At 45.8% G+C, this 64,978-nt stretch overlaps 2 protein-coding genes across 7 annotated transcripts; both read right to left on the minus strand.

The window, feature by feature from the left end:
• Window positions 1-12,334: 12,334 nt before the first annotated feature.
• Window positions 12,335-24,094, minus strand: LOC142666247 (DEP domain-containing mTOR-interacting protein-like). The gene is made up of 9 exons (XM_075846235.1): window positions 23,964-24,094; window positions 21,849-22,027; window positions 20,551-20,674; window positions 17,157-17,335; window positions 15,051-15,242; window positions 14,306-14,425; window positions 14,109-14,179; window positions 12,724-12,828; window positions 12,335-12,642 (listed from the first exon to the last, which is right to left on the minus strand). Exons 1-9 carry the CDS (start codon window positions 24,092-24,094, stop codon window positions 12,517-12,519), a joined length of 1,227 nt encoding a protein of 408 aa, XP_075702350.1. The 3' UTR covers window positions 12,335-12,516.
• A 5,421-nt stretch (window positions 24,095-29,515) lies between these two features.
• On the minus strand, window positions 29,516-60,649 carry ARFGAP1 (ARF GTPase activating protein 1). 6 transcript variants are annotated; one of them, XM_075846134.1, is made up of 14 exons: window positions 60,463-60,649; window positions 57,474-57,537; window positions 47,359-47,468; window positions 46,749-46,920; window positions 45,876-45,976; window positions 45,695-45,781; window positions 44,477-44,585; window positions 44,295-44,351; window positions 41,521-41,553; window positions 39,752-39,784; window positions 38,762-38,818; window positions 36,514-36,573; window positions 33,798-33,874; window positions 29,516-33,375 (listed from the first exon to the last, which is right to left on the minus strand). In XM_075846134.1, exons 2-14 carry the CDS (start codon window positions 57,531-57,533, stop codon window positions 33,021-33,023), a joined length of 1,311 nt encoding a protein of 436 aa, XP_075702249.1. In that variant the 5' UTR covers window positions 57,534-57,537; window positions 60,463-60,649; the 3' UTR covers window positions 29,516-33,020. The 6 variants fall into 6 exon arrangements, with proteins under 6 accessions (XP_075702249.1, XP_075702250.1, XP_075702251.1 ...); XM_075846135.1 differs by lacking the exon at window positions 39,752-39,784 and having other exon boundaries at window positions 60,463-60,647; XM_075846136.1 differs by lacking the exon at window positions 36,514-36,573 and having other exon boundaries at window positions 33,798-33,868; window positions 60,463-60,647.
• Between the last annotated feature and the right edge of the window lie 4,329 nt (window positions 60,650-64,978).

A 64,978-nucleotide genomic window follows, 5' to 3' on the forward strand; every position in this document is an offset into this window, starting at 1 on the left:
GATAAGCGGCAGTCAGACACCCCTAGCGCCGCTTATCTCTGGGAGAATAAAGCATAGGGTCTACCAAATTCCATCATGTCCATATATCAGGGGACAGTCAGGCAGCCCCATACACATTAGATTTTTGCTGATATGGACGGTCACAAATATGTTTCAAAACCGGGCAACCCCTTAAATAATCGAGTGGCAGTGACGTGGCGCTAGAGTCACGTGGCAACAGGAGGCCGTTTGGGTTCTACTCAACTGGAATCAGGTGCCTTTAGTGTTGTCTGGGGTTTACAGATATGACTCCAGCTGAGCTGAAGTGTCTATTGGAGTCTTTGGGTAGTCAACAGAGGCTTTGTTGCTCTACTCCTCCGTGCTTTACACTGCAGCTCAAGGTCCCCCCTTCCTCTGTTCACGCCTCCCCTTTAAGATTTCTCCTACCATCACTTTGCAGGACACCTCCCTCCGCTGCAGATAATAAATCAATTACCAAAATGCAAAATGAAAAGAATTTCATCCATTTAGTGAGTTCAGAGTCGCAGTCAGCTATTGCCTTCTTAACATAACATTTCGCTGCCGTTTCATTAGGGACCGCACCATTGGCAAATAAGTTAAGTAATAAAAATAAGGATCATGTTGCCCTAATTTCCTAAAAGTTGAGAAGGGAAGGGTTAAAAAGCGCGCTGGGCCCTCCATGATCTGCACTTTCCAGGCAATTCAGAAAGTTCATAGAAGGTATTATATGTGGATGTGCCTGCAGGTCTGGATTCTAGTGTGTGAGCTCAGTCCCGGCACTTGCACGCAGAACTCTCTCCAGCTGGGACTGTGACGCCTGAAGACAGCTGCCGGGGACTGAGGTGGAAGTAAGAGGCAGTGACAGCATCAGAGCGAGGCGTGAAGAGTGCACCTGAAACCAAGGAAAGTCCTAGAAGAAGAGGAGAAGGGAGAAAAGAGGGGAATAGAAGGAGAGGGAAGGGAGAGGCAAGGGAAGGGAGAGGCAAGGGAAGAGAGAGGCAAGGGAAGAGAGAGGCAAGGGAAGGGAGAGGCAAGGGAAGGGAGAGGCAAGGGAAGGGAGAGAGGCAAGGGAAGGGAGAGAGGCAAGGGAAGGGAGAGAGGCAAGGGAAGGGAGAGGCAAGGGAAGGGAGAGAGGCAAGGGAAGAGAGAGAGGCAAGGGAAGAGAGAGGCAAGGGAAGAGAGAGGCAAGGGAAGAGAGAGGCAAGGGAAGGGAGAGGCAAGGGAAGAGAGAGGCAAGGGAAGGGAGAGGCAAGGGAAGGGAGAGGCAAGGGAAGGGAGAGGCAAGGGAAGGGAGAGGCAAGGGAAGGGAGAGGCAAGGGAAGGGAGAGGCAAGGGAAGGGAGAGGCAAGGGAAGGGAGAGGCAAGGGAAGGGAGAGGCAAGGGAAGGGAGAGGCAAGGGAAGGGAGAGGCAAGGGAAGGGAGAGGCAAGGGAAGGGAGAGGCAAGGGAAGAGAGAGGCAAGGGAAGAGAGGCAAGGGAAGAGATATAGCAAAGAGAGGCAAGAGATATAGAAAAAAAGAGGGATAGAGCGAAGAAAGAAGAAAAAAGGAGGAGAAGAAGAAGAGGGGCAAAGAGAGAAATATTACAAGGGAGAAAGATAGAGACAGTTGGGGATAGAAAGAAAGAAAGAAAGAAAGAAAGAAAGAAAGAAAGAAAGAAAGAAAGAAAAAGAAAGAAAGAAAAAGAAAGAAAGAGAAAGAAAGAAAGAGAAAGAAAGGATGGAGAGCAGGTGGGATACATAGAAGAGGGGAGAAGAAAGGAAAGTAGATTGAGTAGAGAGTTATCAGGATGGAAGAACAAGGATGGAAAATAAGAAGTGTAGAGAAAGTAGAGAGTCTGCAGATAGGAGTTGGAGATGAGCGGCGCTTGTCTGGTGCCATCAGTCTCTCAGCTCTATCAGGGTGGAAAGCGTCAGGGATGTTATAAGAAGATGATGGCACAGATCTCACCCAGGGCTGGAGGAGTCTTGGAGACTGATCTGGATGTGATTTTACTACCAGTCTGGACGGTCTCCGCACTATCACTGCCCACAGGCACTATGCCCAATCTCATCGCATCCATGAGGTTTAACAGCTTTAAGCTTGGTCAGCACAAGACAGGCGGGCAGAGCGCTGGGTGGTGGGACATCTCTGCTTCAGGGTCTACGAACACATTTCAAAGTGCAGAACAATTCATATTACATCTAAACGTAGCGACGGGGAATAACCACTCCCCTTCTCCGCCGCTGGGAGTAAAACATGAATAGTCAGAGCATCCATTATGATTTTGGCCTGAGGGGTGACGTCTCTTCTTCCTTCCATCTTCATAGACAAACGGAATTCATTGTCCCCATAAAGCTACATCTTCCGTTCCGCAAGAGAGTAACCCTTCTTTGCTCATAAATGTCATGATGACTTCTGTAAAGAAGCTCTGTTTGACTCTGGAGGTTTTAGGACTACCTAGAAAATTCAAAAAGATTTGCAAAAAATATTCCGGAGTCTATCACAAGTGAAGATCAATGGTGGGTCGCGGTAAGCGCAGGCTGTGGGTCGCGGTATGGGCAGCGGTATGGGTCGCAGTATGGGCAGCGGTATGGGTCGCGGTAAGCGCAGGCTGTGGGTCGTGGGTCGTGGTGTGGGTCGCGGTATGGGAAGCGGTGTGGGTCATGGTGGCAGCAGTGGTATGGGTAGTGGTAAGAGTAGGGTCTGGGTAGTGGTAAGAGTAGGGTCTGGGTAGTGGTAAGAGTAGGGTCTGGGTAGTGGTAAGAGTAGGGTCTGGGTAGTGGTAAGAGTAGGGTCTGGGTAGTGGTAAGAGTAGGGTCTGGGTAGTGGTAAGAGTAGGGTCTGGGTAGTGGTAAGAGTAGGGTCTGGGTAGTGGTAAGAGTAGGGTCTGGGTAGTGGTAAGAGTAGGGTCTGGGTAGTGGTAAGAGTAGGGTCTGGGTAGTGGTAAGAGTAGGGTCTGGGTAGTGGTAAGAGTAGGGTCTGGGTAGTGGTAAGAGTAGGGTCTGGGTAGTGGTAAGAGTAGGGTCTCGGTAGAGGTAAGAGTAGTGGTATGCATAGACTTTCGGTAGTGGTATGGGCAGTGGTGTGGGTTGAGGTGGAGGCAGTGGTGTAGAGTAGACTGTTGGTAGTGGCATAGGTAGACTATAGGTAGTAGTATGGGCAGTGATATGGATAGACTATGAATCAGGGTTTGATAAGACATTGGGTAGTGGTAAGATTGGGTAGTGGTAAGATTTGTACTATGGGTAGTGGTAAGGAGTAGAGTATCAGTACTGGTATGGGTAGACTATGAATTGGAGTATGGATAAACTATGAATTATGGTATGGGCAGAGTAGGATTTGTGATATGCGCAGACTATGAGTTTTGGTACGGGTAGGGTGGCCAAAGACATACAGACGTCACAGGCAACGTTTGTTGAATTGTTCTGAAACCCTGACCACGTTCACCCAGTAGAGTAGCACCAATGGTATCGGATATCCACACCTCCTTACACTCTCTCCTGGGGGTTTCGACTTTATAATATTCTACCCTGGAGGTATCTAGGTGGATGTTCTTCACTCTTATAACTGGCCATAGAAGGATAACTACCTCCCCAACATCCACTGTAGGCGAGACATCCGTTCATCCTCATAAATCATCTCTAATTCAGGACCTCCATCAAGTGGAGAATATCTACAAAGAGCGTCTCCAACTCTGGAGGACTCAACACGTCCAAGCACTAAGAGAAAATATCAGTGATGACAACATGTAATGCATCATTTCTCCTGTGGTGGCGCTGCAGGGAAATAAACACTTCCCTTGCAGATCATAGCTGATCACTGGGTTGAACGTAGTAGGACAACCTGTGATCAGCTTATTTCCGGGGCAGTCTTCCAATAAAAAGGGACCGTCCAACGTGGAGAAATTGCTCTAACATAGTAATAAATATCTGGCCTTGAGTCATCCTCATCTGAGAATCGGGTGACAACTAATGCGGATGGAATGTGGATAAAATTAAGGCTCCCCAAAGAAGTTGTCACCCAGCTTTCCCATATTCCTGAATGGTACATATTGACCGCCCTCCTCTGTAGTTTATTTTTTCCCCTTACAAGCTCCATAAATAAGACGCAGATCCGATGCCATCTCTAGGATTTCCGCCCTTTGCCCACAAAGAACAGAGAACAAGGGCGGCCTGTCTGTGCAGAACAGTGGCGGCCATTATCTCCAGCTCACACTTAGGCACTTGCCGTTTCCCAGCTGGGCCATTACCCAGTCTAAAAGGTCGGAGACAGTGTGACATTCGCAGGTCTTAGGCCCCCTCCTCACACCCGTTACTGCAGACACGGCCCAAAAATGTGTCAGGGAATGTTCGGTCGGACGCTAATTGTAGCAGAGCCGTGACCGGGGGTCAGAGAAAATCACAACGTTCGGAAGGAAAGACATTTTATAACTTTGTCTTGAAAATTAGACATCTACAAACTTTCCCCTAAATTGTACGTGACGTGTCCTCTAGTAACAGCCGGTCAACGAGACGCAAGAATAGCGCAACCACGTGTTCACAAACCACTATGAATACTAAAACAATCTGAGCGGGGGATAAATTCATTATAGCGGAACCACCACAGTCACAGGAACCAGGGGGAGAAATGACCCCCGATAGTCCAGAACATCTGACGGTCCAGCACCGGACCGAACATGGAGGTAAAAAGAACCAAAACAACTCAACAGTGGGATTGGACGGAACTCAAGAATTATGGAGAAGGGAGAGAGGGATGACAAGTATACATAGTGCCCCATTACAGTGGCAGCCCACAGTGCCCCCGCCATTACAGTCGCAGCCCACAGTGCCCTCCACATTACAGTGGCAGCCCACAATGCCCCCCCCCCCCACAGTGGCAGCCCACAGTGCCCCTCATAACAGTGACAGCCACAGCGGCCCCCACCCCAAAACAGTGAGAGCCACAGGGGACCTCCCCATAACAGTGACAGCCACAGGGGTCCACCATAACAGTGAGAGCCACAGGGGACCTCCCCATAACAGTGACAGCCACAGGGGTCCACCATAACAGTGACAGCCACAGGGGTCCACCATAACAGTGACAGCCCACAATGCCCTCCCCATTAACGTGGCAGCCCACAGTGCCCCCAATAAGTGACAGCCACAGGGGCCCCCCATAACAGTGACAGCCACAGGGGCCCCCCATAACAGTGACAGCCACAGGGGCCCCCCATAACAGTGACAGCCACAGGGGCCCCCCATAACAGTGACAGCCACAGGGGCCCCCCATAACAGTGACAGCCACAGGGGCCCCCCATAACAGTGACAGCCACAGGGGCCCCCCATAACAGTGACAGCCACAGGGGCCCCCCATAACAGTGACAGCCACAGCCGCCCCCCATAACAGTGACAGCCACAGCCGCCCCCCATAACAGTGACAGCCACAGCCGCCCCCCATAACAGTGACAGCCACAGCCGCCCCCCATAACAGTGACAGCCACAGCCGCCCCCCATAACAGTGACAGCCACAGGAACCCTCCATAACAGTGACAGCCACAGGGCCCACCCATAACAGTGACAGCCACAGGGCCCACCCATAACAGTGACAGCCACAGGGCCCACCCATAACAGTGACAGCCACAGGGCCCACCCATAACAGTGACAGCCACAGGGCCCACCAATAACAGTGACAGCCACAGGGCCCACCCATAACAGTGACAGCAACAGGGCCCCCCATAACAGTGACAGGCACAGCCGCCCCCCATAACAGCGACAGCCACAGCCGCCCCCCATAACAGTGACAGCCACAGCCGCCCCCATAACAGTGTCAGACATACATTTTATGACTGTTGCACACTGTAGCTCTGGATAACACATTTATAATACACCTCTCAGAATCAGAAGAAAGCTGGGTGACATCCCCTGTGGGCACTGTATGGCTGCCATTAGTGGCTGTCACTTGTGGAGGAGACAGATGCAGCTGAATAGAATATGGAAAGACTTCCCAGGGCGGATGATGAGAGTTGTCATTGTGGGTGTAGGTCTCGTGCCTGGGGCAGTGTCTGCGCTCCCTGCCCCGGAGTCTCATCATCTTACCTGAGTTCTGGAGACTTCTGACAACCCGGATGAACACGGCAGCGAAGACGAACAGACGGGAAATGTGGAGCGTCATGGTGAGCGATCTGAGGACGGATGGAATGAGACAGGTGAAATATCTCCTATTCATAGACCGCACAGTAAAGAGACCCCTCCTCAATATCCTGCACCTAGAAGCCCCCCGAGTCATCCTCCATTCAGCTATTCTAAGTTATATCTGTTCCTGGAAAGCTGGGTGGCCATTAATATCACCGCCTTTACATATTATATTGGTCACCACCCAGCTTTCCAGGAACAGATACAACGGACAACCAATATAGGTACTACTATAGCTCCAATATGCAGCTTTCCCGGGCTCCTGAATGGCAAACGTGCCTTTTTATGCCGCAATATGGTATAGATCACTTCAGCAAGCTAGGAAAGTGGGGGGGCAAAACCCCTTACCAAGATTTCTCAGCTGATAACTGCGAGTCTGGCCATACATTGAATTTGCAGACGGGCCGGGTCCACAACCACAAGAGGCGCTCATTGTGGGCAACTTAAATATTCCTTGCCCCGATGCAACATTTGTAATAGGGCCACCAACTATCATGCCCCTATGACCGTTCTGTTCTCCTTATATGTGACAGAGGGACCTTATGGGCCCCCAGACTCAAGGGCCCGGGTGTGACTGTTACCTTTGTAGGCTCATAGCTATACCCCTACTTTATGCTGTGCTAATAGAAGGGGTCCAAAGTGGGGGACCCCCCTCTATAAGGTACATATGTTGTTATAGGACATTTGAAAGGTTTGTCTTCATGACACTGCCCCTTTAAATGCTCGTTCCTTGAGCGTCAGGTAAATAGTGGTGCTGTGTCTGGGACCTAGATCCCAATTATATTAAGGAATTCACATAGAAGGGGCTGGGACCGTCCACTGGGGGTCACCGGCAGCGTCTGGCCCGGGGTGCAGGCTGCTCCTCACAGTCCATAGATAGGAGGCAAACACAAACATTTCTGAATCCTAATCACTGTATAATGAAAAGTTCTGCAACTTTCTAATATACTTTGTGTTTCAATTTCTCAGCATTGTCAAGATTTCTGTTTGCTGTCAGTGAATGGAAAATTCCATGTTTACATCGACAAATTCCGGTCTCGTTGCAAAAGACATTTCGGAGACACTGGAACAGGACCAGTTAGTCATGATTAGTCTCTAAAAATAAACGAGAATGTTCCAGTTCACTGGCAGCAAGCAGAGATCTTGAGGAATTTGAGCACAAAGTTTAGAAAGTTGCTCTCATTATACAACGATTACGCTTCAGTTACATCAAATCAGAGAATCTCCCGTTACAAGCAGAGAATGGATAAGCGGTCAGTGATGATCGAGGCTGTCACCCGCCGGTCACCCGCCGTCTTCAGGATGTACAGGCCGCCACAAACCCGACTGGTAACAGATTGTTAATAAGATTGTGGGAGATCTGCAATCAGGACTTGGATGTACAATGGAGGGGCCCTGGGTAATACGGGGGCCAGCCACATGTTTGGGGACAGAGGACAGCATTACTAGAATATCTCCAAATAAAAGTACTATCCACTGATGAAATACCCCCAATATAGCGTCTACGTAATCCGGCCATAAAGGGCCCGCGTAATATCACAACAGTGCCCGCATAATAGCACAACAGTGCCCGCATAATAGCACAACAGTGCCCGCATAATAGCACAACAGTGCCCGCATAATAGCACAACAGTGCCCACTTAATGCTTCTGTACAGTGCCTACATAATTCTGTCATAAACTGCCAACACAATAGTGCCCACATAATGCTACTCTACAGTGCCTAAACAGCCCTGCCATAAAGTGACAACATAACACAGGAGTACCCCCATAATAGCACAAGAGTGCCCCAAATAATGCAGATGTACAATCCCCTACATAATCCTGCCATAAATTGCCTAAATAACTAAATAGTGCCCACATAATGCTGCCATAACATAATATTTTAGTACAGTGCCCACTTAATAGTGCCATACATGCCCACATACTGCAAAGAACAATCACATAACACTGTCATACAGTGCTCATATAATATCATATAATGCCTACATAAAGGTGCAACACAGTACTTACATATAGTGCCATAGTGCCCACATAATGCTTCCATACAGCGTGCCCACCTACTGCTTCTATACAGCATGCCCATATAATAGTGCCACACAATAATGACTTAGGGTACCCACACAGTGCTGCTATCTAGTGTGCCCACATAATTGTTCCATACAGTACTCCTATAATGCCGAGTGCTTACACAATAGTACCATCCAGTGCCCACATAAATACGCAATACAATTACAGCCAGTGCCCCCTACAGGTGCTGGTGGCGGTCTCCTGCCCATGCTATAAACTGACCCTTTATTATACATCAGTGTGTATTATACCCACCAGCGCAGCGTCTTCTTACTGTCCCAGCCGTCACTCCATGATATGAGGAGGGTCCCAGATCACTGTCTGTGGGATACAGAAGAGATAACAGATTATATCTCAACACCTCCCACTGCCCAACCCCGAAACATCTCCCAGACACTACATCCCACTCCTACTGCACACACCAGCTGGTAGGAAAACTTCAGAAAATCAAGAAGATTTATTCAGTTATTTCCCCTAAAATTAGGAAAATGGACGCGAAAATATAAATCTTCTTTCAAGTTGTTTGCAGAGGTCTCTTCGTTTCATCTGCGTCTGGGAAAGCTGGGTGACAGACAACACGGCCGCCATTATACAATAAACCAGATTTAGCAGTTTTACAAAAATATATGATCGTATAATAAGAGCTCTGAGGTGTTTCAATTCCTCACCATTCCCAAAATTTCTACTTGGCAGATTCCATCCAGAAGCCAAAAACCTAATACTTCTCACAGCTGAGGGTTTGTTACATTTGTATCCAGTCAAAAATCCTCTGTAGGAGGTAAACACATCAGCCCAAATGTTCCTCTTATCCTGGTTACAATGTATCAGTCTGGAGTCCACAGAGGATTGTCAAGACTGGATACAAGTGTAGCGAACTCTCAGCTGTGAGAAGTATCATGTAAATAAGAATATCCTTATTCAGGGACAGAAAGCAGAGATCTTGGTGAGGAATTGAAAGACAGTCTGTGAGAAAGTTGTAGAACCTTTAACCCCTTAGTGGCCAGCCTATTTTAGGCCCCAATGACCAAGCTATTTTTTACGTTTTTCCATCATCACATTCAAAGAGCTATTTTTTGCTGGACAATGTATTTATTCTTTTTTTATTATTTTTATTTTTTTAATAGCACCATTTTGGGGTACATAGAATTTGATACATTTTTTTGGGGGGGGGGCGGGAAAGAGAAAAAAAAAAAAAAGAAAAAACTAAATTTACGCCGTTTACCGTGTGATATAAATTACACAATAACTTTTCAGCGGGTTGTTGCGATTGCAACGATACCAAATGTGTATAGATTTTGTATGTTTTACTACTTTTACCCAGTAAAAACACTTTTTAATTTAAAAATTATTTGTTTGAGTCTCCATATATGAAGAGCCGTAACTTTTTTGTTTGTTCCGCCGATGCAGTTGTAGGAGGGCTTTTTTTTTGCGGGACGACTTGTAGTTTTCATCAGTAGCATTTTGGAGTAGATGCGACTTTTTATCACTTTTTTTGTACGGCAGGATTCCCAGAAAACCGCAATTTTTCCATTGTTTCTTATTTTACAGCGTTCACCGTGCGGGTTAAATAATGTAATCGCTTCATAGTCGGGGTCGTTCCGGACATGGCAATATCAAATAACTAACATTTTTTTTTTATTTATATATATATATATATATATATATATATATAGCATTTTGTACGTGAAAGTGGGTTTTTTTTCCACTTTTTATGAAACTTTTTTTTATTTTTATTTTTTATTTTTTTACTAGTCCCACTACGGGACTGCACTATTCCTCCGATCGCTTTTATAATACACTGCAATACTTTTGTAGTGTGTATTAGTGCCTGTCCATGTAAAACTGCCTAGCAGGCATAACTAGTGGCAGACCTGAGGGCCTTTATTAGGCCTCCAGCTGCCATAGGAACCACCGACACTCGGCGATCTTACTCCGGTTGCCGGTGGGGTGACAGAAGAAGCTCCCTCGCGCTCTCCAAAACCACTCCAATGCGGCACTCGCTATCGAGCGCCGCATCTCACCAGATTAACCCGTCAGATCGATACGGAAGTCGATCTCACATGTTCGAGCAGGGATGCCCCCAACCCTTAGCTACCTGAGGATATTTATAGTCTCCCTGCTCTATTTAGATGCAGTGCCGTGAAACAGCTACTGCATCGGTATGAAGCCCATTACTGGCTGCTGTGAAAAGGCGTATTGGTGGTCATTAACAGGTTAAAGGATAAAAGGATTAAGCTTTAAGGACCTCAAACTGGAGACCATGACAAAAGCTTCATGCAAAGGAGGGTTAAATAAAATCAGTAAGAAATACCAGAATCGTCTGCGCTCATGTAGGACAGAGACTTATCGGATTTATTGAAGGATGCAGTTGAGGTTACGGGGAGGAGGAGTGGGAAGAGAATTGATACGATGCAAGAATCATATCAACCTCGGCTTTGCAGCATCACACTGGGGTTGAGCAGACGTCACTATACTGCGCTGGACACTGGTTAACAAACATTACAACCAATACCAAGTTATAATCTTCGAGACGACGTCTACGAGACAAACTTCTACCGTTCATTACCCTGATCGGACGAGGCTGCTGCAAGGAATCAGAAGGAGATTTCAGGACTGTTAAAAGGGACTGTTCAGTAATTTGTAAATTAAGCTCGATCACTGTATATATGTCCAGCATCCTTCCATGTTACTTTGAGGGAGATTAACTACTAGATTTGAGCCCAATTTAAAAATCACACAAATGCGCAAAACACACTTAAAAAAAAAAAAGTTCATAAGGGGTGTGGCTTAGGCAAGGAAGGGCGTGGCCCAATTTACAAAAAAAAAAAAATAGATAGCGTGGCATATAATGCCAAATTAGTCGTAGCATGTGCCACTGAGACGATTAGTGAACCTACAGACTGCCTGGTCTGAGTTTATGCTGTCTAAATCTTGAACAGCTTCATAAATCTGCCTCTCCGTTCAAAAAAAAAAAAAAAAAAAACTGACAGCAAGCAGGGATCTTGAAAGTTTTTCCTCTGCAGCAGCTCTGTTCTGGCTCACTTGAGCGAGCTTGTCTTACCGATCCTGGGAGCCCCATAGAAATTGAGTGGTACAGTGCATGCTCAGCCACTGCTCCATTACTGTTCCTGGCAGCCCCATAGAAATTAAGCACGTTTTTGTGATTGTTGGGGTTCCCAATTGTCAGGCCCCCCACCGATCACATATGCATCACCGATCCTGCATATAGGTGATAGACGATTATGGGATAACTTGAGCTTTATTTACCAAGTGTAAAAACCCCTTTAAATGCTTTTCCAGTTACCGGTTTAACATTTCCTGCAGAGCTGCGCTCCGAGTGCCATGTACTGTCCAATGAAATGAATAGTTATCATGTGGTCGTTCCTACCTCAGTGCACTGGTGCCTCCCTTTATAGGCCAATGACAGGAGTGACTATGCACAAAACTGAAAGACATGAAGAGAAGCGGAGGATGAAGGAGAGAAAAGGCAAGAGTGTGTATACTTGTGTGCAGGTAGGTGACCGGGTGACCAGAAGACTTGGATGAATAACTTCAAGATGGCCGACTATAGTCTGTCCCGATTAGGAAAAAGCAGCTGTGAAGCACAAACTGCTGTTCTAAAGAGTGAAACACTGCAGACTAAGAGGAACATTCATGAACAAATTCTATACCATTGGTGGCCACTGAAGCCTCTAGGGTGGAGTTAGTTAATAAAAAAGTGGATGAACTTTTTTCAAAGGAATCTTCCAGCTATCTTACTATCCAAGATTCTTGAATGTTCTCAAAACCTCACATGACTCCCAGATTTTGACCGAACACACTTAGGTCGTTGCATCCGAGCTAGAGAGAGGGGGGGGGGGGGGGTTCTACTTTTACCACAACTAATAACCCCCCCCCCCACACACATTCCTACACAGTTTTCATCTCCAGCAGTTTCTCTGAACCACTCCCATGAATGACCTCGGCTCACTTATTATACCTAACTTAGAAAAAAAATAAAAAAAGTTTTTCTTCCAATACCTGCCACCAGGTGGCGATGCAATCCAGACACCAATTTAGGTTATAGTTTTATTAGCATTTGAATGACAGAACATAATCAGTAGGACTGTGTCACTTACATAGAAATTAAGTTAAGATCAATGAAAACCAACGAGGGGGGGGGGGGGGGGTTCTACACAAAAAAGACCCTCCCCCATCCCAAAATAGTGCTCCTTACAAGAGGGATAGCTGCCCTTAAAAGCAAAGATCACTAAACATGGTGAATACAAAGGGTAAGAAACTGAAGCTACAAATCAGGTCAGTCAATGGGCTCCAATATTTCCAGGATGAGGGCCCGAGGACCGGCCACAACGTGCTTGTAGATGGTCTGGTAATGGAATTTGAGACAATTGACCCCATTTACCGTCTTGATAAACTGGCGGATCTGGACAGAGAGAGAGAGGACAATATAACAGTATCTCAATCACATGTATGGTGACCACCCAGCAGTGGATCATCTCCTTACCTTCATCCCAGCAGCAGCCGCTGGTCCACCAGGATCCACAGCCTGAATGTGACATGGGCCCGTCCCGCGGACCACAAACCCCCAACCCACAGAATCACCCATGATCTGGAAAGAGAATAAAGGTTGGGTTTAGTTCTCACCTACAAATCCCAAGAGCCAAGGAGGTGGCCATTCATGGGTTGGCCATCTCCTAGATCCTTCCATAGGTGTAAGAAGAGAGGGAAGGCCAGCCCTTTGTAGATCAAGCCCTTCCCAAAATGTATGTCCAGTGGTGCCGCCACCTACTCCTTAAGTCCGAATGGACCACCAGATCTCTTGTTCTGACTTATCAGAAGGCAGCATTGGGAATGGCAACTAAGCCCACCAACCTATGCCCCGAATGATAACGTGCCAGCTCTGGGTACAGGGCAAAACCACCGCCGACTCTACTCCGGCCCTCAATTGTGGATTTCCATGACAAAGCTTGGATACTCATTGACTTCAATGGAGTCCTGGCCACATAGGACAAGTTACGGAAATCCGTGAAGACCTGACAAGACGGCCGGCCCTATGCCCCTTTATTCAGGTCATAGCTTAATGTGCCAGCTCCCAGACAAGTTATTTTCTACTATCCTTCCACTTTGTTGGTATGAAAATGGAGAACCTACTTAGGTCATGGGGCTCAAGGGCAAGGGGGTTCACTGTCAGTCAGGCCCGAGTTCTGTGTACCACCACTCAAATATCCCAGTAACTTCAGTCGAACACATCTTGACGTGCACCTACCACTACACGCAAGCAACTGTAGAACCGGTTCGGAGGGGTACTGTATGTGGGCATTATTGCCTCACCACAGGCCTCTAAACATTTTACCAAATACTAAAGGGCAATTTGTATTCGGGTTAATGGGAGCCATCTACAGAACGCCCCCTAGGAGGCAAAAAAGGCAGAAATTGCAAGTGTATTCAGGGAAAGGAGTTTCTCTGAACTATAGTACTGGACCCTTAGAAAAGTTTGTTAAAAAAAATGCGGCCGTTTTAGAAAACGTGGTAAGGGGCACCATCAGACCTCACACCGCTTGTCATTATACAGGATTTAGATGTGTCCACAGACCACAATCCATTATGTACTTTTCTTATATTTTATACTCTAGTCACATCCAGAGCTGCATTCAAAATGCTACTTGTTACCCATTAGGAGAGGTTGCAACGTTAGAGCGTAGATGAAACTACACCCTGCTTACAAGGCAACTTGCAGAACTTTGAATACAGCTCTGGGTGTGACTGGAGTAGAATATTCAAATAAAACCAGAATAAAAGGGAGGTCTGGAGAAAAATTTACTATGAAGATCTTAAGAGCAGCAGCATGTAGGACACCTAAGACAATACAGGAAGGCCATCCATACTCACATTAAGGGTCTTCCTGATGTACGGCGCCCCCGGTGCCAGCAGTTCCTCCAGAGTCACTGGTGCTTTCAGAACTACAATGTAGGAAATGCGGAGATCATTTGCCATTCAAAATGATCCCCCACATCACAGTAATGGCTGCTTGTACCAGGTGTAGGGGATACATAGACAATATAGAACTGTAACTGCAGCTAAAGTACCTGAAGGGGGCGTCATTGCCGGCTTGGTGACCGCAGGGTAGTTGTAACCAGCACCAGACCCCAGGCCTCCAGCGCTGCTTCTCTTTACAAATGTTGGCGGTGCAGGATTTGGGTCATTGGCTGCAAAGGAAAGACATTTTAAAGAATTTAATGCAAAAAACTTAAATCATAAAAATTAAAAAGGCAAAATATAAAAAAAAAGGAAATTGATCATAATAATCTATTGACGTCAATGAGCTTTGCTGCCACCTGGTGGCCAAGTCTTTAACAAAAACCTTACACAGTTCTATAAAAACAAAAGCAAATACTAAACCACTGGATATATCAAGCTGGTGGTCCCCAGCCTGTAGAGTAGAACTCCCAACATGCTCAGATTTTGGACTTGCTGGGAGTTGTACTTTGACAACTGTTGGAGAGCGGCAGGTGTCCGGTCAATGAATCCTAAAAATTAGAGATTAAGTATTCACCAGTGCAAAAAGTTTTTATCAAGGTTCTGCCTTTTGGGAATTGCTGGAAAGACGAACTACAAGTCTCATTAAGAGAAATTCTAACCTCCAGGAACCTTCTGGGCAAAACAGATGCATTGGGCATGAGGCAGCGTATCGCTTGAGGGGCCGGCAAGACAAGGATAAGCTCAGTTGTTGATTGGATCCTTGTGTCATGCCCCACCCACTAAGGCATAACACAAAATATCAGTTTTATATGGACTGTTCCTTTAAGATCGTGCCCTGAATTATCCTCTTACCACACACAAAGCTGCAGTTGGGAAGCTCGGAGCTCAGTTTGCGCAGGCAGAACGGACTGTCCGGAGAGTCTTGTCTGCGGTCTATGGAGGTAGAGGGATCGTTCAGGACTTCTATCAGTTTTCTTCTACGTCGGAAATTTATAGTGAACTGAAAGAGCAAATCGGAGTCGGAAAAGTGATGTAGTTCGGCCACTGTCGAGAGAAGAAAAACGGGGGTATCAGACCGGAAGTAACTTGTTCCTAGGAAAGCTGGGTGCCAAGCAATACACCCATCAATAACGACCCACATCTTTCCTACACAAGTCAATATATGGGAAGAGGAGACGGATCAGTCATTTGCCGTTCTGGAGTCTGGGAAAGTATGGCTTAAAGGGTTTGTCCAGGATAAGAAAAAAAAATGGCTGCTTTTTTTTTTTTTTACAAGAACAGCGCCACGCCTGTCTACAGGCTGTCTCGGATAATGCAGCTCAGCCCCATTCACTTCAATGGATCGGAGCTGTAGTATCAAACACCATGGACAGGTGTGGAGCTGATATTTGGAAGAAAGCCGCCATGTGTTTCTACTCTTGGACAACCAATTTAAGCAATGGAGGAGGCAATGGTTTTATGGTATGTGGCCCTGTAATAGGACGTCACCGTTGTAACAAGTCAGTTTCGGAGACGGAGACGTCTCCCCCCCCCCCCCCCCAAATATTCCACCTGCAGCTGTAAGTGATATTATTGTAAAGTGGAAGGAACCGCAGCAACTCTAACTTTACGTGGTCTGCACTTCAAGGCTGAGCAGGGGGGGGGCGCCGAAGAGCAAGTGCAGACCACGTAAAGTTACCCAATTACCTGCGCTTAAAGAGGCTCTGTCACCAGATTTTGCAACCCCTATCTGCTATTGCAGCAGATCGGCGCTGCAATGTAGATTACAGTAACGTTTTTATTTTTAAAAAACGAGCATTTTTGGCCAAGTTATGACCATTTTCGTATTTATGCAAATGAGGCTTGCAAAAGTACAACTGGGCGTGTTGAAAAGTAAAAGTACAACTGGGCGTGTATTATGTGCGTACATCGGGGCGTGTTTACTACTATTACTAGCTGGGCGTTGTGTATAGAAGTGTCATCCACTTCTCTTCACAACGCCCAGCTTCTGGCAGTGCAGCACTGTGACGTCACTCACAGGTCCTGCATCGTGTCGGCACCAGAGGCTACACTTGATTCTGCAGCAGCATCAGCATTTGCAGGTAAGTAGCTACATCGATTTACCTGCAAACGCCGATGCTGCTGCAGAATCATCTGTAGCTTCTGGTGCCGACACGATGCAGGACCTGTGAGTGACGTCACAGTGCTGCACTGCCAGAAGCTGGGCGTTGTGAAGAGAAGTGGATGACACTTCTATACACAACGCCCAGCTAGTAAAAGTAGTAAACACGCCCCGATGTACGCACATAATACACGCCCAGTTGTACTTTTACTTTTCAACACGCCCAGTTGTACTTTTGCAAGCCTCATTTGCATAAATACGAAAATGGTCATAACTTGGCCAAAAATGCTCGTTTTTTAAAAATAAAAACGTTACTGTAATCTACATTGCAGCGCCGATCTGCTGCATTAGCAGATAGGGGCTGCAAAATCTGGTGACAGAGCCTCTTTAATTATGCAGGAGAATTTACTCCGGAAAAAACGCACCAGTGTGGTGCGGGTTTTCGGTCGGCATTCCGAGCGGATATGTTGCGCAACTTGATGCAGTGTATACGCCCTGAACGTTCCTAAGGCTGAACTAGAACGGCGATGATGAGCCATGACCCCTCCCAACATCAGTGCCTGACCTCACAGATGTTCTTCTGGGTGAATGAACAAAAACTCAGACACCCCAAAATCTTGTAGAAAGCCCCCAGAAGAGTGGAAGCTGTCTTACTGCAAGGGGGGGGGGGGGCAACCCAATATTAACAATGGATTTAGAATGGGATGTCATAAGAACCCCTGAGGGTGTCATGTGTAGGTGTCCCAATAATTCTGTCCATATAGTGCAGCTGAAGGCAGTGACTGTTGAGGAATTCAGGCAAAGATATTAAAAATACAAAACAAAAAACACTTGTACGTCTTCTATAAAATCCATACCATGTTGGATGATCCCACATTCCAGCATTGCGCGGCACAACTTTTCACCATCTCTTCTAGAAGAAACTTCACCGTGTTTTACCAGCCAATCCAAGATCTCCGAACCCAAGAAACTTCTTCTATATCGCTCAGAGCCGTGTTCCCGAACTTTAAGGATCGAATCTTCTTCAGCGATCATCCTTATTGAAGAGAGGGGAGAAAAAAGAAGATCTTAGATGGTCAGGAAGGTCTATGAGATATGAAACACCACGTGTTATAGTAATTATATTCTTGTACATAGGGGGCAGTATTATAGTAGTTATATTCTTGTACATAGGGGGCAGTATTATAGTAGTTATATTCTTGTATATAGGGAGCAGTATTATAGTAGTTATATTCTTGTACATAGGAGGCAGTATTATAGTAGTTATATTCTTGTACATAGGAGGCAGTATTATAGTAGTTATATTCTTGTACATAGGAGGCAGTATTATAGTAGTTATATTCTTGTATATAGGAGGCAGTATTATAGTAGTTATATTCTTGTATATAGGGGCAGTATTATAGTAGTTATATTCTTGTATATAGGGGGCAGTATTATAGTAGTTATATTCTTGTACATAGGAGGCAGTATTATAGTAGTTATATTCTTGTACATAGGGGTCAGTATTATAGTAGTTATATTCTTGTACATAGGAGGCAGTATTATATTCTTGTATATAGGAGCAGTATTATAGTAGTTATATTCTTGTATATAGGGAGCAGTATTATAGTAGTTATATTCTTGTACATAGGAGGCAGTATTATAGTAGTTATATTCTTGTACATAGGAGGCAGTATTATATTCTTGTATATAGGAGCAGTATTATAGTAGTTATATTCTTGTATATAGGGAGCAGTATTATAGTAGTTATATTCTTGTATATAGGGGGCAGTATTATAGTAGTTATATTCTTGTATATAGTGGGCAGTATTATAGTAGTTATATTCTTGTATATAGGAGCAGTATTATAGTAGTTATATTCTTGTATATAGGGGGCAGTATTATAGTAGTTATATTCTTGTATATAGGAGCAGTATTATAGTAATTATATTCTTGTATATAGGGGCAGTGTTATATTCTTGTACATAGGAGGCAGTATTATATTCTTGTATATAGGAGCAGTATTATAGTAGTTATATTCTTGTATATAGGGGGCAGTATTATAGCAGTTATATTCTTGTATATAGGAGCAGTATTATAGTAGTTATATTCTTGTACATAGGAGGCAGTATTATAGTAGTTATATTCTTGTATATAGGAGCAGTATTATAGTAGTTATATTCTTGTATATAGGGGCAGTATTATAGTAGTTATATTCTTGTATATAGGGGGCAGTATTATAGTAGTTATATTCTTGTATATAGGAGCAGTATTATAGTAGTTATATTCTTATATATAGGGGGCAGTATTATAGTAGTTATATTCTTGTATATAGGGGGCAGTATTATAGTAGTTATATTCTTGTATATAGGAGCAGTATTATAGTAGTTATATTCTTGTATATAGGGAGCAGTATTATAGTAGTTATATTCTTGTATATAGGGGCAGTATTATAGTAGTTATATTCTTGTATATAGGGGCAGTATTATAGTAGTTATATTCTTGTATATAGGGGCAGTATTATAGTAGTTATATTCTTGTATATAGGGGCAGTATTATAGTAGTTATATTCTTGTATATAGGGGGCAGTATTCTTGTATATAGGAGCAGTATTATAGTAGTTATATTCTTGTATATAGGAGCAGTATTATAGTAGTTATATTCTTGTATATAGGGGCAGTATTATAGTAGTTATATTCTTGTATATAGGGGCAGTATTATAGTAGTTATATTCTTGTATATAGGGGCAGTATTATAGTAGTTATATTCTTGTATATAGGGGGCAGTATTATAGTAGTTATATTCTTGTATATAGGGGCAGTATTATAGTAATTATATTCTTGTATACAGGGGGCAGTATTGCATCCAGAATCTACCCACTTGTCAGCACAATTCAAATTGACAAAAAGAAGATTGGGGCTGACTCTTAGGCTGGATTCACACGACCATGTTACGTCCGTAATGGACGGACGGACTTTGGCCGGAAGTCCCGGACCGAACTCCGTGCAGGGAGCCGGGCTCCTAGCATCATAGTTATGTACGATGCTAGAAGTCCCTGCCTCTGCGTGGAACTACTGTCCCGTACTGAAAACATGATTACAGTGCGGGACAGTTGTCCTGCAGAGAGGCAAGGACTCCTAGTGTCGTACTTAACTACGATGCTAGGAGCCCGGCTCCCTGCACTTAGTTTGGTCCGGGACTTCCGGCCGAAATACGTCCGTCCATTACGGACGTTAATGTGCTCGTGTGAACCCAGCTTTAGGGTATGTGCACACGGCCTATATTCGGACCGTAAACACACGAGAAAAAAATAAAATAAAATCTGAAGCAGAACACGTCCAAACGTGCCCATTTATTTCAATGGAAAAAAAAAAAAACTGCCGTTTCTCTAGTTGGTATATACCATTGGAACAGAGGCCATAACTATCAGATTTGGAAAAATAGAAAATTAACAGAAAATAGAGAATCTAAAACAAGTCTGTATCTGGATCAATGTTTACATGTACAGACAGTATATATATATATAGCATGAGAAGTCACGGGGTTGTTCTATCCCGATCAGGGATGTATCCACACAAATAGGTATATGTCAGGATAAAAAACAGGGAGGTAAAGCGCTCAAAATAGGAGCTTACACATAGTGAAAGTGACAGGTGCAGTAAGTGTATATAAGACCCGACAGACCCTACACTTACCCATGCTTAAGGGAGTAGTAGCGTGACCCAGAGGGTGAGGTAGCGCCCCGACGCGCGTTTCGCATGTAGCTTTTTCAAGGGGTGCCATTTCCCTGTCAGTACCCAGTTTAAATCAAAGACCAGGCTGGTCATGTGGTCTGTTCATGGCCAATCAAATGCTAGTTACAACGGCGCATGAGCGTTATTTCCGTGTGGACGTGAGAATGCCGCCGCCGGGCGTCATCGCTCATCAGAGAATGCGCGAATCCCAGGACTCGTCGCCAGGGAAACGGAGCAAGCGCATATAGCGATAGCTGACTTTAGAAAACCGCTCCAAAAACGGCCAGATAAAAACGCCGCAAAAATCAGGAGCAGTTTTCCCTTGAAAACAGATTCAGAAGTTTTTTTTGCTAAGCGTGTGAACATACCCTCAGAGGGGACGCCCTGGATTAGACAAATATGGTTTGTGGCGTTGCAGCTTAGCCTCATTAACCTCCGTGGAGGAGCCAGCTATGCGATCACACTAGACACAAACAAATAAAGGCAGCCATCCTGGACATATCCTGCACAGCCCCTGTAACGTCACCAGTTAACTCACGTCTCAAACAGCCGCTGGCTTCGGACAACTATCTTCATCTGCTTAGTGGGGGATAAGGTGCCATCATCATTGCGAAATCGGTAGAACAGTTTGGCATCTTTAAAAACGTCATGTTCATCGCACACTGTGGAAAGAAGTAACTATAGTTTAAGCCAGTGGGATATGTATAGGAGAGGGGGGGGGGGGGTGGTTCTGAGAAATCAATTACATCCAGACCCCTATTCCTGGGGGACACAAAGGAGTTTTATTCTTGTATATAGGGGCAGTATTATAGTAGTTATATTCTTGTACATAGGGGGCAGTATTATAGTAGTTATATTCTTGTATATAGGGGCAGTATTATAGTATGTATATTCTTGTATATAGGAGGAGTATTATAGTAGTTATATTCTTGTATATAGGGGAGCAGTATTAGGGTATGTTCACACGCTGAGAGGCAGTTACGTGTGAAAAGACAGACTGTTAACAGCTGCCTCGTTTCACACGTAAAAGCTCCTCCTCGTAATTTACGAGGCGTCTGAGACGCTCGTAAACCTTGAGCCGTGCTTCATTGATTTAAATGAACGGCTCAAATTACGTGGCAAAGAAGTGCCCTGCACTTCTTTGCCGAGGCAGTAAATTTACGGGTCGTCGTTTGACAGCTGTCAAACGACGACGCGTAAATAACAGGTCGTCTGCACACTACGTCGGCAAACCCATTCAAATGAATGGGCAGATGTTTGCCAACGTATTGTAGCCATATTTTCAGACGTAAAACGAGGCATAATACGCCTCGTATACGTCTGAAATTTGGCCGTGTGAACATACCCTTATAGTAGTTACATTCTTGTATATAGGGGTCGATATTATAGTAGTTATATTCTTGTATATAGGGGCAGTATTATAGTAGATATATTCTTGTATATAGGGAGCAGTATTATAGTAGTTATATTCTTGTATATAGGGAGCAGTATTATAGTAGTTATATTCTTGTATATAGGAGCAGTATTATAGTAGTTATATTCTTGTACATAGGGGGCAGTATTATAGTAGTTACATTCTTGTATATAGGGGTCGATATTATAGTAGTTATATTCTTGTATTATGGGGCAGTATTATAGTAGTTATATTCTTGTATATATGGTCAGTATTATAGTAGTTATATTCTTGTATATAGGGGGCAGTATTATAGTAATTATATTCTTGTATATAGGGGCAGTATTATAGTAGTTATATTCTTGTACATAGGAGAAAACGTAGTAATTAGTCTAGCAGTTCTATTAATGCCCATAGGGGGCACCTCGATCACCAGAGCTCACCATGATGGATGACATTAGAATCTACAAACTTCTGCATGATGTTAATAGCCGTTTCTCGGTCTGGAGCCTCCTTGTGCTCAATCAGCCAATCTATTAAGTCCTTTGCCACAACAGAGTTTGGGTAGGTGAGTGTTTGCCGACAGCGATCCCTGATCAGCTTTGCATTGTGTAGTCGCAGCCTGCAGGAAAGTGAGGTAGTGACAAATCACACAGTACGCGACACATTCCATATAACGTTAGAAATGTAACCATCGTAGAGTTCAGTCCTTCTAGAATGTTGAGTAATGACGTCTCCGTTATCTCATTGTGAATTTGAGACAGATCTAAGCCTACCGCGTGTGATACCATCTACTGAGCCGATGTATCCAATCCCATCCAGTGGCGGAGAACTAGGACGCATTACAGATTGTTTTATTTTAAACATGCAATTTAACAATGGCGCTAAACACAGATCAAACAAACAGTGCACCCAGCCTAAGGCCTCATTCACACGGCAGGGTTTCCCGGCCGGGTGCCGGCCGTTCATAAATCGGCCGGCACCCGGCTGCATTAGAAATAATAGACCCCTAATGGGGCTATTCACACGACCGATTTTTTGACGGCCGGGAAAACCGCCCGTCAAAAAATAGGACATCCTCTATTTTCGCCCGGGTACCCGGCTCCCATAGAAGTCTATGGGGCCGGGTAATACCCGGCCATCACCGGGATGTGTCCCGAGTGACGGCCGGGTTTTCCGGCTCTTGCGCTCTATCTCCTCCTCCTCACAGCGCAGAGTGCATGTGAGGAGGAGGAGTTGATGCCATTCTGACGAATGGCATCGCTGTACACGGTGTGGCAGGGCCGGGGTGTACAGCAGGTGGAAGGGAGCGCTGCGCTGGCTCCCTTCTCCTGTTTGTTTTAAAAGCGCCCTGGCCCGGCGACACCTTTGATGGCGCCGCTAGCAGCTGCAGCAGCAGCTGCGGCTGCTACTACTGTAGCGACGCCACTATAGCAGAGCAGGGAGGTATCTCCCCGCTCTGCTATGTGCTAGCCGCACTTTAGCTCCTTGAAGGAGCGGAATCCCCGTGTGTTCGGGGATTCCGCTCCTGGACAGAGCGCTTGATGTCTCTGTCCATATCTGGGCAGTGACATCAGGGGAAACTCCTGAAGCGGAATCCCCGAACACATGGGGATTCCCCTTCAGGAGTTGCCACTGATGTCACTGTCCGGATCTGCCCGGCACGGATGCATAACTTTATGCAAACCGGCCGGGCAGAATGGCCAATTTTACCGGCCGGCACTCGGGCTCGGACCCGACCCGGTCGTGTGAATCCCGCCTAAGGCCCCATGCACACGACCGTATCGGCCATCTATCTCAAAATACTGTCTGTAAATACGGTCCGTGTTGCATCTGTATATAAGGATCCATAAAAAAGGAGGGAGGATACAAAGGTCATCAGCGTGTTACATGCTCATCAGTAGCCGTCCGTATTTACGGAAGCTCCCATAGATTTCTATGGGACAGTCCTCGCCGTAATTACTGACAAGAATAGGTCGGGTTCTATCATTTTTTTCAGCACGGACGCCCATCAGTAAAAATACCGAAAGGCGTCCGTGGCCAATAGAAATGAATGTGTCCGTAATTACTGATGAAAAATACTGTCATGTGCACGGGGCCTATGTCTATAAGGATGCGATCCCATTTGCAGCGCCCACAACCACATGTAGTGTCCAATGGCTGCGCAATTTTAAAAAAAAAAAATTATAATTTGGTCTTACCGGCATAATCACGTGGCCAAGAACAATCACACGCAATCGCGGTTTTGGACGCACGCAGTCACCGCTTCGTGGGAACGCACCCTAATAAGCCAGCATTGAGTTAGTTCTACGGACGGGGAGCAATTTGCCGAAAGGCCTCGTTCCAGCCCTGCTCAGAGAATTGCCCAGACTGGATAGAACTGTAACAAACCCTCAGCTGTGAGAAGTTTTAATAAAATGATCCAATTCACTCACAGCAAAGAAAAAATCTTACAAATGGTGCAGAATTGAAACAAAGTATCTTAGAAAGTTGTGAAATATGTATACAGAGAAAGCGAGAACACGACCCCTCTAAGGAACAAGATGGGGGGTCCTCACCTCAATTGCTCCCCAGCCAGGCCGATCTCCGTCTGTCTCTGGAAGTTCTCAGCTCTTTTCTGTAAACTGCTGCTCAGAAGCTCCATCCTCTCTCCACCACCACGGGCAGGAGTCGCTATAGACTTGGACATATAGGCTTCACTCTAATACAATGTCTCAGCTGCTGAAGAACCATCCATGTCCCCCCTCCAGAACTCCCTACCCCCAACCACAATCCACAACTTATGGTAAAATGTGTCACCCCTCCCCCAACCTGTCCTGCAGATCACCTGTACGATCAACCACTCATCCCATCCCCTACCACACAGGTGTATCTACTAGGACTAACATTTAAAGGGACACTACCCCTAAATCCTATCTTCTCTACATTTGCAGTGCTGTTGAATTCAAGCCATTATTTTCTGTTATCAGCCATTCAGGCTAGGTAGATGTCCCATATCTGACAATATATGTAAGTGTGACTCTAAGGCTATGTTCACACGCTAGACTAAAAACGTCTGAAAATACGGAGCTGTTTTTAAGGGAATACAGCTCTTGATTTTCAGACGTTTTTTAACTATGTTCACACTGAGTTTTTTGCAGGCGGAATTTCTGCCTCAAAATTCCGTTTGGAAGTTTGAGGCAGATTTTCCTCTCCCTGCACGCCGATTTTCGCTGCCTTATTCGCCCGCGGCCATAAAATGCCGCGAAATACGCTTTCTCTGCCTCCCATTGATGTCAATGGGAGATCAGAGGCGTAAATCAATAGGAGGCATATTCGGGCCGTTTTTGATGAGATTTGCAGCACGGTTTCTGCGTAAAAAAACTCGTCAAAAAACTCAGTGTGAACATAGCCTAAGCCACTCGTGATTTGCGCTGCGTTTTCGCTGCGTTTTTTACGGACGTTTTTTTAGCTGTTTTCAATAGAGTCAATGAAAAACGGCTCCAAAAACATCCCAAGAAGTGTCCTGCACTTCTATTTCGCGGCCGTTTTTTATACGGCCATTTTTCAAAACAGCCGCGCGAAAAAAACAGCTCGTCTGCTTCAGAAAAACTGCCGAAAATAGGCCGTGTGAACATACCCTAATACACGGCCCTAAGTAAAATCTTGTAAGCTTAAACATTCCCAAAACTAACATTTGCAATCTGTGGCTCTGCAGTTGTAAAACTACAACTTCCAGCATGCCCTGACTCCCAGAATAATGCTGGGAGTTGTAGTTTTGTACGTCTATGAGAGCCGTCTTCAGCCTGACGAGGAGCGCGAACCACCGCTGAAGGTGCAAAACGCTAAAGTTCCACGCACGCGACAGTATTTTCATCCATCCTGAAATACTCTTTGTAAATACGGATCAGTAGGCATCCGTATTCCATGTCCGTAGATACCGTCCATATTCCATCTGTATATACGGATCCTTACAAAAAGCGGGAGGTTGCAAATGATGTCTTCAACATGTTGCCTAGCAATGCTTCCGTAAATACGGACAGTTTACGGATGCTCATCAGTAGCCGTCCGTATTTACGGAAGCTCCCATAGATTTCTATGGGACAGTCTTTGCTGTAATTACTGACAAGAATAGGTCGGGTTCTATCATTTTTTCAGCATGGACGCCCATCGGTAAAAATACTGAAAGGCGTCCGTGGCCAATAGAAATGAATGGGTCCGCAATTACGGATGAAAAATAGTGTCGTGTGCATGGGGCCTTAGCTGAGCACTTCTGCACCTTCCTTTCAGCAACGGTGGGGGTCTCAGCACCCGGACCCCCAGCGATCCAATCTTTTAATATGTCTCTATGACATATCACGAGTTTGATGAAAGTGCAGTCACTCTTTCACAGCCAAAGATTATCAATCGCTGGCGTAGATTTGGTGGGGACAGCAATGTACAATCTGGGGTCCAGTTATTATCTGCCTGTGTAATGGATTTAAAGGGGAACTCCACATTGTGACCAAACAAAGCCATTGTGTTTCCATTGGACACTTTCTATGATGCCAGTCTATCCCTGCCTGCCTAAGGAATATAGTGTATGCCCACCTATAGTCCAAATGCAGGTATCTGTTTAGGATTTTTCCTAAGAAGACTAAGGCTGGGTTCACACGACCTATTTTCAGACGTAATGGAGGCGTTTTACGCCTCGAATTACGTCTGAAAAAACGGCTCCAATACGTCGGCAAACATCTGCCCATTACTTTCAATGGGTCTTACGATGTTCTGTGCCGGCGACCTGTCATTTTACGCGTCGCTGTCAAAAGACGGCGCGTAAAATTACAGCCTCGTCAAAAGAAGTGCAGGACACTTCTTGGGACGTTTTTGGAGCCGTTTTGTCATAGACTCCAATGAAAACAGCTCCAAATACGGCCGCGAAAAACGCAGCGAAAAACGCGAGTTGCTCAAAAACCGTCTGAAAATCAGGGGCTGTTTTCCCTTGAAAACAGCTCTGTATTTTCAGACGTTTTTTGTTAAGCGTGTGAACAAACCCTTATTGGTTTCCTTTCGTCATGTCCACAACACCAGATGCAGCTGATAAGAAGTTCCTGATATGGTTCTGAATCAGACGAAGCTGGTATAAGCTGGGCATAGTGTATATAATGATATGGAGCATGCTGGTATAACCTAGGTATCTTCTGTATATAATTATATATGTACAGCTGGTATACGTTATACATCTTCTTGTATATAGTGATATGGAGCATGCTGGTATAACCTGGGTATCTCCTGTATATAATTATATATGTACAGCTGGTATAAGTTATACAGCTTCTTGTATATAGTGATATGGAGCATGCTGGTATAACCTGGGTATGTTCTGTATACAATTATATATGTACAGCTGGTATAAGTTATACATCTTCTTGTATATAGTGATATGGAGCATGCTGGTATAACCTGGGCATCTTCTGTATATAATTATATATGTACAGCTGGTATAAGTTATACATCTTCTTGTATATAGTGATATGGAGCATGCTGGTATAACCTGGGTATCTTCTGTATATAATTATATATGTACAGCTGGTATGTTATACATCTTCTTGTATATAGTGATATGGAGCATGCTGGTATAACCTGGGTATCTTCTGTATATAATTATATATGTACAGCTGGTATAAGTTATACATCTTCTTGTATATAGTGATATGGAGCAGGCTGGTATAACCGGGGTATATTCTGCATATGATTATATATGTACAGCTGGTGTATGTTATACATCTTCTTGTATATAGTGATATGGAGCATGCTGGTATAACCTGGGTATCTTTTGTATATAATTATATGTGTACAGCTGGTATAAGTTATACATCTTCTTGTATATAGTGATATGGAGCATGCTGGTATAACCTGAGCATCTTCTGTATATAATTATATATGTACAGCTGGTATAAGTTATGTATCTTCTTGTATATAGTGATATGGAGCATGCTGGTATAACCTGGGTATCTTCTGTATATAATTATATATAGCTGGTATAAGTTATACATCTTCTTGTATATAGTGATATGGAGCATGCTGGTATAACCTGGGTATCTTCTGTACATAATTATATATGTACAGCTGGTATAAGTTATACATCTTCTTGTATATAGTGATATGGAGCATGCTGGTATAACCTGGGTATCTTCTGTACATAATTATATATGTACAGCTGGTATAAGTTATACATCTTCTTGTATATAGTGATATGGAGCATGCTGGTATAACCTGGGTATCTTCTGTATATAATTATATATGTACAGCTGGTATAAGTTATACATCTTCTTGTATATAGTGATATGGAGCATGCTGGTATAACCTGAGCATCTCCTGTATATAATTATATATCTACAGCTGGTATAAGTTATACATCTTCCTGTATATAGTGATATGGAGCATGCTGGTATAACCTGGGTATCTTTTGTATATAATTATATGTGTACAGCTGGTATAAGTTATACATCTTCTTGTATATAGTGATATGGAGCATGCTGGTATAACCTGAGCATCTTCTGTATATAATTATATATGTACAGCTGGTATAAGTTATGTATCTTCTTGTATATAGTGATATGGAGCATGCTGGTATAACCTGGGTATCTTCTGTATATAATTATATATAGCTGGTATAAGTTATACATCTTCTTGTATATAGTGATATGGAGCATGCTGGTATAACCTGGGTATCTTCTGTACATAATTATATATGTACAGCTGGTATAAGTTATACATCTTCTTGTATATAGTGATATGGAGCATGCTGGTATAACCTGGGTATCTTCTGTATATAATTATATATGTACAGCTGGTATAAGTTATGTATCTTCTTGTATATAGTGATATGGAGCATGCTGGTATAACCTGGGTATCTTCTGTATATAATTATATATGTACAGATGGTATAAGGTATACATCTTCTTGTATATAGTGATATGGAGCATGCTGGTATAACCTGGGTATCTTCTGTATATAATTATATATGTACAGCTGGTATATTGTACATGTTCTTGTATATAGTGATATGGAGCATGCTGGTATAACCTGGGTATCTCCTGTATATAATTATATATGTACAGCTGGTATAAGTTATACATCTTCTTGTATATAGTGATATGGAGCATGCTGGTATAACCTGGGTATCTTCTGTATATAATTATATATGTACAGCTGGTATAAGTTATACATCTTCTTGTATATAGTGATATGGAGCATGCTGGTATAACCTGAGCATCTTCTGTATATAATTATATATGTACAGCTGGTATAAGTTATGTATCTTCTTGTATATAGTGATATGGAGCATGCTGGTATAACCTGGGTATCTTCTGTATATAATTATATATAGCTGGTATAAGTTATACATCTTCTTGTATATAGTGATATGGAGCATGCTGGTATAACCTGGGTATCTTCTGTACATAATTATATATGTACAGCTGGTATAAGTTATACATCTTCTTGTATATAGTGATATGGAGCATGCTGGTATAACCTGGGTATCTTCTGTATATAATTATATATGTACAGCTGGTATAAGTTATGTATCTTCTTGTATATAGTGATATGGAGCATGCTGGTATAACCTGGGTATCTTCTGTATATAATTATATATGTACAGATGGTATAAGGTATACATCTTCTTGTATATAGTGATATGGAGCATGCTGGTATAACCTGGGTATCTTCTGTATATAATTATATATGTACAGCTGGTATATTGTACATGTTCTTGTATATAGTGATATGGAGCATGCTGGTATAACCTGGGTATCTCCTGTATATAATTATATATGTACAGCTGGTATAAGTTATACATCTTCTTGTATATAGTGATATGGAGCATGCTGGTATAACCTGGGTATCTTCTGTATATAATTATATATGTACAGCTGGTATAAGTTACACATCTTCTTCTATATAGTGATATGGAGCATGCTGGTATAACCTGGGCATCTTCTGTATATATTTATATGTGTACTGCTGGCATATTAGGGTACAAAGCAATGGTTTGGCTAATGGGCACAATACTTATGCATGTAGTGTGTGAATACGGCCATACAAAGCATTGAGCTGTATATTATAATAATGGACATTGAAGACGAGATTCTCCAAGTTGAATTTTATTTTCCATTGCCCCCTGGAGCTCATCATTATCTCCGGATATGACAGCAGAGCAATTTCTAGGATCATGACAACGGGAACACCGAGATACGGCACTTCATACAAATGCAGGCACCATAAAGAGGGGGGGGGGGCATTTGAGATGAGAGACGGGTATTGAGTGTCAATGAGGACCCCCCTATATCCCCCACCACAAGTAAATAGTTAAAAAAAATAAAATACTCAAGACAACGATAATGAAATAAATTAAACAGGAGCGATATAAATATCAGCGGGCGTCTTCAGGACGGGCAGCTACAAGTGTGCGATTACTCCGACTGGCATCAATCCCACATACAACGTACAGGTTCCTTTAATGACGCTTCGCCATGTCGTGTGATTTGACCGCAGTGATTGTAATTGCAGGATTTATTTTGATTACTTTGTAAATGGAGGATTAGCTGAAGATAGAACGGCTGAGCATCAAGAAAAGTGGCGGCAACCGGTGACTGATGGTTGTAGTCGTCACCGTGTCACAGGTAACTCTGTAATATATCACCATTGCCCCATTTGTTGTATTCAATTTGCAGCAGAAAAAAAAAAATGTTTTGAAAAGGAAACAGTCAACAAGCTGCTGTTAGTGGATCCATTATACTTAACGATGTGTGATTGGTTCGATATCACCTGCAGTCCTGCTCATAAACACATGAATCAGTTCGCCCATACACGCAACGATAGCGTACTACATACACGGTTTTACCACACATTACCGCTGTTTTTGGCTGAAACGGACCAGGCCAAAAACCGCAGCAATCTGCAGTAAAATAGACTTTGCTGCCCAGTTCCCAGCGGCGCAACAGAGTACCACTACGTGTACGGGCACCCTTAGGCATCAAATGTTAATTGGGCTGTTTGACGGTCCGCAGATGGCAAGCCACGATGAGACACACGGAGGTACAGTATGGGCTGCAATGTGGATTCAGAATAGTCACGTGCCTCAGGCCTTATTACAATAACCAGGATAAGATCCGTCAACAGCAACGACCCTGCTTGTTGCCTTGAGTTTATAGATGGAGACCACAACTCCACAGCATTAATGGGGCTGTCAAGTAATAGGAAAATATGGCTGATTCTTCCAAAAAACAGCACCACATCCGTGCATGGGATACTTCAGCTCAGCTTCATTGAAATGCCTGGGCCAGAGCTGCGATACCACACACAACCCATGCTCAGGGGTGGCGCTGTTTTTGGAATAACGTAGTCATGTTTTTCTAATCCTGGAAAGCCCTTTAAAAAGTCCTAAAAGAAACGGACCGTGGTGGTGCGATCACGTTATACAAAGCCCTGCCGACCATCATCCGAACCGTCCCTTGCTGACAAATACATGAAGGCGTTGCTATGTAAGCAGTTTTCTTATATATATTTTTATTTAAGGGTGAGCTTTAGTTTAAAGGGGTTTTCCAGGATTAGGAAAATATGGGTTCTGCATTTATTTCCCAGAAACAGCGCCACTCTTTTACATGGGCTGTATCTGGAGTGATTGGGACTGAGCTGCAATACAAAAGGGCAACGAGGTGTAATACCACACACAGCCTATGGACAAGAGTGGCGCTGTTACTAGGAAAAAAATTCAGATTTATTTTTTTATTGAATTCTTGGCAACCATATAATACCTGGTGTTGCAAGACCTCCACTATTCCAAGCGGCTCTACTCCAGCTAACAGATTCCCTCCCCCCCCCCCCCGCCTTCAATAACGTCCAAACTCCCTAATAGGGTAAAGGAATATCCATGTGATCAACCCCGACCGCTTTATATACATAATTTGCATCTTCAAGTGTCGCAGTTATACCTTTATTTATATACAATTCCTTAAAGGGGCACTAACTCTGAGGTGTATCTTCTCCCAGTTTGCTGCTGTTCCCTGTTATCAGCCATTTGAGGCCGACTGTAGTGTTCTACTATGGCTGAATAGGATGTCTAGAAAACTCCGCTCCCCCCAAGGTCACTACTTTATGTGTCATATCATGTGACATATTAGCCGATCCTATTATAGGTTTAGTGGCCCTTTAAATTTAGGGAAAAAAGTAGAGCAGGATTATGGGGGAAGGCCGATCACTTTTTATTTGCGAATGATATCCGGGGTGATCCTGTAATAAATATATAATATCTGACAACTGAGAGACCAGCGACATATTGCACAGCGACATTTCCTCTCCCGTCAGACGAGGGATGAGACATTTCCAGAAAGTTTAATAGCAACAAGTGCGACATGACGGAGAAGACACAGATCAATGGAATGTTCCGCGGAGAGAGGACGATGGGACGGCAACCTGCGGCTTTCCAGCGGTTGTGAAATTACAACTCCCAGCATGCTGTGACAGCCGAAGGAGAGCCTCAGGTTGCCGATCACCATCCTATGGCAAAAAAAAAAAAAAGTATTGTCAGGCTAGCAGAGCACATTGGGAGTTGTAGTAGTTCAGATCCAGCTTGGCGGCGGCAGAGGTTTACCCAATACTGTACTTGACACGATAAACAGGCGATGCGGCTAAAGAGTTATCAAAATATCCATGAGTGTATAGAACCGAAGATGAATTTTAAGAATTCAGGTCTCCCGATATAGAATAAAACAGCAAAATGATAAAAGTTCTCAGCTCCTCGTGCTGCTGCGGACCCCCGGAGACCGTGCAAACCCGTGGGGGTCATAACCTGGTGGCAGTGAATAAGACTTCATCATAAATACAACGTTCAGTATGAGCACTTGTGTCCTTACTGTAATGTAAGTCTGCTCTCCATGTACTGGTGAGCAGAGCTGCAGTGTAAAGCATGGTAAAAACAGCTCTGACGCCTATACATTATGTAATCCTACCAATAGACTTATTGTATGACTTTGCACTACACCCGGGGCAAGCAGCAGTATAAAGGAGAGAAAACAGCAGCATAATGGGTTAACTGCTGTTATGAGGTATACGGGGGGGGGGGGGTAAAACGTCACATCTTTCCGCCATGGCGACTGAAGTCATCCAAGCTACTTATACATCGGAGGATAAAAGCACAACGTCCACTGGATGCAAAATATGAACCTGGCACGGAGCGCAGCCGCAGCGCCCCCTGCATGTTATCACATATAAAGGGGCGACGTATCGTCAAGAGGAAAGAAAACGGAGGACACGTGGGGTGGAGCGGGCACTTTCAGGCAGATTAAATACCAGGGTGGGGTGGAGAGGAGAAAAAGGTCTAGAGGGGGATGGGGCGATGTTTGACCGGGATGCAGAATATAATGTACACAAACCACGGACGACTTGATTCCTGGAAGGACCACTTGGGGGCGCCAATGCTGCACAGGCCCAGTGAACCCCAGATGTCCAGACAGAGGTGAACACTGATTATGTATTGTGTGGAACAGACGGCAGCGGCGGCCGCCACGTCCCATCCACGGCACATGATGAAATGATTGGAAATTGGGTTGCCCTCTGCCCAAAAAAGCCCGTCTGATACCCCTCCCCCCACACTACCAGTTGGAGTTATCCCACCCCTCATCGGTGGCGGGTGCCGGACTCTTGCCACCCTTCTTGCCCTTTCCTTCAGCTTCCCAGTGGCTGTCCCAGTTATCCCAGCTGTCACTGTTGCTGTTCTTGTTGTTAGAGGTGGTCCCGGACCCCCAAACCTCCCAGCTGTCAGAGCTCTTCCTCTCGGTGGCGTTTTCAGGGAAGGTCCAGCTGTCTCCGCTGGGAGATTTTGTCGGCTTCTTTATGTCTTCCGAGCTGCCAAATGTCTCCCAAAAGGATTTTCCTGGGGTGGCGTTCTGATAGCCGTCACCCGCGCTGCCAGCGCCGCCCTGCTGGTAGCCCTCTCCTGAATAGGAGCTGCAAGAAGAGACCACATGAAGACCAGACAAAACACATCACATTACATTACTACACACGGTAACTCTCTAATATACTTTGTGATGCAGTTCCTCATTGTTATCAAGAGCTCTGCTTGCAGTCAGTGGGAGGAAACATTCTGGTTTACAGAATCTGGAATCCAGTAAATATCTAATACTTCTCACAGCTGAGGCTTTGTAGCAGCAGCACAAATCTCTGTCCTAAGAGGTTGTTACAATGTATCAATCCAGACTGTTTAGCTCAGAGGATTATCTAGACGGGATACAATTGTAGCAAACCCTCAGCTGTGTGCATGTAGTATGTGCTATAAAGATATGGGCCAGATATGATCCATAGGCTGTATCTAGGTTCACTGTGACCAACCGTTATATTGGGTGTTGTAAGGTCGGCGTGTCGCTCACCTTTCCATGGCGTCTTCACTTTTGCCTGAAAAAAACGTGGTGACATCTCTCCAGCTCTTTGTACCGACACCCTGAACCTGCAAAATACGCTGATGTTAGGCCTCGTTCACACTGCCGCTCGCACCTCCCTGCTCTTACATCCGGAACCCCCTCTATTACCGCCATATAGAACATCTCGGAAGGACCGATCCAAATACAACCCCTTTAAATGGATGCAGCGATACTGTACACCACTGCATAGTGTGAACAAGGCCCTACATAACATCTGTCCTCCGCCAGTAACCCCACCGCATAGTGTGAACAAGGCCCTACAGAACATCTGTCCTCCGCCAGTAACCCCACCGCATAGTGTGAACAAGGCCCTACATAACGTGTTCTCCGCCAGTAACCCCACTGCATAGTGTGAACAAGGCCCTACATAACATCTGTCCTCCGCCAGTAACCCCACTGCATAGTGTGAACAAGGCCCTACATAACATCTGTCCTCCACCAGTAACCCCACCGCATAGTGTGAACAAGGCCCTACATAACATCTGTCCTCCGCCAGTAACCCCACCGCATAGTGTGAACAAGGCCCTACATAACATCTGTCCTCCGTCAGTAACCCCACCGCATAGTGTGAACAAGGCCCTACATAACATCTGTCCTCCGCCAGTAACCCCACCGCATAGTGTGAACAAGGCCCTACATAACATCTGTCCTCCGCCAGTAACCCCACCGCATAGTGTGAACAAGGCCCTACATAACATCTGTCCTCCGCCAGTAACCCCACCGCATAGTGTGAACAAGGCCCTACATAACATCTGTCCTCCACCAGTAACCCCACCGCATAGTGTGAACAAGGCCCTACATAACGTGTCCTCCACCAGTAACCCCACCGCATAGTGTGAACAAGGCCCTACATAACATCTGTCCTCCGCCAGTAACCCCACCGCATAGTGTGAACAAGGCCCTACATAACATCTGTCCTCCACCAGTAACCCCACCGCATAGTGTGAACAAGGCCCTACATAACATCTGTCCTCCGCCAGTAACCCCACCGCATAGTGTGAACAAGGCCCTACATAACATCTGTCCTCCGCCAGTAACCCCACCGCATAGTGTGAACAAGGCCCTACATAACATCTGTCCTCCACCAGTAACCCCACCGCATAGTGTGAACAAGGCCCTACATAACGTGTCCTCCACCAGTAACCCCACCGCATAGTGTGAACAAGGCCCTACATAACATCTGTCCTCCGCCAGTAACCCCACCGCATAGTGTGAACAAGGCCCTACATAACATCTGTCCTCCACCAGTAACCCCACCGCATAGTGTGAACAAGGCCCTACATAACATCTGTCCTCCGCCAGTAACCCCACCGCATAGTGTGAACAAGGCCCTACATAACATCTGTCCTCCGCCAGTAACCCCACCGCATAGTGTGAACAAGGCCCTACATAACGTGTCCTCCACCAGTAACCCCACCGCATAGTGTGAACAAGGCCCTACATAACATCTGTCCTCCGCCAGTAACCCCACCGCATAGTGTGAACAAGGCCCTACATAACATCTGTCCTCCGCCAGTAACCCCACCGCATAGTGTGAACAAGGCCCTACATAACATCTGTCCTCCGCCAGTAACCCCACCGCATAGTGTGAACAAGGCCCTACATAACATCTGTCCTCCGTCAGTAACCCCACCGCATAGTGTGAACAAGGCCCTACATAACATCTGTCCTCCACCAGTAACCCCACCGCATAGTGTGAACAAGGCCCTACATAACATCTGTCCTCCGCCAGTAACCCCACCGCATAGTGTGAACAAGGCCCTACATAACATCTGTCCTCCACCAGTAACCCCACCGCATAGTGTGAACAAGGCCCTACATAACATCTGTCCTCCGTCAGTAACCCCACCGCATAGTGTGAACAAGGCCCTACATAACATCTGTCCTGAACTGGAGTAGCAAATGTTGCAAATGGCTATAACAACCAATCAGATGCCAGCTCTCCATTTTCTACAGCAGGTCATTTAGCGCCTTAAAGAGACAGTGTACTTAAGAACCTGTGTCCCAATATCTAACGAACGGCCATAACGCACCAGCAATTTTCCTTATTATGGCTGCAAGACCCAACCCCCCAGGCTCAAGTGAGCCAAACTTGGATCACAATAGAACCCTATAGAATTTTAAGTTCTGTTTAATTGACCGATGGGGGGGTCCAGGTTTTGCGGCCGTAAAAGACGCTGAATTACGACCCACATTACGGCTGTCTGAACGAGGCCCAACCTTGATGCCACATAGATTGAATACAGGCAGCAGCGAGCAGGGCATAGGCTGGGCACATTATCAATGCCAGTCATAACTCACCAGCGTCATGTCCACAGGAGGGCGGCATGTGTGGTAAAGGACAAACACAGATTAGAGAAGGATTTGGACATGAACAATGCGGCACAGAAGGCATCTCCGAAATCCCTAGTCATGTGAGCAACAACGAGCCCGGGGGGGGGGGGGAATTAAAGGGGAACACAAGTTTATGAGAAGAGTGCATTATTGCCCATACTAGTCATCCACCTAAGGCAATAGTGATGTCATTTTCAGTTACAGTGTCTTCATAAACCCCTAATAAATCCTCCCTGCCCCCTCAAATCATGTGAATAGAGCGGACGAGGGTGGTTACCCAGCATGCACCTTGGATTGGAGATGCCTGCCTGGTGCCAACAACATTTCCTACCTTTGCTGCTAGAACAGACACTGAACTGGAGACATCTTCTAAGATTCGTCCGTCTTTTACCTGTCGGATTGGAGGAGAAGGGGAGGACAAGGGACATGAGCTCATGTATGGAGGATGAGGAGGAGGATGATGAGCGGGGGAGGGCAGCTGCACTTTTAAACATCATCCAAGATTAATCCAAGATATAATGTTGGGCGACTTGCAAATACTTTGCTTCACTTGTGCTGATCTTCAGCTATATCGTATCTTATACTCCAGTCACACCCAGATCTGCATTTAAAGGTTTGTAATTTCACTGGTTAAAGCTGCAAGGAGCACTTCTCCACATCCACCTTCTGGTTCAGTGACTGCGCAGCTTGCGTTGCTGCATTGCATTGTGAGAGAGGTAATGTTTATAGCAGACACTGGAATATCCTGAAGGGGACAAAACTACATTTTTAACAATCGGAATGCTGCAATATATAAACTCAGCTGCATGGACGGAAGGGTATCTGCCGGTGCTGAAGACAGAAAAAACTGAACGCAGATCTGGATGGGAATGGAGTAGAAGATACAGAGCAACTCATTTACACAATGTATTAGCAAAGGCAAACAACAATATAGGTAGACAAACTTTATAATGAGGTTTAAAAGGGAAGCTTTGTAGTGAGAGATAGCAGTGCAGCGTGCAGAAGACAGAGTATGCCCACCCTGTTATATCATCACAGTAATGTACATAAAAAGTTACTATTACTTATCATGTACTGATCCTGAGTTACATCCTGTATTATACTCCAGAGCTGCACTCACTATTCTGCTGGTGGGGTCACTGTGTACATACATTACATTACTTATCCTGTACTGATCCTGAGTTATATGCTGTATTATACTCCAGAGCTGCACTCACTATTCTGCTGGTGGAGTCACTGTGTACATACATTACATTACTTATCCTGTACTGATCCGGAGTTACATCCTGTATTATACTCCAGAGCTGCACTCACTATTCTGCTGGTGGAGTCACTGTGTACATACATTACATTACTTATCCTGTACTAATCCTGAGTTACATCCTGTATTATACTCCAGAGCTGCACTCACTATTCTGCTGGTGGAGTCACTGTGTACATACATTACATTACTTATCCTGTACTGATCCTGAGTTACATCCTGTATTATACTCCAGAGCTGCACTCACTATTCTGCTGGTGGAGTCACTGTGTACATACATTACATTACTTATCCTGTACTGATCCTGAGTTACATCCTGAATTATACTCCAGAGCTGCACTCACTATTCTGCTGGTGGAGTCACTGTGTACATACATTGCATTACTTATCCTGTACTGATCCTGAGTTACATCCTGTATTATACTCCAGAGCTGCACTCACTATTCTGCTGGTGGAGTCACTGTGTACATACATTACATTACTTATCCTGTACTGATCCTGAGTTACATCCTGTATTATACTCCAGAGCTGCACTCACTATTCTGCTGGTGGAGTCACTGTGTACATACATTACTTATCCTGTACTGATCCTGAGTTATATCCTGTATTATACTCCAGAGCTGCACTCACTATTCTGCTGGTGGAGTCACTGTGTACATACATTACATTACTGATCCTGAGTTATATCCTGTATTATACTCCAGAGCTGCGCTCACTATTCTGCTGGTGGAGTCACTGTGTACATACATTACTTATCCTGTACTGATCCTGAGTTACATCCTGTATTATACTCCAGAGCTGCACTCACTATTCTGCTGGTGGAGTCACTGTGTACATACATTACATTACTGATCCTGAGTTATATCCTGTATTATACTCCAGAGCTGCGCTCACTATTCTGCTGGTGGAGTCACTGTGTACATACATTACTTATCCTGTACTGATCCTGAGTTACATCTTGTATAATACTCCAGAGCTGCACTCAATGTTTACAAAATGACTAAACTTTTTATGTAGATTATAAAGTGAGCTTGTGGTGGACATACCCTTTCAGCCGGAGAAGCAGTTTGTGCCGGGGGTTAGAGACGTTACTACATCTGTGATCAGGAACTGTGACAATTTTAATGATTTCAGAGATGAAGAAATGGCAGCACGGGAGAACGGGTTACAAGCAGCAGTGCAGTAGAGGAGGGATGATGGCGGCGTGCAGGAGTGGATATCGACACCCGTTTACATCTGGATTGTGAGTTAGTCACCCCCCGAGCCCCACAACCAGCAGCGATCATCTTAGCACATGGTGAAGACACCGGGAAGTTACCTTCTCCTGGGCTGGTTTGACAACAGTCTCATTAATGCTCTGGCCTAGCTCAGAGGCCTATCCAGGAGAGAAAGAAGAGGACAGGCGTCAGGGCGGAGGGTGAGGCTCCCGTGACACGCACGACGGACCATGTATGTGAAGTACAACACATGCAAACAAGACCAATGGGGACAAGTCATGCATAAGGAGGTGGGAACAGAAACAGCCAATCAGACGGAGGCAGGAGGGTGTTATAAGGGGGGGTCACATCTAGGAGCCATCGAGACCAATACAACGTGGGCATCTTACATCCACATGGAGTTTTGTAGGTTATATCTTCATGTAATGCTAAGAAAACATTCTACTCATCTCCGTTACATATCACGTACTCCAGTCACATCCAAAGCTGCATTGTAGATTCTGATGGTTTCTATTTGGAGTCCGTTAGTACTGGGCTGACACAGGTATCCTCACACTATGAGGCATTAGTTGAGCTCCCAGAGACCACTGGATTTCTGGAAATGCCGTTTGCCTTCATCAGGCTCATGTAGTCTTTACTCTCAGTATATCTCCCACAATGCGACGCAGTCGAGTATAATCCGTGCAGAACCGATAGAGGGCTTCAGTGAATGATAATAGGCCACAGAAGATAATGAGAGGAAACCAACAGAATTTTGAATGCAGCTCCGGCTGTGAATGGAGTATAAGACTCAACGTCATATGTTGCTATAGCCCGTGAAATGAAATTAAAAGGTGGAGCTAGAGTTCATGATGTGCTCCATACGGCATTAGACACAACAACCACCTGGTTCCAGGAATATGACCAGCAGAAAAGGCACAGGTAGATTGAAAGGTAACAAGAGTAGAGATGGTTTAGCAGGGTTTAGAGGAGACAAGGAAAACGGATGAAAAAGAGGCCTTGGGACCTGGCTGGACAGACAACGCACAGACTTGACAGCACGGGACCGCCACGCACGGACCATGCACACAGATATATGATGCCTGGATTACCGAGTCCGGTGGACGCTTGTTCCCTCCCCAAAACTGCACAAGGGCAGTGATGGAGGGGGGAGGGGGGAGAAGAGACTAACTTTAGTATTCATACAGAGACCCTCCAAGCTTCTCCCACCTCCGGGCTGGCATCTTACTGACACCCTAACTATTAAAATGCACCCACAAAACGCTCGCCCAAAGTGACGATCAAGAGGTTAGAAAAATTGCTGATCACATATGCTCCCGTATGAGAGTTCTCTAAGCCAATCAGCAGAGCCAAGAGAGGTCACATGTTACACTCCACTGTAGAGTCTTCTTTAAAGGAGTCAGCGATTGAGGGGCTCACTTCTACGGAGAGGGGCATTTATTGGGTACATTTTATAGGATACTGTACAGGTCCCCCGATCAAAACTTATAAGACAACCTAGTGGAGAATGAGTGGGATTTTCATGTGCCATTTGCTATATCGTATCGAAGCTCCAACTTTTTGTTGTTGGAAACAATCAGCAAGCGGATATTGATGGATCCATTATTTTATTATGTTGCTCTATACAGAACGTTGCGTGCATGATGGTGTCCTGCTATGAATGGACCGTGGGTTTGATTGGCTCGATATCCCCCAATTGCCTAGAGTATCATAACAGGACTACACAACGTAACTATTGGGAATTCATATTTATATGCAACAAGTGTTACTCAGAATATTTAGACATTCAAGTGTTAACGAGTTATAATGTATCACAGCCTAAAATGAAAGCCATTAAAAGATCTGTCAGCAGCAACTAACATGCTTGTTGATGGTTTCCATCTAACAGATGTTGTTTGAAAGGGGATTCCCATCTCAGATCCTGCCATAAATGTCGGATACGTGCGGGTCACACTTCTGGGACCCATGCCCATCTGCAAAATGGGCGTCTCCCATCCCGCCTGGTAGTGGAGAACGAATCGAGAGGTGGCCGCACATATCCTGTGGATATGTCATATGTCTGAGATACGAATACCCCTTTAATATACTGAGCTTCACGTCAGAACACCGTTATTTCTGCAAATCGATCCAATAGACCATTGGATCCGTCAACTGCAACTTGTTGATGGTTTTCAAGTGTCAATGTAAACAAAAAAATTGAAAAATAATAATTAAAAACTGTAATATCTTCAAATTTGATAGAATTGCTCCCCAAAATGAAAGCCCTTTCCTTATCTTATACCCCCCCGGTCATTAGGAGCCACCTGCATCATATAAAGGAAGAACAAGCAGGATAAAGAGTTAACTCATTAATGACCATACACAGGGAAATTAAACATTTCACAAAAGAGAAATCACGAAAAAAAAAATAATAACTGAATAAGGGGATGTTTGTGTGGAAACAGCGCCACTCTTGTCCATAGGCTGTGTTTGGTACTGCAGCTAAATCCAATTATTTTGAATGAAGCTGAAGTGTAATACCAAACACAGCCAATGCACAGGAGTGGCGCTGTTTCTAGAAGACAGCAGCCATGTTTTTCTCATCTCATACAACCCCTCTAAGTATAGTAATAAATACTTTGGACACTGTCAGCCATCTGCATACGTTCCTATATAGAATACGTAATAATGTACTATAAGGGGTCCTGTAGCGGCAGGTGGTATACACGAGCATTACCCATGACCCTGACCGCAGCCGTATTATATGCACTGTATAGAATCAGGCCCGGATATGGAGACGGCTGCCCTCAGGTAGTGGTGGGATTAATCGGCCATATCCTCCTATATATAACCCGTGTGCGTTTAACCCTTTAGCACTAACCTTCTGCGTTGCTTGGGTACCCAGCTTAGATGCCTGAAAGATAAAAAAAAAAAAAAAAAAACCTTCATTGGTCTGCCGACATTCCATCACAAATACTGCACCCGTAGACAGAGGTCCCCACAGGAGATCCCATAAACGTTTAACCCCTTCCCGCCGTAAACAACTTTCAGATTTTCATTTTCGTTTTTTTCCTCCCCACCTTCCACAAGCCAGAACTTCTTTATTTTGCCGGCGATATTGTCCCATGAGGGCTTTATTTTTGCGGGGACGAGTTGTAGTTTTTCGTAGCGCCCGTTTATTTTGCCATATAATGTACTAGGAAGCGGGGGAAAAAATTATTTGTGGGATAGAAAATGAAAAAACAAAAAAAAAAAAACAGCGATTCCTCCATGTTTTTTTTTGCGCTTCGTTTTTACGGAATTCACTGCGCAATTAAAACAATAAGTTAACTTTATTCCGCGGGTCAATACGATTACGGCGATACCAAATATAGACCGTTTTTTCTATATTTTACTACTTTTACAAGTAAAAAAATAAGTGTAAAAAAGAAAATTTATTTTGTGTCGCCAAATTCCGAGAATAACTTTTTTATTTTTCCGTCGATTAATGAGGGCTTATATTTTGCGGGATTAGCTGTAGTTTTAATGATACCATTTTGGGGTACATGCGACATTTTGATCACTTTTTATGGGAGATGAGGTGACCAAAAACATAGCGATTCTGACGTTTACAATTATTCTTTTTTACGGCGTTCTCCGTGCGGTTAAATAATGATATATTGTAATAGTTCAGACTTTTACGGACGCGGCGATACCAATTATGTTTGTTTATTTATTTTTACACAAAAAAAAAAAAAAACTTTATTTTACTAATTATTTTTTTTATTAGTCCCACTAGGGGACTTCAACCAGCGATCGTTGGATCGCTTGCACGATATACTGCAATACTAATGTATTGCAGTATATATCGTCTATCTGACAGGCTTGGTGGCCTTCATTAGGCCCCCAAGCAGCCATAGCAACCATCGCCACCCCGTGATTGCCTTCAGGGGGGGGGGGGGGAGCGATGAGCTGCTAGTGTTTGGCCCCCTCTAACGATTTAAATGCTGCGGTCACTATTGACCGCGGCATTTAACGAGTTAAACTAGCGGGATGCCGCTCGTTACTGTGAAGTGTCGGCTGTAACATACAACCGACACCCGCATCGTATGGAGCGGGTTCACTCCGCGAGCCCGTTCCATACTTCCCCTACCCGGCTATGACGTAACCATACGTCAAATGTCGGGAAGGGGTTAATAAGCGACGGTCTAATTGCAGGAATCCTTACCTATCAGGAGATGGGGTTCCCCTATATGAGACGGGCACCAGTCACCACATCCAACCGTAGAGCACATATGCTCGACTCTCTCCTATCAAGTCTATAGGAGTTATGGAAACTGCCACCTCTCAAACGGAACAGGGGTCCCACCTGGCGAACGGGGGTCAGTCGATCTCCCAATAGCTGGGGCACCACAGGAGGGACTACCACCGATCAGACATTTATTGCACGCCCTGTGGTTATACCATAAATGTCTATTATGAGAAAACCTCCTATAAATAACCATAACTGTGTGTCTCAGGGGGGAGAGAAGCGGCTGCCAGACATACTGATCTCTCACGAGGACGACCCCTTTTTAAGAAGCTCTCCATTGACTCTCATAGGAGGGTCCTGTTTGGAGGAACTCGGTCTATGACGTCCATAGGTCTTAATTAGACATATGGATAAGGGTAGCCTTCATAAGACAACCCCTTTAAAGGGGTTCTCCGGAATTTCTATATTGATGGCCTATCCTCAGGCCGGTGGGAGCCCGACTCCCGACCGATCAGCGGTGATGAACACTGCAGCCTCTACATAGTTTACCAGGGACTGTCCCCATAGTACCTAAAGTAAACAACCCCTTTCCATATCATTAGGACCAATGGACATTATGGATCTGGGGTCTCTGCTCTGGACCCCCACTTATTAACAGAGCAGAGATCCACCGCAAAGACCGGCTCCTATTTTGGAGGACTTGTTGCAGGTATAATAGGCAACATTTCTGCAAAATAAACACATAGCCGCCTGCAGCTACCCCTAGCGATATCCGCGAATTTCCAAAAGGAAGGCCTTTGGCAGAGCGAAATCCGGCGCCATTTTCATGTGGACCAGAAGCCGCGCGGCCTGACAGTAAGATGACGACTTCCGGTCATATGTTCCAGGCATCGAGGACGCGAGGAGTAGGAGCGGAGGCGGCAGGAGCAGGTAAGTTATGTTCGTGTATGTGATGTGTGTATTATGTTCGTGTTATACGGTCTGATTACCACTGTATCTAATCCTCCTACACTGTGTGCCGCCATTTTCTGATTCAACCACCTCCTTCTCCTGGCACTAGCCAGGATAAGGGAGGGGGGATTGTGTGAGGACACTAGAGCGAGTGTGTCTACACCAAATTTGCAGCATAAAGCAATGAGGTTGCTTTACCACATTGCAATGCTGCAATTTTGGGAATTGCTCCCCCTAGTGACCAGCACATAGAAATGTTATAAATTAGAATCTAATTTATAATATTTCCTGACTTGTGAAAATGTGTTATCACTTATATACTAACTGCTTAACTGAATTTATTTATTTTGTTTATTTTTTTCTAGCAACACATTCCCTTTACGTTTACCTGTGCATAAGGAATAAACATTATGTGTAGTACCAGACCTAGACACTAGATGGCAGCAGTAGTTGATGAATACAAATGGACTTACACTTTCCTTTGCTGCAGAGGCAAATTTACTTGCTCCAACGGTGAAGCTGCTCCAGCCCTGTATGAGAAGAGAGCGGAATATAGACATCTCTAATAAGTAATGACGCCGGGTATAAAAGATCACCGAAAAAGAAAAGCCTCGGGGGCACAAAATCCTGCAGGCAACGCATCTGCCCGACGTACCGAGTACAGTGAGGTCATCGCGTTGTTCAGGAAATCATCTTCTTTCTTCGGAGGATTGACCGTGTTGCCGAAGCCGACATATCTATTCTCCTGGTTTCCGACACCACCACTGGAAGGCAAGAGTTAATTAAAAGGGACATGGCGACAACAGATTTGTAGGTTTCATAATAGGACATTTTCTGGTGGACTTCTTAACTGGTTCCCGACTTCTGGCTGTGTATTTACGGCCACTGGTCGGGGTCCTTAAAACCGATCGGGCAGCTGAATGTCGGGTCTCCGGCTGTCAGTGACTGCCGGGGACCCTGAGGAGAGGATAGAAGCAGCTTCCGATGTCTTTTACACAGCGCTCAATAAGCTCTGTGTATAGGAATAGAGACAGCGGCCGCACCGCAGTCTCTATTCCTCCCGGTGATCATGTGACTGGTCACATGATCGCCGGGTGCCGTTAGTGGCAGACTGTTGCTGGATCTTACTAGACCCAGCACAGCCCTATTAGTGACAATCGTCACTATGAGAGGGCAGTTACATTGTAAAAGAAGAAAAAAAATATATAAAGTCCCCCAAAGGTCTTTTCTGACCTTTGAGGGACAGACCATAGTAGTAAAAAAAATAAAATGAAAAAAAAATTAATACACATAAAATACCCACCCCCAAAAAAACATTCCCCCCCCCCCCCCCCCGTGCCCATGATTGTCGTAACGCTAGCCCTGAGCCAATTACCCTAATATAGACATGTAACATATTAACATTTCCAGTAGGCCATGACGATCACAAATAAAAGGTCTATTTTGGGTATAACTATGTTATTACCCAAAAAAAATAGCTGAAAACTAAAAGAGCTTATTTTTTTTACTATTATTTTCAAACTTTAAGCCTAAAAATTCTAAAATAGCAAAAAGGATGTGTATAAAATGATAAAAATAGAAACCTGAATTGGTCTACAGAAAAAAAAACATTGCAAAAATCACGTCGCTAGCCCAACAAATAAAAAAGTTATAGCCATTTAACAAACGAGTGCTAAAAATGGCTAAACGGTGTCTGGTCCTGAAGGCTCAAAATAGCGCGGCCCTGAACTGGTTAAAGGATTATTACTCTGAAGACCCGAATACAAATGGTACATTAAAGCAGACTATGTTAGTAGGGTACGTTTCACAGGGTAGCGGGCCCAATGACCTCACCCCAAAAAGAAGTGAGAATCCAGACAAATTCTGAACCTACCCCTGATAGGAATTGACATCATCGTTCAGCCATTCCTCGAAGGCTTTGTCCCCAGAGGGGGCTCCGGTGTGACCGCTGGGGTTAGAACTGTGAATGGAGAAAGAGAAGACAATGGGAATTGGACATCAGACCTAAAGTTCCCAGAGAATCCACGATGACATCAGCTCCGGCCGCGCCGCACCGGTGAGAGGAGACGCCCATCATCTTGGGCTGCGGAGGAGTCCAGTTGTTGGCAGGTGAAGTTTCCTCAGACCATTCCCGACCTTCAGCCAACGTGGCAACCTGCACAAAGACAATCCATAACTACACACATCTATATCTCACATCAATAATAAATGTATAACCTACAACTATACAGATAGGCAGGGGGCGACACAGGAGCCAAGCATCTCCCCTGGCAGCAGCGATCAGTCAGAGAGTTCCTCCTGGAATCAAATGTCTAACACTGTGGCTAAACTATATAGTGAGCACTGTGGCTGGCACTGTATGAGGCTGGCACTGTATAAGGATGGTACTATATAGGGAGCACTGTGGCTGGCACTGTATAAGGATGGCACTATATAAGGATGATACTATATAGGGGGCACTGTATATGGCTGGCACTGTATATGGAGCACTGTGGTTGGCACTGTATATGGATGGTACTATATAGGGGGCACTGTATATGGATGGTACTATATAGGGGGCACTGTATATGGCTGGCACTGTATATGGAGCACTGTGGTTGGCACTGTATATGGATGGTACTATATAGGGGGCACTGTATATGGATGGTACTATATAGGGGGTACTGTATATGGATGGTACTGTATAGGGAGCACTGTGGTTGGCACTGTATATGGATGGTACTATATAGGGCGCACTGTATATGGATGGTACTGTATAGGGAGCAGTTTGAGGGGGGCACACTTTAATACACACGTCAGCTGCTGTAGACCTTTGCCCCCCCTGCATGGCCGCACTCTGTCCTCAGTGACTTATTTTTATAATTCAAAGTACAGGAGACATAACCCACATGTATCAGAACGTCGCGGGCAGGACACCCCGGTCTCACCTTGTCCCGGTAGAGAGCCGCCGCTTTGCTGTTGTACTTCTCCTGCATACTCCAGCAGGGGTCGTAGTCCTCCTGCGACTCCAAAAACTGGCGGCATTTTCCGTTACCTCCGACCTTCATCTTCTCCAGCTCCACATCCTTCCACTTGTCCATAGTGACCGAGCGCACAAAGCTGAGGACAGAGAGCGCAGTGACCTCCGGTGTAGTGGTGAGGCCACGCTCCTAGCTCAGACCCCCACCCCATGTGATAAAAACGCCTGGCGCCACAATGGCGGACCCCCAACATGGCCATGCTAGTAAACCCCACCGGTGCGCATGGCTATAGTTCGGCGTTCTATCAGCAGCGAGCGCAATAAGTGAGGAGATGAATAAATGGGGGGCTGAAAATGTGGGGATCATTACACTGCACCCATAGGGATGACCTGACGTCAGTGTAATGCATCTTGGTCTCTCACATGTAGTAATATTGGGGGGTCCTGGTGCCATCCCCTATACCTGAACATGCCCTCCGGGGGATATAACGAGGTGCAGTCCAGAGGGGGCAGCCCCATTAATAGAACGGACATGATATAGGTTTAGTGGTCATACCCGGGAGTGCGGGAAATACTACCTGAGGTGGACGCCAAGACCCCGATGCTTTCCGGAACACTCCAGACACACCCAGATGCCGTACGTGACGCTGACCCACTGAGGGTTAAAGGCTCCACATTCAAAGCAGGTCTGAGGAAAAGAGGAAAGACGTACAATATGAGTCATCCCTGGTCTACCCTCCTTGTGGGGGTCTCCAGCTGCACCCCACAAACCTAATGATGGCTTTATTGACTTCCTATGAGATTTTCCTGCCCAGAATGTGTCCCGGAGATCTCTGTGATCTGCAATCTGAGCCTCTCCAGCGCTGATCGAACTACCACTCCCAGCAGAGTGTCAGGGAATGCTGGGAGTTGCAGCACACCACACATGAGCGGCAGTAGGTGGTGAGGTTTAAATAAACCCTATTTCAAGCTGTGGGTTCCTCTTGCAGCATATGGGGGACGGGGGGGGGGGGGTGCTTTGGTTGGAGACCCCGATCAGATATTCTGACTGTTATATGTTTAGTTAAAGGGGCATCTGGGGAAGGATTGACGTTCCCTTCCAAATATTCCTTTAGTTAGAACGGCTGCTCAACACCCCCAAACCAAAAGAGGGTAATAGAAGGGTATATGGACAATATAACGGGGTCCCCTGCGTCACGTACAGCGTTAAAGGGGGTTTCCGAGTTAACGCTATTGTGTCAGTGCTTTTAACCTCTGAATGACAACATTTGTAATGCACTTACTGTATCAAAATTAGCCCGATGCTGCCACGGGGCACATGACTGGTGACATCACTCTCTTTGCCCGCTGTGTTTACCAGCCGTGTACCCATCACATGGTCAAACTGTTAAAAGTATCTGCCTGGTAGACGGGATGTCACTAGTGACGTGTATGGGCTGCTCTGTTATACAGCCAGGAACCGCGCGCGCGGACGAGCGAGGGAACAGCAGGGACGGCGCGCGCGGACGAGCGAGGGAACAGCAGGGACGGCGCGCGCGGACGAGCGAGGGAACAGCAGGGACGGCGCGCGCGGACGAGCGAGGGAACAGCAGGGACGGCGGACGAGCGAGAGAACAGCAGGGACGGCGGACGAGCGAGAGAACAGCAGGGACGGCGGACGAGCGAGAGAACAGCAGGGACGGCGGACGAGCGAGAGAACAGCAGGGACGGCGGACGAGCGAGAGAACAGCAGGGACGGCGGACGAGCGAGAGAACAGCAGGGACGGCGGACGAGCGAGGGAACAGCAGGGACGGCGGACGAGCGAGGGAACAGCAGGGACGGCGGACGAGCGAGGGAACAGCAGGGACGGCGGACGAGCGAGGGAACAGCAGGGACGGCGGACGAGCGAGGGAACAGCAGGGACGGCGGACGAGCGAGGGAACAGCAGGGACGGCGGACGAGCGAGGGAACAGCAGGGACGGCGGACGAGCGAGGGAACAGCAGGGACGGCGGACGAGCGAGGGAACAGCAGGGACGGCGCGCGCGGACAAGCGAGAGAACAGCAGGGACGGCGCGCGCGGACAAGCGAGAGAACAGCAGGGACGGCGCGCGCGGACAAGCGAGAGAACAGCAGGGACGGCGCGCGCGGACAAGCGAGAGAACAGCAGGGACGGCGCGCGCGGACAAGCGAGAGAACAGCAGGGACGGCGCGCGCGGACAAGCGAGAGAACAGCAGGGACGGCGCGCGCGGACAAGCGAGAGAACAGCAGGGACGGCGCGCGCGGACAAGCGAGAGAACAGCAGGGACGGCGCGCGCGGACAAGCGAGAGAACAGCAGGGACGGCGCGCGCGGACAAGCGAGAGAACAGCAGGGACGGCGCGCGCGGACAAGCGAGAGAACAGCAGGGACGGCGCGCGCGGACAAGCGAGAGAACAGCAGGGACGGCGCGCGCGGACAAGCGAGAGAACAGCAGGGACGGCGCGCGCGGACAAGCGAGAGAACAGCAGGGACGGCGCGCGCGGACAAGCGAGAGAACAGCAGGGACGGCGCGCGCGGACAAGCGAGAGAACAGCAGGGACGGCGCGCGCGGACAAGCGAGAGAGCAGCAGGGACGGCGCGCGCGGACAAGCGAGAGAGCAGCAGGGACGGCGCGCGCGGACAAGCGAGAGAGCAGCAGGGACGGCGCGCGCGGACAAGCGAGAGAGCAGCAGGGACGGCGCGCGCGGACAAGCGAGAGAGCAGCAGGGACGGCGCGCGCGGACAAGCGAGAGAGCAGCAGGGACGGCGCGCGCGGACAAGCGAGAGAGCAGCAGGGACGGCGCGCGCGGACAAGCGAGAGAGCAGCAGGGACGGCGCGCGCGGACAAGCGAGAGAGCAGCAGGGACGGCGCGCGCGGACAAGCGAGAGAGCAGCAGGGACGGCGCGCGCGGACAAGCGAGAGAGCAGCAGGGACGGCGCGCGCGGACAAGCGAGAGAGCAGCAGGGACGGCGCGCGCGGACAAGCGAGAGAGCAGCAGGGACGGCGCGCGCGGACAAGCGAGAGAGCAGCAGGGACGGCGCGCGCGGACAAGCGAGAGAGCAGCAGGGACGGCGCGCGCGGACAAGCGAGAGAGCAGCAGGGACGGCGCGCGCGGACAAGCGAGAGAGCAGCAGGGACGGCGCGCGCGGACAAGCGAGAGAGCAGCAGGGACGGCGCGCGCGGACAAGCGAGAGAGCAGCAGGGACGGCGCGCGCGGACAAGCGAGAGAGCAGCAGGGACGGCGCGCGCGGACAAGCGAGAGAGCAGCAGGGACGGCGCGCGCGGACAAGCGAGAGAGCAGCAGGGACGGCGCGCGCGGACAAGCGAGAGAACAGCAGGGACGGCGCGCGCGGACAAGCGAGAGAACAGCAGGGACGGCGCGCGCGGACAAGCGAGAGAACAGCAGGGACGGCGCGCGCGGACAAGCGAGAGAACAGCAGGGACGGCGCGCGCGGACAAGCGAGAGAACAGCAGGGACGGCGCGCGCGGACAAGCGAGAGAACAGCAGGGACGGCGCGCGCGGACAAGCGAGAGAACAGCAGGGACGGCGCGCGCGGACAAGCGAGAGAACAGCAGGGACGGCGCGCGCGGACAAGCGAGAGAACAGCAGGGACGGCGCGCGCGGACAAGCGAGAGAACAGCAGGGACGGCGCGCGCGGACAAGCGAGAGAACAGCAGGGACGGCGCGCGCGGACAAGCGAGAGAACAGCAGGGACGGCGCGCGCGGACAAGCGAGAGAACAGCAGGGACGGCGCGCGCGGACAAGCGAGAGAACAGCAGGGACGGCGCGCGCGGACAAGCGAGAGAACAGCAGGGACGGCGCGCGCGGACAAGCGAGAGAACAGCAGGGACGGCGCGCGCGGACAAGCGAGAGAACAGCAGGGACGGCGCGCGCGGACAAGCGAGAGAACAGCAGGGACGGCGCGCGCGGACAAGCGAGAGAACAGCAGGGACGGCGCGCGCGGACAAGCGAGAGAACAGCAGGGACGGCGCGCGCGGACAAGCGAGAGAACAGCAGGGACGGCGCGCGCGGACAAGCGAGAGAACAGCAGGGACGGCGCGCGCGGACAAGCGAGAGAACAGCAGGGACGGCGCGCGCGGACAAGCGAGAGAACAGCAGGGACGGCGCGCGCGGACAAGCGAGAGAACAGCAGGGACGGCGCGCGCGGACAAGCGAGAGAACAGCAGGGACGGCGCGCGCGGACAAGCGAGAGAACAGCAGGGACGGCGCGCGCGGACAAGCGAGAGAACAGCAGGGACGGCGCGCGCGGACAAGCGAGAGAACAGCAGGGACGGCGCGCGCGGACAAGCGAGAGAACAGCAGGGACGGCGCGCGCGGACAAGCGAGAGAACAGCAGGGACGGCGCGCGCGGACAAGCGAGAGAACAGCAGGGACGGCGCGCGCGGACAAGCGAGAGAACAGCAGGGACGGCGCGCGCGGACAAGCGAGAGAACAGCAGGGACGGCGCGCGCGGACAAGCGAGAGAACAGCAGGGACGGCGCGCGCGGACAAGCGAGAGAACAGCAGGGACGGCGCGCGCGGACAAGCGAGAGAACAGCAGGGACGGCGCGCGCGGACAAGCGAGAGAACAGCAGGGACGGCGCGCGCGGACAAGCGAGAGAACAGCAGGGACGGCGCGCGCGGACAAGCGAGAGAACAGCAGGGACGGCGCGCGCGGACAAGCGAGAGAACAGCAGGGACGGCGCGCGCGGACAAGCGAGAGAACAGCAGGGACGGCGCGCGCGGACAAGCGAGAGAACAGCAGGGACGGCGCGCGCGGACAAGCGAGAGAACAGCAGGGACGGCGCGCGCGGACAAGCGAGAGAACAGCAGGGACGGCGCGCGCGGACAAGCGAGAGAACAGCAGGGACGGCGCGCGCGGACAAGCGAGAGAACAGCAGGGACGGCGCGCGCGGACAAGCGAGAGAACAGCAGGGACGGCGCGCGCGGACAAGCGAGAGAACAGCAGGGACGGCGCGCGCGGACAAGCGAGAGAACAGCAGGGACGGCGCGCGCGGACAAGCGAGAGAACAGCAGGGACGGCGCGCGCGGACAAGCGAGAGAACAGCAGGGACGGCGCGCGCGGACAAGCGAGAGAACAGCAGGGACGGCGCGCGCGGACAAGCGAGAGAACAGCAGGGACGGCGCGCGCGGACAAGCGAGAGAACAGCAGGGACGGCGCGCGCGGACAAGCGAGAGAACAGCAGGGACGGCGCGCGCGGACAAGCGAGAGAACAGCAGGGACGGCGCGCGCGGACAAGCGAGAGAACAGCAGGGACGGCGCGCGCGGACAAGCGAGAGAACAGCAGGGACGGCGCGCGCGGACAAGCGAGAGAACAGCAGGGACGGCGCGCGCGGACAAGCGAGAGAACAGCAGGGACGGCGCGCGCGGACAAGCGAGAGAACAGCAGGGACGGCGCGCGCGGACAAGCGAGAGAACAGCAGGGACGGCGCGCGCGGACAAGCGAGAGAACAGCAGGGACGGCGCGCGCGGACAAGCGAGAGAACAGCAGGGACGGCGCGCGCGGACAAGCGAGAGAACAGCAGGGACGGCGCGCGCGGACAAGCGAGAGAACAGCAGGGACCGCGCGCGCGGACAAGCGAGAGAACAGCAGGGACCGCGCGCGCGGACAAGCGAGAGAACAGCAGGGACCGCGCGCGCGGACAAGCGAGAGAACAGCAGGGACCGCGCGCGCGGACAAGCGAGAGAACAGCAGGGACCGCGCGCGCGGACAAGCGAGAGAACAGCAGGGACCGCGCGCGCGGACAAGCGAGAGAACAGCAGGGACCGCGCGCGCGGACAAGCGAGAGAACAGCAGGGACCGCGCGCGCGGACAAGCGAGAGAACAGCAGGGACCGCGCGCGCGGACAAGCGAGAGAACAGCAGGGACAGCGCGTGCGCGGTTCCTGGCTGTATAACAGAGCGGCCCATACACATCACTAGTGACATCCCGTCTACCAGGCAGATACTTTTAACAGTTTGACCATGTGATGGGTACACGGCTGGTAAACACAGCGGGCAAAGAGTGATGTCACCAGTCACGTGCCCCATGCAGCATCGGGAAACGGGCCAATATTGATCCAGTAAGTGCACTACAAATGTAATCACATCCAGAGGTTAAAAGCACTGACACATAATAATGTTACCTCGGAAAACCCCTTTAAAGCGTTACTAAACGTTCCATCAACTTTTCATTTTCCAGCAGAATGTGTAATATAAATATGTCTTGTAATCTACTTTATTCATGAATTTGGGTTCCTTTTTGTGTTTTAAATGGCCACTCGGACACTTTTTTAGCACATTTTATTTCTTGTATTTCTCCTGTTGATAATCCGTACACTGTGTGAATGTATCGGTGTACGGACTCAACTGACTGAGTACGGGCGGGTGGTGGTCCCATCGTGACGTCAGGAAGGTCTCGCTGCCGCTATAAACTACACCGTTCTCTTTAGTGTAACCGGCAGCGGCAGAGCGCAGGGAGGAGAATGACAGCTCTGTTGCTCTCCGGTCTATAGTATGTGAGAGGAGCTTCCCTAGGCGTAACCAGCAGCAGCAGCAGAGCGCAGGGAAGCTATCCGATGCAAAAGACCACTGTGCTGCAAAAGGACCTTTGGTTTTCCTGATTGGCTGGCTGTTTAGGTGCATGATGGGAACTATGGGCAGACTGAATATTGCACACACTACTGGCAAACATCACACACAGTAAGACACGCCCCTAACAACCGGCCAGAAGCAGGAAGTGTCAGAAAATAGATGTGGACAGTGTCACCAGAAAAAAAGATGCAAAAAAAACAACTTTTTAAAGTGAAAACATGACAAGGAGTAAGGAGGTCAGACAGAGGGACAGAACAGCGGCTTAAACATTCATTTATTTTGTGAAAGTTTAGCTGCACTTTAATTCTCTGCTCAGAAGGGTCTTACATTTATTTAAAGTTGCGGCAATTAACAGCACAAATTTGTGGACCCCTGAAGCCCCCAGTAAGATCTGTGGATCACTGTGGACGTTATGACAGGACTGCCCCTTTAACCCCTTCAGGACCAAGCTCATTTTGGCCTTCAGGACCAGACCCATTTTTTCAAATCTGACATGTGTCACTTTATGTGGTAATAACTCCGGAATGCTTTTACCTATCAAAGTGATTCTGAGATTGTTTTCTCGTGACACATTGGACTTTATGATAGTGGAAAAATGTGGTCGATAAATTCAATATTTACCAGTGAAAGACACCAAAATTTGGTGAAAAATTGCAAAAATTTGCATTTTTCTAAATGTAAATGTGTCTGCTACTAAGACAGGCAGTTATACCACACAAAATTGTTGCTAATTAACATCCCCCATATGTCTACTTTAGATTGGCATCGTTTTTTGAACATCCTTTTATTTTTCTAGGACGTTACAAGGCTTAGAACTTTAGCAGCAATTTCTCACATTTTCAAGAAAATTTCAAAAGGCTATTTTTACAGGGGCCAGTTCAGTTGTGAAGCGGCTTTTAGGGCCTTATATATTAGAAACCGCCAAAAAGTCACCCCATTTTAAAATCTTCACCCCTCAAAGTATTCAAAACAGCATTTAGAAAGTTTCTTAACCCTTTGAACGTTTCACAGGAATTAAAGCAACGTAGAGGTGAAATTTTGAAATTTCATTTTTTTTTTGCAGAAATTCATTTTTATTCTATTTTTTTTGTAACAGAAGTTTTTACCAGAGAAACGCAACTCAATATTTATTGCCCAGATTCTGCAGTTTTTATAAATATCACACATGTGGCCCTAGTGTGGTAATGGACTGAACCACCGGCCTCAGAAGCAAAGGAGCACCTTGTGGATTTTGGGCCTCCTTTTTATTAGAAAATATTTTAGGCACCATGTCAGGTTTCAAGGGCTCTTTCGGTGCCAAAACAGTGGAAATCCACCAAAAGTGACCCCATTTTGGAAACTACACCCCTTGAGGAAATTATCTAGGGGTATAGTGAGCATTTTGACCCCGCAGGTTTTTTGCAGAAATTATTGGAAGTAGGCCGTTAAAATAAAAATCGTCATTCTTTCAAAGATAATGTAGGTTTAGCTAATTTTTTCTAATTTCCACGAGGACTAAAGGAGAAAAAGCACCACAACATTTGTAAAGCAATTTCTCCGAGTAAAACAATACCCCACATGTGGTTATAAACGGATGTTTGGACACACGGCGGAGCTTAGAAGGGAAAGAGCGCCATTTGGCTTTTGGAGCTCAAATTTAGCAGGAATGGATTGCGCAGGCCATGTCGCATTTGCAAAGCCCCTGAGGTACCAAAACAGTGAAAACGCCAAAAAAGTGACTCCATTGAGAAAACTACACCCCTTGAGGAATCCATCTAGGGGTGTAGTGAGCATTTTGCCCCCACAGGTGTTTCATAGATTTTATTAGAATTGGGCAGTGAAAATAAAAAAAATCCTTTTTCTTCAATAAGACGTAGCTTTAGCTCCAAATTTTTAATTTTCTCAACAAATAAAGGAAAAAAAGAACCCCAACGCTTGTAAAGCAACTTCTCTGGAGTACGGCAATACCCCACACGTGGTCGTAAAATGCTGTTTGGGCACACGGCAGGGCTCAGAAGGGAAGGAGCGCCATTTTCCTTTGGTGTACAGATTTTGCTGCATTTGGTTTCTGGTCGCTATGTTGCATTTGCAAAGTCCCTGTGGGACCAAAACAGTGGATCCCCCCCAGAAGTGACCCCATTTTGGAAACAACACCCTCAAGGTATTCACCTAGGGGTGTAGTGAGCATGTTAACCCCACAGGTGTTTTGCAGAAATTCGTGTCCACACGATGTGGGAGAATGAAAATGGGAATTTTTCCTTAGATACGCCAATATGTGGTGCCCGGCTTGTGCCACCATAACAAGACCGCTCTCAATTATTATGCGGTGTTTCCCTGTTTTAGAATCACCCTACATGTGGCCCTAATCTTTTGCCTGGACATTCGACAGGGCTCAGGAGTGAAAGAGTACCGTGTAAAATTGAGGCCTAATTTGGCGACTTATAAAGTATTGGTTCACAATTGCAGAGGCTTTGATGTGAAATAATAAAAGAAACCCCTGAGAAGTGACCCCATTTTGGAAACTGCACCCCTCAAGGCATTTATTAAGAGGTGTAGTGAGCATTTTCACCCCACGTGTCTTTTCCATAAATGATTGCGCTGCGGAAGGTACAAATTAAAATGTTTCCCTAGATATGCCAATTCAGTGTCAAATATGTCGTGCCCAGCTTGTGCCACTTTTTTTTATATATACAGCGTTCACCGTACGTTATAAACTACATGTTACCTTTATTCTGCGGATCAGTACGATTCCGGCGATACCAAATTTATAGAACTTTTTTATAACTTTTTGCACAATAAAATTACTTTTGGAAAGAGAATGTATTTTTTCTGTCGCCAAGTTGTGAGAGCCATAACTTTTACATTTTTTCGTCGATGGAGCTGTGTGAGGGCTTGTTTTTTGCGAGACGAGGTATAGATTATTTAGGTACCATTTTTGGATACATGCGACTTTTTGATCACTTTTTATTTCAATTTTTGGAAGACAGTGACCAAAAAAACAGTAATTATGGCAGTGTTTTTGAGGTTTTTTTTTTACGGCGTTCACTGCGCTGGATAAATAACATAATATTTTTATAGTTCAGGTCGTTACGGTCGCTGCGATACCAAATATGTATGGCTTTATTATTTTTTTCAATAATAAATGACTTATAAGGGAAAAAGGGCGATTGTGTTTTGTGTTATTATTTGAAACTTTTATTGTATGTTTTCCAACTTTTATTTTTACTTTTTTTACACTTTTTTTTACACTTTTTTTTAGTCCCACTAGGGGACTTGAATGTCCACCTATTTGTTTGATGTTCTAATACATTGCACTACCTATGTAGTGCAATGTATTGGAACTGTCAGTTGTTCACTGACAGCAAGCCGATCAGGCTCCGCCTCTGGGCGGGGCCTAATCAGCTTACGTAATGGCAGACAGGAGTCCATTGTTAGGGCTCCTGTTGCCATGGTAGCAGTCGCCAGCCTTTCCATCGCATGGCAAGGCTGCCGATTTTCTACAAACCTCTAGGATGCAGCGATCACAATGGATCGCTGCATCGAAGGGGTTAATGCCAGGAATCGGAGCTAGCTCCGGTTCCTGGCGATAGATCGGGGTGTCCGCTGTAACATACAGCGGACACCCACTGCTGATGACGCCGGCTCAGCTTCTGAGCCGGAGCCATCTTGCCGATGTTACCGGAAGCCTCCTGGGCCCCGCCGACGACGGGGCATAGGAGGATTCCGTTACAGGCTGATCGGGAGGTAAGCATTAGCCCTCCGATCGCCTTTGCAGCCACCGGCAACCCAGCGATCACGTTGCTGGGGTGCCGGTGGCTATAAACTCCTCACATGCTGCGATCTCTATTGAACGCAGCATGTGAGGGGTTAATCGGTCGGAGCGGAGGCTAGCTCCGGTCCTGGCCGATACCTTAGGGTGCCAGCTGTAACATACAGCTGTCACCCGGTGGTGATGTCGCTGGCTCAGCTCCTGAGCCAGCTTCATCTCCATGACGTATATTTACGTGAAAAGGCGGTAAGCCACCGATTTTACTGACGTTTATATACGTGATCCGGCGGGAAGGGGTTAATACACGTTATATCCTTGTCCCTGACATGCCGATACTGTGAGGACTTACATTGTTTTCATCCTCTGCCCGGACTTCCTTCAGAACCTTCCTTGACCGAGGACTCGCCATGTCTCTACAAGAGAAGAGCGGCATCATCATCATCATCATCATCATCATCATCGTTACATAGCCACGTGATCTTTTATTATAGGTCTGTCTGGATCACCTCATATAGGGGGTGGGGGGGGGGGGGGTTCCCATTCAGGACCCCGATCTATAAGCCAAAGTGGAGAGTGGCCACAAAGTGCGTCCGTCTGGAGGACCCGACACCTCCATGCATTACACAGACAGTCATTGACATGAATGGGCGCCTTGTAATTCTTCATTCCGCCTGTGGTGGCGCTGCAGAGAATTGAACGTGTTCCCGCGCAGACTACAGCTGATCCCTGGGGGTCACGGCAGCCAGACACTGACTGACCAGCTTATTGTTAGGAGACCCCCCATTATTAACACTGTATAATAAACAGTCTGAACTCAACTTTGTGCATTCATTTCTTCCCATTTTCAAGATCTCTGCTTGCTGTCAGTTAAAGTATAGGCCATAAATGTCTGAGATGGGAATACCTTTTAAGGATATGTTAAAGAGACTGTCACCACATTATAAGTGCCGTCTCCTACATAAGGAGATGGGTGCTGTAATGTAGGTGACCGTAATGCTTTTTATTTAGAAAAAAAACGATCTATTTTCACCACTTAATGAGCGATTTTTCGCTTTATGCTAATGAGTTTCTTAATGCCCAAGTGGGCGTGTTTTACTTTAGACCAAGTGGGCGTTGTACAGAGGAGTGTATGACGCTGACCAATCGGCATCATGCACTTCTCTCCATTCATTTACACTGCACTAGCGATATAGTTATATCACTATGTGCAGCCACATACACACACTATAACGTTACTGCAGTGTCCTGACAATGAATAGACATCACTACCAGCCTGGACATGATGTTTATTCAGAATCCTGACATGTCTGTAGCGTCTGAGATTCCAGCAAGGCAAGCGTAATCTCGCGAGATTACGATGTAACCTGTCATTTCAAACGAGATAACACTTGCCTTGCTGGAATCTCACAGAAAAGATTCGGAAGTGTCAGGATTCTGAATACACATCACGTCCTGGCTGTAGGTCATGTATGTTCATTATCAGGACACTTGATTAACGTTAATATGTGAGTATGTGGCTGTACATAGTGATCTAGTAAGAACACTATGTGCTGTGTAAATGAATGGAGAGAAGTGTATGACTCCGATTGGTCACTGATTGGTCAGCGTCATACACTCCTCTGTACAACGCCCACTTGGTCTAAAGTAAAACACGCCCACTTGGGCATTAAGCAACTCATTAGCATAATACTAAAATCGCTAATAAAGTGGCGAAAATAGAACGTTTTTCTAAATAAAAAGCATTACTGTCACCTACATTACAGCGCCGATCTCCTTATGTAGGAGACAGGGCACTTATGTGGTGACAGAGCCTCTTTAACATGGAATTTTTTGTGCCGTTTTTCGGCTGTGGCCATTGAGCGCTGCGGGCACAAAAAGTCACGAAAAACGCTTTCTCTGCCTCTCATTGATTTCAATGGGAGGTCAGAGACGGAACCGTGGGATGAAAGAGCGTGTTGCTTTGTTTTTACGCAAGCGTTTAGTTTTTTTTTACGATGGGAGGCGATTTCGGCAGCTTTTTGGCACAGTTTCCGAGTCAAAAACAGCACCAAAAAAACTCAGTGTGAACTAGCCCTAATAGTAAGATTCTCGTTTACATTCAGAGGGCCAGTTCACACACAGTTTTTTGACACGTTATTTGACGCGGAAACTGCATCTAAAAACGCCTCCCATTGATTTCAATGGGAGGCGGAGGCATTTTTTTTTTCCCGCGAGCGGAAAACCGACTCGCGGGAACAAGAAGCGACCTGCCCTATCTTTGGGCGTTTACGTCTCTGACCTCCCATTGACATAAAAAAAAAAAAAAAAAAAACTGTGTGTGAACAAGGCCTTATTCTTCTCACAGCTGAGGGTTCACTACAATTGTATCCACAATCCTCTGTGATATAAACAAGCTGGACTCCAGGCTGATACATTGTAACAAACTGTCAGGGCAGGAGAGAGATTTGTGCTGTTGATGTATAGACAAATTTGGCAAAAAACTGGGACATGAAACGAGTTACGTCTATAAGAAATTTTTCAAAAAACAAACGGCGCCACAATTCGTCACAAAATCTTGGTCTAGAGAGTGCGCCAACCAAGAGGTAACCATCAAGATGCACCAAACCTCCCAGCGGGCGCCACAGTCATAAATTTGGCGCATCTTCTGGTTGGTCTAGTTTTCAGCAGTCTAAGTTTCACACAGTAATAACAAATCTGTTCTAGTGTTCCCATTCACTGACAGCAAGCAGAGATGTTCATACAACCTGCAATGAATAACAACAATTCGGCCCTGTGACGTCATCGCGGGCAGCCATATTGGCGGTCACTGCACTTTCCCGGATAAAGATAGAACTAAAAAAAACGGCATGCAAACCTCAATTTATACGCAACAGTCGAGAACAGGCGGCCATCTTACCATGTGAAACGTGGGGGGGGGGGTGACAGGTCCTCCATACACACCACCAGTCCTTATACAGTATTACAGGGGACCACAGAGCTCCAGAGTAGTCACCCACTTCCTAGAATGTCTGTTGCTAGGCAACAGCCCTGACATTAGCGCGCTGTGTGGTAAACATGGCGCTCACAGACATTCTGAATGAAGTTACAATAGGGGGGGGGGGGGTCTCCAATTATCACCGGAGCTCCCCTTTAAAGTCACGACATGCCACCAATACAAATGAATGGCAATAATAACAATGGAGACCAGGAGAAGACTCGCCACCTCCCCAGTCATGTCGCAGGTATAAGGTTGGATTCATGTCACGATAACCCCGAGGATATCGCGACAGTCGTCAGTGTGTGGTAATAGAGGACGTGGCAGGTAAGATGACTGGTCGGGTGTCGGATATCGGGTGTACCTGCTGTTTCCGGGTGCGCGGGCTCTCTGAGGTCCGGATCACGGGGGTGAGCTGTCTCTCTCTGTCACTGTACGGCCGCCGGTGGACGGGATTTCTCTCACTCTACGGCCGCCATCTTCCGGCTACGTTGCAGCTTCGCGGAGGATTGTGGGGCGGCCGGGGGTTAACCCTGTGTGTGCCGCCTCGCACTACAGGTGGGCGGGGCTAAGGGCGTGAGGAGAAGTAATGGCGGCGGCGACAACCAAAAGCATTTACCTCATAATCCAACCTAATGCGTGAAGGCGAAAACTGGCAGGAATGGAAGAGACATGTTATATCTGTATACACGGGGAGCAGAAATATACAGAAATGTGCAAATATAATACCACCATATACTGCCCAAATATAATAATACCACCATATACTGCCCAAATATAATAATATCACCATACACTGCCCAAATATAATAATACCACCATATACTGCCCAACTATAATAATACCACCATATACTGCCCAACTATAATAATACCACCATATACTGCCCAAATATAATAATACCACCATATACTGCCCAAATATAATAATATCACCATATACTGCCCAAATATAATAATACCACCATATACTGCCCATATATAATAATATCACCATATACTGCCCAAATATAATAATACCACCATACACTGCCCAAATATAATATCACCATATACTGCCCAAATATAATAATATCACCATATACTGCCCAAATATAATAATACCACCATACACTGCCCAAATATAATATCACCATATACTGCCCAAATATAATAATACCACCATATACTGCCCAAATATAATAATACCGCCATATACTGCCCAACTATAATAATATCACCATATACTGCCCAAATATAATAATATCACCATATACTGCCCAAATATAATAATATCACCATACACTGCCCAAATATAATAATATCACCATACACTGCCCAAATATAATAATATCACCATATACTGCCCAAATATAATAATATCACCATATACTGCCCAAATATAATAATACCACCATATACTGCCCAAATATAATAATACCACCATATACTGCCCAAATATAATAATACCACCATATACTGCCTAAATATAATAATACCACCATATACTGCCCAAATATAATAATACCACCATATACTGCCCAAATATAATAATACCACCATATACTGCCCAAATATAATAATATCACCATATACTGCCCAAATATAATAATACCACCATATACTGCCCAACTATAATAATATCACTATATACTGCCCAAATATAATAATACCACCATATACTGCCCAAATATAATAATATCACCATATACTGCCCAAATATAATAATACCACCATATACTGCCCAAATATAATAATACCACCATATACTGCCCAAATATAATAATATCACCATATACTGCCCAAATATAATAATACCACCATATACTGCCCAAATATAATAATACCACCATATACTGCCCAAATATAATAATATCACCATATACTGCCCAAATATAATAATACCACCATATACTGCCCAAATATAATAATACCACCATACACTGCCCAAATATAATAATATCACCATATACTGCCCAAATATAATAATATCACCATACACTGCCCAAATATAATAATACCACCATATACTGCCCAAATATAATAATACCACCATATACTGCCCAAATATAATAATACCACCATACACTGCCCAAATATAATAATATCACCGTATACTGCCCAAATATAATAATATCACCATATACTGCCCAAATATAATAATATCACCATATACTGCCCAAATATAATATCACCATACACTGCCCAAATATAATAATACCACCATATACTGCCCAAATATAATACTATCACCGTATACTGCCCAAATATAATAATATCACCATATACTGCCCAAATATAATAATACCACCATATACTGCCCAAATATAATAATACCACCATATACTGCCCAAATATAATAATACCACCATACACTGCCCAAATATAATAATATCACCATATACTGCCCAAATATAATAATATCACCATATACTGCCCAAATATAATAATATCACCATATACTGCCCAAATATAATAATACCACCATATACTGCCCAACTATAATAATACCACCATATACTGCCCAAATATAATAATATCACCATATACTGCCCAAATATAATAATACCACCATATACTGCCCAAATATAATAATACCACCATATACTGCCCAAATATAATAATACCACCATATACTGCCCAAATATAATAATATCACCATATACTGCCCAAATATAATAATATCACCATATACTGCCCAAATATAATAATACCACCATACACTGCCCAAATATAATAATACCACCATACACTGCCCAAATATAATAATACCACCATATACGGCCCAACTATAATAATATCACCATATACTGCCCAAATATAATAATATCACCATACACTGCCCAAATATAATAATACCACCATATACTGCCCAAATATAATAATACCACCATATACTGCCCAAATATAATAATACCACCATACACTGCCCAAATATAATAATATCACCGTATACTGCCCAAATATAATAATATCACCGTATACTGCCCAAATATAATAATATCACCATATACTGCCCAAATATAATAATACCACCATACACTGCCCAAATATAATAATACCACCATATACTGCCCAAATATAATACTATCACCGTATACTGCCCAAATATAATAATATCACCATATACTGCCCAAATATAATAATACCACCATATACTGCCCAAATATAATAATACCACCATATACTGCCCAAATATAATAATACCACCATACACTGCCCAAATATAATAATATCACCATATACTGCCCAAATATAATAATATCACCATATACTGCCCAAATATAATAATATCACCATATACTGCCCAAATATAATAATACCACCATATACTGCCCAACTATAATAATACCACCATATACTGCCCAAATATAATAATATCACCATATACTGCCCAAATATAATAATACCACCATATACTGCCCAAATATAATAATACCACCATATACTGCCCAAATATAATAATACCACCATATACTGCCCAAATATAATAATATCACCATATACTGCCCAAATATAATAATATCACCATATACTGCCCAAATATAATAATACCACCATATACTGCCCAACTATAATAATACCACCATATACTGCCCAAATATAATAATATCACCATATACTGCCCAAATATAATAATACCACCATATACTGCCCAAATATAATAATATCACCATATACTGCCCAAATATAATAATATCACCATATACTGCCCAAATATAATACCACCATATACTGCCCAACTATAATAATACCACCATATACTGCCCAAATATAATAATATCACCATATACTGCCCAACTATAATAATACCACCATATACTGCCCAAATATAATAATACCACCATATACTGCCCAAATATAATATCACCATATACTGCCCAAATATAATATCACCATATACTGCCCAAATATAATAATACCACCATATACTGCCCAAATATAATAATACCACCATATACTGCCCAAATATAATAATATCACCATATACTGCCCAAATATAATAATATCACCATATACTGCCCAAATATAATAATACCACCATATACTGCCCAAATATAATAATACCACCATATACTGCCCAAATATAATAATACCACCATACACTGCCCAAATATAATAATATCACCATATACTGCCCAAATATAATAATATCACCATATACTGCCCAAATATAATAATACCACCATATACTGCCCAAATATAATAATACCACCATATACTGCCCAAATATAATAATATCACCATATACTGCCCAAATATAATAATATCACCATATACTGCCCAAATATAATAATACCACCATACACTGCCCAAATATAATAATATCACCATATACTGCCCAAATATAATAATACCACCCTATACTGCCCAAATATAATACCACCATATACGGCCCAACTATAATAATATCACCATATACTGCCCAAATATAATAATATCACCGTATACTGCCCAAATATAATAATACCACCCTATACTGCCCAAATATAATAATATCACCATATACTGCCCAAATATAATAATACCACCATATACTGCCCATATATAATAATATCACCATATACTGCCCACATATAATAATATCACCATATACTGCCCAAATATAATAATATCACTATATACTGCCCAAATATAATAATATCACCATATACTGCCCAACTATAATAATACCACCATACACTGCCCAAATATAATAATACCACCATATACTGCCCAAATATAATAATATCACCATATACTGCCCACATATAATAATATCACCATATACTGCCCAAATATAATAATATCACTATATACTGCCCAAATATAATAATACCACCATACACTGCCCAAATATAATAATACCACCATATACTGCCCAAATATAATAATACCACCATATACTGCCCAAATATAATA

Source organism: Rhinoderma darwinii, chromosome 13, assembly GCF_050947455.1.
Source record: "Rhinoderma darwinii isolate aRhiDar2 chromosome 13, aRhiDar2.hap1, whole genome shotgun sequence".
Taxonomy (NCBI): domain Eukaryota; kingdom Metazoa; phylum Chordata; class Amphibia; order Anura; family Rhinodermatidae; genus Rhinoderma; species Rhinoderma darwinii.

What these genes read in the sequence shown, in the direction of transcription:
- LOC142666247 (XM_075846235.1), bottom strand. Translation starts at nt 24,094, where the DNA reads ATGTCCAAGTCTATAGCGACTCCTGCCCGTGGTGGTGGAGAGAGGATG. An exon ending in GGCAATGACGCCCCCTTCAG is followed by an intron (nt 14,180 to 14,305) that starts GTACTTTAGCTG and finishes CCTACATTGTAG; the next exon opens with TTCTGAAAGCACCAGTGACT. An exon ending in ACATCAGGAAGACCCTTAAT is followed by an intron (nt 12,829 to 14,108) that starts GTGAGTATGGAT and finishes TTCTCTTTCCAG; the next exon opens with ATCATGGGTGATTCTGTGGG.
- ARFGAP1 (XM_075846134.1), bottom strand. Translation starts at nt 57,533, where the DNA reads ATGGCGAGTCCTCGGTCAAGGAAGGTTCTGAAGGAAGTCCGGGCAGAG. An exon ending in CCTCTGCAGCAAAGGAAAGT is followed by an intron (nt 41,554 to 44,294) that starts GTAAGTCCATTT and finishes TTTATCTTTCAG; the next exon opens with GCATCTAAGCTGGGTACCCA. An exon ending in AGTGAAGACGCCATGGAAAG is followed by an intron (nt 33,376 to 33,797) that starts GTGAGCGACACG and finishes CTCTTCTTGCAG; the next exon opens with CTCCTATTCAGGAGAGGGCT.